Below are 72,089 nucleotides of genomic sequence, written 5' to 3'. Positions count from 1 at the left end.
CTCAGTTTCCTCATCTGTGGATGGGAATGAAAATAGTATGGACATTAAGGGCAGGAGAATTGACCAGTGTTTGGAACAGTGCTTGGCACGTGGCTTTCACCTATTTCTATAAAAGGACTTTTAGTCCTTTAGAAGCTTGTTACAACTTAAACATAGTGGAAGGGATGGTGAGTGGGGAAGGAGAAAGGGAGAAGCGGGGGGTCACTTATGAGCCCCTCCTGGGTGCCAGGCACTGTCTTGGGATTTCCAGAAACATCTGATCTACTTCTCCTGACAAACAGGAGGCGGGGCTCAGAGGATTAAGTGCCCAAAGTCACACGGCAGAAAAGAAGAGGCAGAATTCAAAGGCAGATCTATTAGATTCTAAAGCCCTGTCCAGGACCACATCTCACACCTCAGCAAGAGCTGAGGGAAACTGAAGGGAAACTGGCAAGTCAGTTTATTTTCTGAGCCTCGGTTTTCTCATCTATATAATGGAGTTGAATTGAAGAATAATGAAGTGAAGTCTCCCAGGACTTTCGGAAGAATCAAAAGAGATAATATACATGAGCTTCCTTTGCAAACCAAAAAGCACCATTCAGATGAAAGGCAGGGGGTGTGCAGTGGACAGAGCAGCTGGGACGGGGAGCTAAGATCAGCCCTCAGCACTTCACCCAAGCAGCATGTGTTTGGGAGGGTGCCTCTGGACTGGGCACCGTGCAAGGCGCTGGACACAGACTGGCCCCGTCTCTGCTAGGGTGGCAGATCCTTCTTTCTTAGAGAAAGAAGAAGTGAAGGGTTTGAGGGAAATGCATGAGCATTTTTTTTTTCTTTTTTTTTTTTTTTTTTTTTTTTTTTTTTTGCGGTACACGGGCCTCTCACTGTTGTGGCCTCTCCCGTTGCGGAGCACAGGCTCCGGACGCGCAGGCTCAGCGGCCATGGCTCACGGGCCCAGCCGCTCTGCGGCATGTGGGATCCTCCCGGACGGGGGCACGAACCCGTGTCCCCTGCATCGGCAGGCGGACTCTCAACCACTGCGCCACCAGGGAAGCCCCGCATGAGCATTTTTAATTCATTTCCAGCACCAAAACTAAAATGCTGAGTGGAGGATGTTCCGACTCAGAGAGTATCAGCTGATGGATTTTCCAGCAAGGAGTGGCCAGGCCCCTGGGGTCAGTGAGCAGCCTAATCTAAGAGCAGATGCTCTGGGGGTAGAAGAGCGTTCTCTGCGCCCCATGGGCCCGGGTAGGGTGATCAATTCTCCTGGTTTGCCCAGGACTGAGGGGTTTCCCGGGACACAGGACTTTCAGAGCTAAAACCGAGAAAGCCCTAGACAGAGCAGGACAAGTTGGTCACCTTATTCCCAGGACTCTCTCTGCACCTCCCCTCACCAAAGCCCCATTCAGAACTCTCCCCAACTTGCCCTGGAATAGCACAGATTTCAAGCCCTCAAGCTTGGATTTCTTGCCTAAAGCAAAGATTGGCAATGTTTCCAAACCAATTGCAAATACTGTCCATTTGTTGAGGGCTTTACAGTATGCAGAGCGCTTTCACATACCTCAGCATGTTCAGTCTTTAGAGCAATCTCAAGGTCAGAGAAAAGACAGCTGTATTAGGAATGCTTTATGTTGGAAGAGACAGAAAGCATGACTTGAGTGGCTTAAGCAAATAAGTTGTATTTTTTTCCCAAAACAAGAAGTCCAGAGGTAGGCAGCTGCTGGGTTTGACTTAGTAGCACAGAGAAGTGAAGGTAATTGCCTACAACTCTCCTGGTCTTCCCTCATGGTTGTAAGATGGCTGCCAGAGCTCCGGGCATCTAGTTGCATTCTAGGCAGGAAGAAGGGTGAAGAAACAACACCAGCAGAATTCTGCTTATGTTTTTTGGCCAGAACAGTGTCACATGGCCACTCCCAACTGCATGGCCATCATGTATTTAGCTTTCTAACCTCTAGAGTAGAGCAAGGTAAGGGATGAAAGGCTTAAGAATGGTTTTGAATGAGTTACCTACAGTATCTGCCACGATAGGAAGAGAAGACCATTTACTAGAGGCTAGAAGAGTCTAGAATGACTTAGGATGTCATGGAGCCCAGTGGTCTCAACACTTTGCTGCACATTCGAATCACCTCAAGATTTTTAAAAATAATGATGCACAAGCCAAACCCCAGACCACTTAAGTCAGAATCTCTGGGAATACACCCTGGCATTGTTATTTTTAAAGTTGCCCTAGTTGACTAAAATGCACAGCCCATCCTCTAGAGCTGCTCTGTCCAACATGGTAGCCATGTGGCTATTGACATTGACATTAATTAAAATTAAATAAAATTTAAAATTTAGTTTCTTAGTCATACTGTCTATATTTCAAATAGTCAGTAGCCACATGGGGCTAGTGGCTACCATATTGGAGAGCACAGATATAGCACTTTCCATCATCATAGATGATGCTGTAATTGGATGGCTCTGTTCCAGAAGAACCTGAGGGTAAGAGAGCCTGTTAGGAATCTCAAGGCCCCTTAAATCTGGTCTGGCTAAATGAGGCAAGCCAGATGGGCCTGACCTGGAGGCAGTGAAAAAGGGTGGTCAAGGGCATGAACTGTGAGGCCAGACAGCTTAGGTCTCAATCCCAGATCCCCCACCTACTGGATGGGTGACCTTGGACAAGTTACTTATCCTCTCTTTCTCCATCTGTAAAATGGGAGTGATAACAGGAAAGCATCTCCCGGGGTTGCAGTGAGAACTCTGAACTGATTCACGTACCGTGCTCAGAATGCTGCCCTGACACATGCCACCTGCTATAAGTGCCAGCCATCACTGTTATCCAGGAGGCCTGACAGGTGGCCAAATCCCCCAGAGGGGCCCTCGCTGGACACACCTGCTGTGTTGCCCCTCAACCCTACTCAGCACGGCACCAAGGCTTCCTGACTGGGGCCCCGATGCTGGCGTTTCCATGCCACCCCTAACTCTGAGTCTGATCTTCTGGTGCTCAGCTGGTTGGCCCACTGCAGTCTCTGGCGTGTAGGGTGAGTGAGGAAATGAATGAACACGTCCCTGTATTCATTAACTGAGTATAAGCAGGCCCTTTGACTTGTAACTCGGTCCTGGGTGCAGCGGCTGCCTGCCGAGGTATAGCGGAAGGAGGGGCGGGCTGTGTTGTCCCGGCAGGTCACTGGGCCTCCTGAGCATGTGGCACAGGGTCTATAGAATTAAAGGTTCAAGCCAATACAGAGTACAGCCCCTGAGAGGCATAAAATCTCTGAAACACAGGGTTTTCCCTCCTGGGGGAACACGAAACTTCCTAACCAGGGTGGCTGTGTACGCATCTTCTTCCCAGGTTTCTGATCTCCCCGAGGTGAAATGAGACTCCTATCTCAGCGCCCAGAGCTGCCCTACACTCCAGCCTTCCCTGTCCCCTCCATCTCTCCAGGCTGTGTTAACCGTGTCTAGGAATGGGATCCTGGAAGGAAGATGTCATTTACTGCACCAGAAATGATACAAGATGCCCCTCCTCTGAGCCAAATGAGGGTTCCCAGAGAGTGGGGGATGAAGCCCCCCAAACAACCCGCTTCCCAGGGAAGGAAGGACATTTTCAAACGCAGCAACCTTGAGCCTGAGCACATCTGCTCCCCGAGTGCGCATTCCACAGCCTGGCAGACACGCCGCGATGGGTCTCAGTCATTAACTGGCTGTCAGGTTCCTCAGATGATGGAGCTAAAAATAGCGCGCTATAGATAGAACCTTCTCCCACGCAGGCAGGCACAGGCTGCCAGTGGAAGTGGGGAGAAGGGACTGTGCGGATCTCTCCCCTAAAGGGAGGTTCATGCCCATCTCCAGCCCCGCGCCGCGCTCGTGGGCAATGTCCTGCTTCCTTCGGCAGCATCCCTCCCTCACGACCCGCAGATGGGCCCTAATGTTCCAAATGCGCACCGCCGGGCGGGGCGCACCACGGTGGGGTTCATTTGTATGCCGCAGCCTGGATAACAGTGATACGGCCCCGAACACTCCAAAGAGACGGCGCAGATGAAACCGGCGCTGCTCGCTCGGCAGGCGAGCTATTTATAGAATCCAAATATCAGCATTTTCCACCCATTTACACAAAGCAATTTCAGCCTTTTCAGATGAGAAAAGTGCAGCCCGGATCGTCATTCATTCCAGTGCTGGAATCACATTTGGGGCCAGGAAGCCCTGATTTTACAGGAAACCTCGAGGCAGGCTCGGATTAAAGATCAATGGCAACATAAAATGTACGCTGTCATATTTTCGCTGTGAACATGTCCTGGTAATAAAAAAATGTTGTTTTAGTAAATAAACTCGGGGAGATGCATTGCCGACTGTTCTTTATCCCCGTCGACCTCACCCTGAGCGCTTGGAGCAAAGGACTGAGAGGGAGAGAGACACACACAGAGGCATACAGTGCGAGTCCACAGCAGAGCTGCCAGCCGCCCGCCAAGCCTCTAACACGCTCTTCACCTTCAGAGCCAACGCCGCGTGCTGGGTACTTCACTGCTGAGATGCTCACTTTGCTGATTCTCTCGAAAAGTGTGAAATGCGTTTCTTAATAATGATGAGTCTGGCAGTCGAACTGGCTGGCTAGCAGTGCAGATCCTGGGGACAGATGGACTTGGGGTCACGTCCGGGTTCTGCCACAGCCTAGCTATGTGATCTGGGGAGTTACCTAATCCTGCTAAAACTGTTTCCTCACCCGTTAAATGGCACTGTGGTCCTCTCTCTCATTGGACAAAGGTCCTTGTACTTTCAGACCCATGCCCTCCAAACCCATCTGGCATTTCTGACACCACCCCCTGATGTGACAAACCAAAGGCAGAGGGGAGCTGCCATTGAGTTGTCTATTTTCCAGGTGCCATCTCCTCATTCTTTGCTTCCACGCCAACTCACCTTTCTCCTCACTGTCCAAACCAGTGGTTCTCAAACCATAGGGTACCATCAAAATCATCAGGACAGCTCGCTAAAGCCCAGAGGGCTGAGTCCCACCCCCAGTTTCTGATTCCATAGGACTAGGGTGGGGCTGAGAATTTCCATTCTTAACAAGTTCCCAGGTAATGTCAAATGATGTTGATCTGATCCAGGGACCACACTTGGAGAACCAACAGTCTAGAGAAACCAGTATGGAGGGCTAGGAACTGGGAAGTTCTGCTCCAATTCATCAGGTCTTATAGAGTCTCAATGCATTTAAGGTCTTTAGGGTTTGCTGAGCCCGGACCTTTGAAACATAAAAATAAAGATATATTTAGAAACTGTGATGAGTGCTATGTAGGAAAACTCAGCATATCTTGAGAGAGTACAGGAGCCCTGGTTCAGGATGAAGGACTTTCTGAGGACGTGACAATGGATTCTGAGAAGGAAGGTGCATAGAATTAGCTAGAAGAGGAGCCAGCAATGAGCCTTGCCGGAAGGGGTCCCAGTAGATGCCTTGGGAGAGAAGTGAGAGTGAAGGAGAGACTGCAGTAAGGATGAATTTCCAACCCAAAGAAACTAACCACCAGCTGTGGTCTCATTGAGACTCACTGACAAGAAAAGAGACTCAGACCCTTTCTTTTCACCATCTGTCCCTGCCATTTGCCCCTCCACTGGGCCCCCTCCCACCTGCCCCAGCACCATCAAGTCCTGCGGCTGGGTGCCCTACCTTTCTTGACTGTTCTCTTCATAATACCTTGTTCCACTTGTCGACGGCTACATAATAACCCTCAACATTTAATTCTCACAATTCGATTGGTTGGTTGGTTGGCCGGTTGGCTGGTTCTTCTGCTGGACTCACCTGGGCTCACCTATGCAGCCTACTCGGCTGGCAGGCAGACTGGGGCAGCTGGGCTGCCCCACACCCCTGCCTCTCCACCATCGCCCCATGGCTACGTCGTGTGTGTGTGTGAGTGTGTGTACACACTGAGGGTTGGGGATCCCCAGGGCCATGACCTCTCCTGAGGGCAGCCTTTCCTGAGCCATGACCACCCAGTCCAAAAGGTCCGAACTCCATGTTTCCTAGCATATTCATGCCTATCCGGCTATTTCTAAAGCTCCCTTCTCCACCAGCAGCCATCAGGGAACAGAAAAGCAAAGACCTGGGTATGTGAACTTTTCATTCTCCCTCTGGTGCCATTTTCCTCCATGACCCCTTGGGGTCAGAGAGGTGGGAGAGGGCTTTCCCTCTCCCTTATATCTCCTCTCAACTCCAGCTAAGCCTTCGTGATCCATGCTGGTCGCTGCTCTGTTCCCAGGGCCCAGCACAGTGCCTTGCACACAGTGGGTGCTCACCAAGTGCGCTCTGGAGGAGTGAATGCCTTTGCTCCCTTCCCTGACTCTGATCCAGGGGTGCCAGGCCCATTACCCGCCTCGCCAGCTCTCCTTGGCAAATCCTATTTATCCTTCAGACTCCAGCACACACCCACGTTTTCCAGGAAGGCCTCCCGTCCCCTCCAGCAGTCGGAGTAACTTGGGGAGGTCCTCTTTCTTCCTCGGGTCTCTCCCCTATCCCCTGACTCTCTGTTTAGAAAGGTTTTGTTCAGCTCTGTGCTAGAGCGAGTTGCCTATGCATCCTACTCCCATTCTAGGTGTTTGTTACATGTTGATGGGAATGGGAGACATTTTATTTTGCTTTTTATTTATTCCCCTTCCCGCTTATCCCCATCTCCAGTGGCCAGCACCATGCTTGGCACGTGATAGGTGCTTAATGAATATCTGTTGAACTAATAATAATTATTATTATATTACATATATGTATATATACATTATATATACTATATATAAAGTATATATGTAATATTATATTTTATTTAATATATATATAGTATTTTATGTATATATATATATAATTATGGATGTGTTATATATATTATATATACAGTAAGTCCCCTACATACGAACCTTCAAGTCGTGAACTTTCAAAGATGCAAACGTGCATCTGGTTCCAGCAAGGAACGAGAACCTGTGCCGTCAACGTCAGGCGTGAGTGAAACTGCAGCTTGCCCTCCATCTCCTATTGCTGACGATCCTTCAGCTCTACCATCTCCCACCTCCTCTCCCTCCTCCAGTCAGTAACTCTTCTTGCCTGTTCACTCGATGCCAGCCCTGTATGCCAGCTCTTGTACTGTACTACTGTACTTTTCAAGGTACTGTACTGTAAGATTAAAAATGTTTTCTTTATTTTTTGCGTTTGCTTGTTTTTTATGTATTGTGTGAAAAGTATGAAAAGTATTATATTTGTGTGAAAGTATTATTTGTGTGAAAAATGAAAAGTATTATAAACCTGTACCTATTACAGTACAGTACGATATAGCTGATTGTGTTGGTTAGTTGGGTACCTTGGCTAACTTCATTGGACTTACGAACAAATTGGACTTATGAATGTGCTCTTGGAACAGAAGGTGTTTGTGTGTAGGGAACTTACTGTATATGCACTATATATATCATAGATTCTAGTTACAATGAATGCACCTCCATTCCAAGGACAGTTACTACATTCTTTGCATGTTAACTCATTCCATCCTCCCAGCCGCCTTGAGGGTTGCCCCAGGCCATGCATTTAGTACCAGAAAGAGCTGGGACTCTAGCACTGGAGACTGTCTGGTTTTAACAGTGCATGCCAAGGAAAGCGTATTGGCTATTTGGGCTCAGTAAATCCAGGAAGGCTTCTTGAAGGTGGAGGTAGATTCCCTGGTCATCTAAAGGAGAGGAAGAAGTTTTCTTGGTGGTAATGGACAGAGAAATAAAAGGAAGAGTAGGAAGTCCATGGGCAAAACCATTTGCTTTTTTTCTGTTCCTCACTCATCAGGCCTTAAGTCAGCAAACTTGAAAGAGGAACTGCTCTATTTGGTTCCAGGGAAAGATGGTTCCACCGAACATTATCTTGATATGCTGACTGTACAAAGCATCATCACTGCTGGAAAAGGCGCCCCCGTCTCGGCATATCAGACCTTTAGTAAGAGTTCACGGTCAGTTATCAAGGTGAATTACTTTCGCGTAGGTATTCAGTGAATGGCAGAAACACCATCCACTGTAGCTAAAGGGTTCCTTCTCCATCTGCATAATTCCCCATGCTGTCAGTCGGTGTGACATATGTGCGCCAGGCCTCTCACCGCCATCTGGCAGCCTCTTTGACATCGCAGCTCCCCCTGCACCCCCGACCCTGCCCTCCATCAGCAGCGGGTCCCAAGCCAAGACTGTCAGTAAAGCAAGATCAGGATGTATGGACGCCTCAGCGATGACAGCCGTGATTTAGCTGCACCAATTGCTTTCTGACGTTTCCATAGCTCTTCCCAGCCTTACCTTCGTGGCTGGCCAGTGGAGAGCTGCAGGAGGCAACAAGCAGAAATTGAATTTTCCACAGTGCACTTATGTGGGAGGCTCATTCTTCAGTTCTATAGGCAGCTGCCTGGGAAGTTTCCAGCAGCTGCCGCTGCCCTCCACGCTCTGCCCTGGCCAGCCGCCCTGGGGGGAGCTGACCCCACCCAGGAAGGGCAACTTGGCTCTGGGGACAGGAGAGTAAGAGTGTGCTCTTCTCTGAGGCTACTGGAGGGGGTGTCTGGAGGCCCTCTCCTGAGTTTCCTGAGAAAGCCCGGGAGAATTTCCCATTTTGTTGACAATTTGACCACACAAAGACTCCCAAGGGTGTCACGGTGAGTGTTGTGGGAGAGACACCTCCGCACCCATACTTAGCCAACATCAGCGTGCACGCCGGCCAGTTCTCTAAGTCCCTCAGACAAAAGCATATTTGCCCATGGTGAGGTTACACAAGAATCAGCAAGGAGACATTCCCTTTGTCGACCTGACATCAGAACAATAGGCTGATGTGCGGAGACACAGGGGAAGTTAGGGTGCCAGACAGACTGGTTATTTGCTTTTCTGTTACCCTAAATCCTCTTCCTCTGTTTCACTCTAACACCTTTGACATGTGTAACATGACCTGAGAGATGGCTCCCGAGTTTTGGTGTGTAAAGGAATTTCCTGATGGCCTTGTCAAGACCTGTCTAATCTCCGGCGGTTCTAAGTTGCTTTGAGGTGAGCCCAGAAAAATGAATTTTGAACAAGTACCATGCGGGGCTCTCTTGTAGGTGGTTCTCAGCTGTCGTGCAAGAAATATGGTCGCTACACGCAGTCCCTTCCTCCTATATCGAATCTGTCCTTGAGGGCGACGACAGGAATGCCAATTATGGGATGTTCCTTGCTTCCCCCTTTCCACCCCTTAGACATCGTGTCTGCTGCCAGGACACATTCCTGTGGTCTCCCTCCTACAGCATGACTTGCTTCTCTCCCAAAGCGGGTGCCCCCCTCACCAGGTCATGTGCTGGGTCTCCATGTGAGCAGCGGTAGAAACAATGCTCTATTCCTCTTCATGTCCGAGGTTGCCTAGCATGGCGGTGGGCTTACTAAATATCCTCGAGCAACGACATTACCTGTGTATTAAGTACTCACCTTGCTTCAGGCCCTGGGCTAGCTGCTAATGAGAAGAAAGAAGGTAGACAACAATTTTAACCCAAATTGATAACAGGGACTAATAGTATAAAGCATCAAACCTATTAGATCTGCAAAGACTGAAAAAGGGAAAAACCCCCGGTTTGCAGAGATGAGGCGAAAACCTGACAATATAAGTAGGATTGTAAGTTGGCAGGACCATTCTGGAGGGCAATCCGACCCTATGTGACTAACATCAAAATCTCTATTCCTTTCGTCCTAAAATTCTAGTTCTAAGAACTCTTCCCAAGGAGACAATAGAACGAGGACACAAAACTGTTCATTTAGGTTAGTCCCCAAACATCTATTGAGAGCATACCGTACACAGGGCATGAGCTAGGGAGCAGGCAGAGCGTAAATCTAACAGGCAAGGGGATGTCAGTGAGAATGGGTCCACGGAGAGTCGCCTCAGTAGGGTTTATCAAAGCAAAAGGCCGGCAGCAACCCAAGTCCATCCACGGAGGGCTGAAAGTACATTGTGCTACAGCCAGATAACTGAATTCTAAGCAGCCCTTTAAAATGTTGCTGTGTGTCTATAGTCATTGGGGGAAGCTCTCGGTGACATCGAGTGAAAAAAAGCAAATTGGGAAACGGAAAAAGTCTCACTGTGTTGAGTGACACATAAATGCCTACACAAGTACATACATAGAAAAAAAGTGTCAAAAACTTCACTGCCAAACGTCAGAGCGTTCAGAGGGTTTGTTTCTGGTTGATGGAGTGTTTTGCGTTCTTTCGACCCTTCTGTATTTACATTTTCTACAAGAGCATGTACACAGAATGCAAATGTTATCTCTGTAAACAGAATGAGTGAATGAATGAATGAGGAAAAAGCAACATAACATCAGAGTTCAACAAGAAACTAACTTCTGGGGAAAGCAAAATAGCCTTCCCGGAAGGCCTGGTGCCCTCTTATACTCTCCCGGTGAGGATCTGAGCTCCTGGAGGGTAGGGACTGGGGCTGGCACAGGGCAGGTGTCCAGCAACCGTCTGTGTAGCTGTGTGGCTGCTACCCTCCTGCTGTGTCCCAAGGTGAAACGCTCTCCCCCAGGAAAGTTTCACGGGTCTCCTCTCATTTGACAACTGCTGGACTCTGTGACCTTCCTAGGCCTCTTCCAACTCAGAAGCTGAAGCGGCTGTCAGCCCACAAGTGAAATCAATCCTGGCCCGACGTCGGGCTGGGAGCTGGCCCGCTGGCCCTGGCCCTGGGCTGTTGTTTCTTATCCGCGGAGGCTCCGTTGAACTGGCCAACCGACGGGGCACAGCTGAGGCCGTTAAATCTTCCCCAGCAATGCGTGTGCTGTCAGTATTATTCACAGTAGCTTGCATCCCCTGCCCAAGACCCCTTTTCCCCAAAGATACCCTTCCAAGCCTGAATCATGGCTAATAAACCCATACCCAAATTGATCTCACAGCTGTTCTTCAGATGCCGTGGCCAGCCCCTCATCAGAGCCAAGCTGTTTGGACCTGCAATAAATCGGGGTGATTTTTCATCTGGGGCTTGTCATTGGTTTCAGAAACTGTTCTCATTCAGCAAAGGCCTTATTAACACAATTTTTTAGAGCAGTTTTAGGTTTACAACAAAATTGAGAGGAAGGTGCAGAGATTTCCCATACACCCCCTGCCCCCCACCCACGCATAGCCTCCCCCATGATCAACATCAGTTATCAGAATGGTCCACTTTGTACCAAGGATGAACCTACATTGACATTATAACCACCCAAAGTCCGAAGATTACTTAAGTGTTCACTCTTGCTGTTGTACATTCTGTGGGTTTGGACAAGTGTCTAATGACATGTATCCATCATTATAGTATCATATAGAGTATTTTCATTGCCCTAAACATCCTTGGTACTCTGCCTATTCATCTCCCCCCAGCCCACCACCACCCCTGGCAACCACTGATCATTTTGTCTCCACAGTTTCAGCAAAGGCTTTTCAGTGGAGCCAGGAACACATCTTGGCAACATCATATCATGAATTTGGAAAACTGGCTTTCTCCTACCAACGGATATACTGGCCAAAAAAGGCCCCTCAGTCTAACATAGTTTGGTTATTCCATGGCTGTATGATTTGCTCATGAGAAGGCAAAGAGGACAGTGAATGGCCCCTCCCCATAGCTTCCTTCCATCGATTGAGGCACAACTTCAAACAACATGGCGCCGATGTGAGAGGGACCTGGAAATCAAACACCGCTAATCAACTCAGTACTAGGCAGTTGGAGAGAGAGAGGAGGGGTGATTATTTGGAATGAGGTATCTGGTGGTCCACGAGGACAAGAGCTGCAGACCACTTAAGGACAGCAGTGATACAAGTCCTAGAAGCGGTAGCCACAGTGGTGAGAGAAATAACAATGATAATAACAAACATTTGTGTAGAGCTTTGCCCTTTACAAAGCATGTTTCCATACATAATCCTATTAGCTTCAGTTGAAAAGACAGTTTTTCCCTTAGATGCAAAGCACCCAATGGCCATTGATCCATTCATTCATTCATTCATTCATTCATTCACTTACCGACAAACACTTACTGAGCTCTCTCCTAGGTAATCGTATTAGCCAGGGCACTCCAAAGAAGTGGAACTTATAGGATATTCATATATAAAGGGAGATACTTATATTAAAGAATCTACACATGATTATGGAGGCTGGCTAGTACAAAATCTGCATGGTGTACCAGCAGGCTGGAGACCCAGAAGAGCTAATGCTGTATTTCAAGTCCAAAGACCACCTGCTCGCAGAATCTCCTTTTGCTCAGGGGAGGTGAGTCTTTTGTTCTATTCAGGCCTTCAGCTGATTGGATGAAGCTCAGCCACATTATGGAAGACAATCCACTCTAATCACTGTCGCCCGATTTAGTTAATCTCGTCAAAAAAACACCTCACAGAAACATCCAAAATTCTGTTTGATCAAATGTCTGGGCACTGGCCCAGGCAAGTTGACACAGAAAGTTGACTTAAAATTAAGTATCGTGGTAATGGAGGCACTGAGCTGAAGAAGCCCAGCCCTCAAGAAGATCAAACACTAGTAGGGAAGCAATAGTGTGTGCTAGAATAGTAGTACAAAATAGAAAGCAATACGTGCTATAAAAGAGACACAGATAACAGTGCTAGAAATTGAAATATAACTCCTTTGACCATGGGAAGGAGGTAAAGGAGCAAAGAGTTCACAGAAGCCTTTCTGGAGGAGGAGAATTAGAAGTGGGATCTTGAAGGATCTTGAAGAATTTGGATGGGTGTATATGGAGGAAGGATCCTGACACTAAGCAGGTGGGAGAGCATGAGCAAAGAGAGATATTAGAATCTGTTCAGGAAGCAGCCAGGTATTGAGTGTAGTTGTGGAAAGAATTAACAAGCGATATGACAATCAACCGAATAGATGAAGGCCATTGCACTCTGTTGGAAAGTGTTCTCGCTTGTCCCGTTCCACCTTCCTGTTCACTGTGGTCTGACTTATTTCTCAGCACAGTTATGGTTGGCCATGAGCATGGCGGGCTGTGGAAGGCAGGCATCTACCGTGTTTGCCCCAGCATCCAATAAACCCTACCCGTGGCTACTCTCAGGGGAACCGCTCACTCCCTTGTGGATCTCCAGCCCATACTCTTCAGTTTGAACTCTACCACTGGCTTTGACATGAACCATGGGACCCAGTCCTGAGCCAATCAGAGCCTCACACTCTCAGGGCTAGAGTGACTGGTTAGGAATGAACATGTGACACCACTGGGGCCAGTGGTGTGAACTGGATTTTCACTCTTTTATTCTCACCATGAATATGAGGTGATAGAAGTAGAACTAACATCCCATGGAGTCTGAGACTGGAGCCCACAAAGTGGTGGGCAGAGCACAGAAGGGAGAGAAGATGGGTCCTTGTACCTTCAAATACAGCCCACAGAACATGGAGGAGGCTACTGCGAGACAGAGTGTGAGCCCAGGGTCCATAAGCATCTGGTGATGATTAAAATCCCTGATAAGAATATTAACAACCACTTACTGAGCACTTACCATGAGTCAAATGCTAACATATTTTGTCTTATTTATCCTCTCAACCCTGAAAGGTAGTTACTATTATTCCCCATTTTATAGCTGAGAAAACAGCCTCAAAGAGTTTCAGAAACTTCCTCAAGGACACCCCTCTAAAGGTAGCAGTAAAATCGAGTTTCAAATTCAGGTCTCCCTGATGTTGAACCCCAAGCTCTTGGCACCTTTGTGGTTCAGAAACGCCTGGGAAGATTTTAAGAAATTCCAGAAACCTAAGCCAATCCCTAAAGATTTGCACCACTTGGTCTGGAGTGGGTCCCGGGCATTGATATCTTTTCAAATCTCCCGTGGTTCTTACTCCTAATGGGAAGCTGGGAGGAAGAACTATTGCATGAGATCACGGAGACACAGTTCCTATTTCTGTAAAGTACTTTCAGCCACTTGCACAAAAGCATGTGACCTCCCAAATTCCCAGCAACTCAGGGCAACCCTCAGCTTGACTAAACATCGCCATTTGGATTACACGATCCAGTCACCCCTGAGTGATAGAACCGCCATCTGACCTAAAGGCTGCAAATGAGGGGTGGAGGGGATGAGTGAGGCGGGAGAAGAGAATGCTCCTTTCCTTTTTTAATGTGGCCTTTCATTTTTAGAGAACACGCTTTACAGGACTATGAAGTATAAAAAGTAGCCGCAACGAGAAGAACTCAGGGATATTCGCTCCCGGCTTGTCCCAGCCATGATTCATGCTCTGTTCCACTCCTCTTATAAGCACAAATGTCCCTGTGATGTGCAGGGAACAGTAAACACAGCTGAGCCCAGCACACACACATACCACAATGAGGGCCAGGAAAGGGACTGGCTAAGGCAGGGCACAAGCCTGTGCTCCACATCTAGGGGCTGTTTGGTTTTTGAGTTGTTGGGCGGGGCGGGCAAGGGGGAGGTAGGGGCTTGTTTGCTTCTTTTCCAGGGTTGGCCAAATGTAATCATTTAGGACTTCCTTTCTGAACATTCTTCTTGCTTTAAAAAAAAATTAAAAAAAGATGCCTGGACTGCAATTTTGCCTTTATGGCCTCTCCCATGAGATCAGCTTTTATTTCAAAAGTAAAACCCCAGCACAAAGGGTAAGGAAGCTTGCAAACCTTTTGAGGATGGCTGTATAGCACGGGCTTGCATTAAAATGCTTCTGCAACTCCTATATTATGAGGAAAACGCCTTTTGCACTTGCTCTAAAAAATCTCCAGTTTCCTTCTGATTTTATGATCCTGTGATTCTCTCATTTCTAGCACAGTGCCTAGCACATAGTTGGTATTAAGCAAAAAAAAAAAAATTATTTTGAAGGAACAAAAGCAGAAAAGAATGCTAACTGACCAACTAGATTCATTCCTTCTTCAACAGCAAGACACTGCAGGGACTTTGGTATTACATGAAATGATTATCGAACTTTTGAATCTGGATGAAACATTTCATTATGGGGGTAGAATTTAAGAAAAAAATGCAAATACAAAACTATCCCAAGTTTGTTGTTAGTCTCATAATGTGCTTCTCAAACAAACAAAAAACCTTAAAACTATATTCAGAGGGAAAAAATCAGAATAATAGGAATAGTGCTGGGGAGAATGGTATCTATTTCTAAAAGACAACAGAAGGATGTTTGGGCCCAGGACTCAGCTTTTAAGACTTTCCTCTCAAACTGGTTATTAATCAGCATTATTTGGCTTTAACCAAAGATGAATCAACCTGTGTGGGCTATATAGCCAGAACACATTTCACCTTCTTGTCCAAAAAGCTATCATGGATGCCTTTGATAAATATTGCACAAGATCAAGGTCCACCAGGGATTTAGCATTTCCCAAATCCATATTAATCCATCCTTAAAAGACTTGAAGTGGTTTAGCATAGGGAACCCATAATAGTACTCAGTGATCACTCTTTTCTTCTATAAGCATGCTCAAACTAATAATTTTATAAGTGATGGTTGTCACACTAGTCTGGAGTTGCTACAATTCACCCTTTTTTCCTTAAAAAAGAACTAGAAAAACTCTCCTCATCCCTGACTCTCTCCCCTATCAGTTTTATGGCCATGTCAGCAAGTTATTTAGTGTCATGGGGTGCAATTTAATTGAGCCTTGGGAATGGCACTAATTTAAAGTAGCTCAATATACTCTCTCTGTCCTCCTGCTTGTAAGGATCCTTTCACTCCTTTCCTGAACAGTTGTTTAAAGGTGAGCCTTTCCGAAGAAGCTAGAAGTAAACTAAGTGTGGTCACGGTCTGTTCAGGGCTCCCACATATACTAACATTCTATATAATAACAGCTACATTTACTGAAGAACATACTGTGTGTTCAACATTGTTCCAAGGGCTTTACTCACAGACTCACAGTGATTCTTGGAACAACTCAATGAAGTAGCTATTAACCACCTTGTGCGGATGAGAAAACAGAAGCCCAGAAAGGGTGAGTAATTTCTCCAAGGTCACACAGCTAAGTGGCAGAGCTGGGATTCAAACCCATGTCCTGAACCACAGTGCTACACTGATCTGTCCATTCTTTGTCACTTTTTCTGAACTTAACTTTAAAGACCCTTTGTAACATTATGGAATATGGGAGATTATTTTCAGTTTTCTATTAATATTTTTTGCATCAGATGAGTAGTTGTTTTTAAAGCCCATTTAGGTCACTCTAGCACCACTGTTTGGTCCTGACTTTATGGAAACTTAGCCTTCCTCCCACCAGCCCCCTAGTTTCCCTGCCTCTTTTGAGGTCCTCCTGGCCAAAGCCCCATCCCTGCTTTGCCCATCTCAGCTCATCACAAACAAGGCTGCTGCCCTTCTCCATCCTTCACCAGGAAAGCCAGTCAGGCTTCTTTCCTGCCTCCTGATTCATTCCCCATCAGTCTTTTCAGGAGTCATAAGCCCAGACTAAGACGATGGTAGAGACGGAAATCTCTTCCCTGGAAGTGTCATCCACAAGGAAAGACTTGGTGTTATGGGTTGAATTGTATCAGTTCATATGTTGAAGTCCTAACCTCCAGTATCTCAGAATGTGACTTTATCTGGAAACAGGGTCATTTCAGATGTAACTAGTTAAGATGAAGTCACACTGGAGTAGTGTGGGCCCTAATAGATTGTGACTGGCGTGCTTATACGAAGAGACAATTTGGACACAGACACACAGGAAGAATGCTGTAAGGAGGCATGATGATGAATGCAGCGATCGGGGTGATGCGACAGAAGCCAAGGGATGCAAAACGCTGCCAGCAGACCACCCGAGGCTGGAGGAGGGGCATGGAACAGTCTTCCTCAAAGCCCTCAGAAGGAACCAACCCAGCTGACACTTTGATCTGGGACTTCCAGCTTCCAGAATTGCAAGACAATAAATTTCTGTTGTTTAAGCCACCCAGTGTGTGGTACTTCGTTACAGTAGCCCTAGGCAGTGAATACACTGGATATCAAATAATAGAGAGGAAACGTGGCCATCCCAGCTAATGAAAGCCTCCCCCACTTAGGTGTCCCTCTCTCAAGAAGCCTTCACGGATCTCCTGACGGTGGTCTACAGAAGAGAGGATGGCCAGGGGATGGGGTTGAGAGACTATTGTGCTATAAGTACCTTTCCTTGTGGTGCTTTTGGGTGGAAGGATTGTGAAGCTGGGAGGGAATAAAGTGGTTTACCAGGCTCCATCCTGCCCCCACCCCAGTCCGGGTGAGTTGTTCCTTATCCTTCCCCTGTCCTCACTTCCGGACTGAAGCAGGACCCCGCCCACGTGGTATCTGTACCATTGTACCTGTACCATCAACTGCGGGCTTGGCCCACAATGCATTTCTGTCAGGTGGATGGATGGGCACCTGTGTGCACAGAGAGCCAAACAGCTAAGAAGAAGAAGGAAGGCAAGGAAAAGAAGAAACAGAGTACCCTTAAAAGCAGGATTTTTTTAAGTGGGGAGAGAGGAGGGAGGAGGACAGAGATAGGAGAGAAGGATGAGAAGGGTGTTCTCATTTTTCTCAGGCGGCTCCACAGTTTCTTACCTGAAACTCCTGCAACCAGAGGTTTTCCATATTTGGGATTCTGGGGGGTCTTAAGAAAGGTACGATGGGGCATAGTCGTATTGGGGCAGCATCCTGTACAAAAACACACTGACATTTCTGCAGCAAAAATAGATGACTAGTCACACAAAGTGGGATAAAGGAAGATTGAGAAGAGCCCCACATAGTTCAAGTCAGATTTTTTTCAGCTTTAGGTTTTCCAAGGTTTGGGGTTGAGGGTAATGTTAACGGAGTGTGGCTCTGTGACGGAGCAAAGCCAAGCTGAGACGCAAATCTCTGCTCACCAGTCTCATTTCTAGGAAGGGAAGTATTCAGACAGAGAGCCTTTCCCCAGCCGTTGTGTTCTAAGGTCACAGCCAGGGTGAGTTTGGGGTGCGGGTTCCCAAGAACTGTTGGGGACAAACCATTTGTTCAACATATGAAAAGATGTTGCTTTGTTCTCAGTCAAAGCCAGTTGGAGAATGAGAGGCAGGGAGAGAAGTCTTCTCGTTGAAACTTAAATCCTTCCTTTAGTTCCAGACTCCTTTCCACCTTTTCCCCACTAATAAGCCACATTTTCCTTTGTTCTCCTTTTCCGGGAATAGTTCTACAGGCATCTCCCCAGCTGCCCAGAGCCCTGCTGTCCCAAGCTGCAGATGGTCTGGGCAGTGTCTGGGTGGAACCAGATCCGTGGGGCCTCCAGGGCAACACCTGGGACCTGCTGAGCAAGGAGAGTTCTCCCCTCCTGTAGGACGTGTCCTTGACCAGGCCAAGCTTACTCTTGAATAACTCAAGGCAGCTGCAGAGCTATATCCACTGTCACTTAAGGATCTCAAGCTCGTCCAAGCCTGATTTTCCCTCTGTCTCATCAACGTGTGAGGGTTAGAATAAGGCAGAGGAAGAAAAATAAGACTCAAAACCGGGCAGGTTTGACTTTCTGTCCTGTCCTTGCTGCTTGCTTTGTGACCTTAGGCATGTGACTTACTTCTTTCTGAATATCAGTAACCCCCTCTGTAGAAGGGGGAAAATGATGGTCTCTTGCAGGGTTGCAGTGAAGATTAAGCCAGATAACATATGATAATGTATTTTTATAATATATGATAATATATATAATACATATATAATGTGTAATATATGATATAATATATGATAATATATATTCATTCCTATGTTTGCTATTCCGTGAACCATCTAGTAACACTTCTTGGGGCAAGTGGCTCACTGTCTCCGAGGTGATATGAGGGGGTGGAGGTGATGCGGTGGGAGGACTTGGAAGAGTTTTGGAGCAGGATCTCAAGCTTTTCCTGCCCTGGTCCATATTCCCCAAACCTCAGGCAATTCCACAGCTTTGGGGACTCTCCAGGGACTTATCTTGGAAGGTTGTCCTGGATTTGAGGCTGATTCCTGCAAAGACAGTTTGATTTCAAAACCACCACTTCCAAGATGTCAATGATTCAAAACAGTCCACTGATGCTCCCACCAGCTCATCTATAAATGGTCTTGCTTATCTGGCCCTGCCCTGGTACAGACACTCCCCTGCGCCTGGGCACATCTAAATTGGACACAGCCCCTGTTATTTCCAAGTCAGGTGGTGCAATGGTTGGCAGTTCACAGGGCCCTCAGGAGAACGAGGGGAATTCAGCCAGCACTGATCACTGGAATTGATGCCTGGGGCAGCACAGAGGCCTCCTCAGCATCCCAGATTCCAGAACCTAGCCATGTTAGGTTAGGTCTGGAAAGACTGACTGCACACAGTCCCAATTGTCTGTGCTGTGCTCTTGGTTCCTGGTGTCTCTCTGTGGAGTCTTCATGGCCCAAGATGGCTGCTTGAGTTCCAGTCATCACATCTGTGCTCTCCTTTCTTCCCAGGTGCTTCCCCAACCAGAGTGGCCATTACTGAGTGCATGCCTTACTGATATGTGTGGTGATTTTAAATATGTCCACAGATTCTATGACACTCCTATATAGAAAGGTAGAGGTCTAAATTTGGGCCAGTATTTGTGACTCACCTGTAACCAATAATATGCAATGGAAGAGAGACAGCGTGACTCAGGTCAGAAAGGTCATGCAGCTTCCAGATGGTACTCTAAGGATGCTGGTTCTTAAGAAGTCTCACACCCCAGGACCACCATGCTGAAAACAGTATTGATATAAAGACCATTGGACGGGAATAAGAGGGCCCAATGCCAGCTGAGTGGCTTTCTCTCTTTAGCCTCTCAGCAGGCAGCAGGGCCCACTGTTAAATGGTGTCGGCTCTGGAGGCTAAGTGCTGGGATTCACATGCTGCTTCGTCCACTCACTGGCTGTGTGTCCTTACACAGGCCACTGTACAATGGGAATATTAATAGCCCCTACCTCATAGAATTGGCATGAAAATTAATTTGGCTAATACATGTGACAGGCTTAGAATCATGTTTCACTCAATATTACCTTGTTTTTTGTACTTCATAGCACTGATTATTTCCTGGAATTATTGTGTTTCATCATTTGTGGTTCTCTCTCCACTAGAACGGGAGTATACAGGGCAGGTTACCACATGTACCATCCTCACTGCTGTGTCACCATCACCTGAAAGAGTATCTGGCACACAGCAGGGTCTTGTATCAGTTTAGCTGCATGTAACAAAGGAACTCACGATAATAAGAGTTTTAAAAGGTAGAAGTTTATCTACCTCTCATGAAAAATGTCTGCAGGTGTGCAACGTAGGGAAAGTTTCATGGCACTGTCATCATCAGAGGCTCAAACTCCTTCTACTTAGCTACTCCACTAGGCTTGGTGTGTCTACTTCATGGTCAAAGACGGTTGCTTGAGCTCCAGCTATCACGTCTGAATTCTGCATTCAGAACAAGAAAGCACAGACATGTGTATTACTTCTTCCTTAAGGAAACTTTCCAGCAGTCCCACACAATAACTCAGCTTACATTTCATTGGCCTGACCTTACTAGGTGGCTACACTGAACTCCAAGGCAAGCTGGGAAATTTAATCCATTGGAAAGGTGCCGTTATTCCCAGTTAAAGTCAGGGTTCTAGAGGAGAGGTGGGAATACTGAGAAGAAACTAGCTCAGTAAATCTCAGACAGATAAACGGTCCAGAAAGGGCCTCTGCCCCTTCTGACTGTGCCATGGGGAGTACCACTGAACTGAAACGCCAGTTGACCTGTAATTTTTGCCAGCGCTGCCTATATAAGACTGACTGAGTGGGAGTGGGAAGGTGGGAGGCTGGCTCTGGAGAGATGGATGGGCCAGGCAAAAGCAGCTCCTCTTCAGTCTGCAGCACCACCCGCCTTCCCCTATGCAGGCCCCAAATCACTGCCAGTGCAGCCCCTGGGCTAGAAGGCATGACTGGCCGGCAATGAAGCTGTCTGAAGGGACGGCCAAGGACAGGGCTGACCTTCCTCATTTGTACCTCCCAGGACTTCATCTGCTTGGTTACCAATGGTCCTCACCATCCACCACTGCAGGATGCAGAAGGTCACCTTGCAGCATGGTCAGTGCAAATGTCAGGAGTCCTCTGGGTGCGGGCCGAGATTCCCACTGACGAGCAGGGAACCTCAGGCCCAAGAGGACAGACACCCTACTCGGCCTCTTGGGTCTCGAGAGCCCTGCTCTCGCCTCGACCTATCCTTCCTACCTCAAGGGTGTAGCATCATCTGAGAAGGTCTGTCTATGGAGGCTTCCAGAAGCAGGTGCCAAGTCACAAGCTTCTGCTTCTGAAGAGGGAGAGCAGAGAGCCAGATCTGGGCAAATCTAGGCCAGGTTGGCACATGCTGAGCGGACAGACTCGGCATTTTTTCCTGGATTCAGCTCCTCAGCTGCTTTCTGTGCTCACAGGCGTCTTCTTCCTGCTGCCCTCCCAGCCTCCCGTGGTGATGCCGGGGCCCCGCAGAACCATGACCCCGGTCCTGGGGCTGAATCCTCTAGGTGCCTGGAGCAAAGGGTTGCCAAAGATCTCAGTTTCTTTAATGCTCAGGAATAAAAGGTGCATATTCAGCTAATAGGCAATTCCCTCCCCACCTCACCACCACCATCAGCATCAACATCGGTCTCTTCAGAACTTGAGCTTGGAGGGGAGCGCCAGTGAGACACAGAACATGAAGTCCACCTGCCCTGGAGGAGTGCTGACCCCGGGCTAAGCACCGCGCTATGCCCTTGACACCTATTATCCTGTTTCATCTCCTCCTCCATCCTATGAGGTAGAGACCATGGTTATTATCCCTATTTTACAGATGAAGAAACTAAGGCCGGAAAGCAGAAGCTCCTTATCCTGATTTTGTCAGCAGGCCAAACATGCAGCCTGTTTTCATTTCGTTTGGGTCTTTCTTGTCACCATGAGTTATTATTTTTTAAAGGTTTATCTTTGGCTTAAAAAAAAAAAGTATTTCTGTCCTGTGGACATATCTGGATTTCCCTCTAATACACAAATTTTCATTAGGACCAGGTGTGGAAAAGGCTGAGGTTGTTTGAGAGAGAGTAGAATCCCCTATCAGTATATTTTGGGAGGACAAATGGTTCCCTAGAATGTAGCATCATCAAATTATGACACCTCCCATCCACTGAGGACTAATTGTATAAGTGATTTGCTAAACACTTTACAATTATTGCATTTCATCCTCTAGTCCCTGCAGGTGGAAATCATTATGACTTTTCCAATCTTGTCATTGAGAGCTCTGAGGCTTACCTAGGTAATCTGCCCGAAATTACATGCTTAATAAATGGCAGAACCAGCTCTAAAAGAGGGTCAGCCCACCGTGGCCCATGAGCAAAACCGAACCAGCCTCCTATTTTTGTGTGGCCCATGAGCTAAGAATAGTTTTCACACTTTTAATGATTGAAAAAAAAATCAAAAGGCGAATATTTCACAACTCTTAAAATTATATGAAATTCAAATTTCAGTGTCCATAAATAAAGTGTTAATGGAACACAGCCATGCCCATTCATTTACATATTGTCTGCCGCAGATTTTGAGTAGTTGCAACAGAGGCCGTGTGGCTCACGAAGCCTAAAATATTTACTACCTGGCTCTTTACAGGACAAGTTTGCCTATCCCTCTTCCAAAGCACAGGATCTTAATCCTTGTTCCAAAGTTTCCAAGAAAGCGCCAAGGCCAGCATCAGAGCCCTGAGTGCCAGGGTTTCTAGACCCTCCTACCCCTTGGAATGAGGCCAGACAAGCTATCTAAATCACCAAACCTCTCTGGGGCTTAAATGCAAAAATACACATCATCATTACGCCCTGCCCAGCTCCAGAGACTGACAGTAGATGAAAACAAAATAGTGTACGTGCAAGCATTTTGTAATCCGGAAAGCACTCTATAGAAATGGGCAGGATTACTAAATTATTTGATGGGAAGAAAGGAGGTTGGCATGAGGAAAATAAGCCAGTTTGGGGGAGGGGAGCTCTGCTTTGCTTTTGCATGATTCGTTAATGAAACAGAGCAAACCTGCTAGAAATGGCCTTTGGTGTAAACCCTGTGCCCCTCGCTCATCTAGCAGTTTCTTTGGCCCTGCAGAGAGGAATCATCCCTCAAGCATCCGTATTCCTATTTGGCCAGTGTCTCTGCCCCAGAGAAGTGGCTTACCTGGCCTTCCCAAGTTTGACCCACTTCCCAAGGAGTGGGCTTCCTCCCCGGGGAATCTCAAGGTGCTAGGAAGACTTCCCTATCCCCACATCCTCCCTGTTCTTTCTGTTCACTGATTTGCAAAAGATCACAGAGATTCATTTCTATCTTTATTCCGAACTCTTTAAAACACTTGTTTAAATATTTCTGGAATAGGCTGCCGTTAAACCCTACTGTTTTTTTCTGTAGTGTGAACAAGTCAGTTGATCACTGGACCAACAGATATTTACTAAGGTCCTCCAACGTGCCGAGGGAGGAAAATATAGTACGTAGATCGATGACCCCCAGGAAGGAGGCAATTTGAGGGACCAGCAGGGGAAGCTAGGAGGGTAATTAAAGCTAGTACCATCACCACAGTACTGAACCAACTCCATTTTCTGAAGTGTCTAAGCAAGTGAAAGGTGGAGAGGAAGGTACAGCGAGAGTTCCTGAGGTAGAGAACAGTTCTGTCTAATAGAGAAGATTAAAGGTGTGAGGCACGTCTCGAGTAGGAAGGGATATTTGGAGCTGCCGCCTGGTAGTTCAGGGGTGGGGTCCACTGCTGCAATGAACCCCCTCAGCCACCTACAGGAAACCTGCTGTCCTCGGGGCTCTCAACACAAAAGCCAATCTGGAACCCGACGGCAGCCCTGCTCGCCTACACCCCGACCCGCCCAAGAGTCCCTGCTGGCACCGAGGATGCCTGATGCTCAGCCGATCTTTTCAAAGTAAGAGGCAAACAAAACTGTGTGCAGAATTGGATGTTTATTTCCACCATCTGCGTGGCAATACAAGTTCAAGTAATAATGGCATCCGCTCTCCATCGTATTAGGGAACCATTTAAACACCCACAGCCATTTACTGATTATAAACACACACTAAAAAAAAAAGCGGCAAGTGGCATGTGGCCCCGCACCTGCTGCCTTTGTGTGTCAGTCAATTTCATGCCTAGGAAGCACTGGGCTCCATGGGAATGGCTATACAAGCAGTTTGGTTGGTTGTGGATTTTCTTTTTGTTTCCTGGGGAACAGCATAAACCAAGTTGGCCCCAAAATGCACTTGCTGCAAATAGATGGGAATAAATGGAAAATAGACAATGATCATAAATGCAAACAAAAATGCTGAATTTCCTAAGGTTAAAATGTCCATTTGCTTATAATTAGTAGATTAAAACTAATGAGTATTTTTACTGGCTTTCAAGAAAACTTAGCAGGGGTCACTGTGCAAAAGGCTCCTATCTCCCACCTGCCACCACCTCCACCCCAGAAGGTTTGAGTCACCAGGTGATGACAAATAGGGCATAAATTGAACATGGTGAGAGCAGGCATGGGAAATGGAAGGCACAAAGAGAAACTGATGCATTTCACAAGGGAAAAAAAAGAAAGTTTACCCAAAAGCTGTGACAATGTTTACTAGATCAACTTTTTATCTTGCAAAGGGTTTCTTCACCTCCTTCAGACCTGCCCCTGCCCTGTCATAGGCCAGTAGGTGGCTCCTGCCTCAGTTCTGACCTTAATTAGGTGTGTGACTTTGGGTAGTCAGCCATTCTCAGAACTGTGTTCTTACTGGGGAAAGCTTAAAAGGGGGAATTTCATTTCCAGGTTAACTTCTTCAAGGAGAGGTTTTGCTTTTGTTTTTTGTTCTGTTCTCTTTTTGTTTTTGTTTTTGGACAGCTTTCTAGCTAAAAGTACTTTCTGCCTTTATGGTGTAAAGGACCAATTTACTGCCTATGAACACATTTTTTGGAGGGGGGAATGTGGAAAAAACACTCTCAGCTTTTTATCTGGTCAAAAGCCCCAAGTACTTCCTAAAAGTTCCTGTCTCTCTAAAGTGGTCCATGAGATACATCAGACATTCTTCTCATTGAGCGTCACACTCAGCTCCTCTGATCCATCCCAGAGGGGGGCCCTGTCTGCCTCCCTTCTCCTCTGAAAACTGGTTTTGAGATGGCACTCAACCTTCCACTGCTCATTAAACCTGCCTGGCTGGAGCCCAACACAATGACTCAACTAGCCTTCTACACATTTATTTAGAATAAGGGTTCCCTCTATATATCTAGAATGATTACCCCCACTGCCTTATAGGCTTAATCTAATTTGGGGTTCTAACTCGCAGCCTTATGTAAAGGAAGTTAGCATTGAAATTGAATTGTTATACACGACTATGGACTGAAGTCCATTTCTTATGATAACCAGTGAAACCTGGAGCAGGTCAAATGGCAATTTCTCCAGCATCCTGGAAGATCTTTAGGAGCCCACTTGGAGTACATCCTTCATAAATCCAGTATTATTAATCCATGGGAAAGTCATTAGAAAAACACCATCTCAAGCCTCCTTCTCTCTGCACTTGTCTAATTTTCTCTGGTTCCTCAAGCCATCTGTTTCTCACCTCTTCTCCCTTTTCCACTAAAATCTACCCTTAGGGGATCTTATTTGGATCATGACTCAAATGTAAAAAAAAAAAAAAACGGTAATTAGAGAAATGAACAATGATAGCATATTTGATGATATCAAGATATTATGTTAATTTGGGGGGGTGATAATAGTATTGTGACTTTTTAAAAAATGAGTCCTTTACTTAGGAGATCCATGTTGAAATGTGAGCTACACCTTGAAATGCCTGAGATTTGCTTTCAAATAAGAGGGTGGTAGAGGGGACACGAAATTGGACTTGACAAGTGCCAAAGATGAGTGATGAATACTGGGCCTCATTATATGGTTTGCTCTACTTTTGTATATGTTTGAAATTTCTATAATAAGTTTTCTTTAATAACCCACTCTTAGGGAAACATCTGATAAACGCATACAAACTAAGATGTCACTAACTGATAAGGATAAATAGCAGTTATCTATTTCCTGATGTATCTACACTTTAACAGGAGAAAGAAAGACTTAAGACAAAGAAATGAATCCAACAGTGGCAAGTAAGACGGGAGCAAAGGGGAGAGAAGGGAGGGAAGGGGCCACAAGGAAAACAGCCGCTCGAACCAAGAACTCTGAATACAGTTCCAGTCTCAATTTTCTTTTTTTCCATCTGACCTAACAGGATTTAATCAAGATCAGGCCAATAAACACAGCTACAGTTTTTTAAATTGAAGTATAGTTGATTTACAATGTTGTGTTACTTTCAGATATACAACAAAGTGATTCAGTTTTATATAATATATTCTTTTTCAGATTCTTCTTCAGTTTACAAAGATGTAAACTTGGGAGCCACGATCAGTCATTCTACTATAAAGTCATTTAAGAATAGGGCTAAATATAATAAACTGCTATGCTTGCAGGTCTGCTGACTATACCAAAAACTTTGGTCAGATAATACAATTGATGTGGAAGTCACAATGAATGAACTTTCTCGGTACATTTTTGCTGGGTTGTGATCTGAAATTTCAGGTACATAAAATAGTTAATGCACTTTAAATATGTTTCTTAAAAAGAATACTCAGGGGGCTTACCTGGTGGTGCAGTGGTTGAGAGTCTGCCCGCCGATGCAGGGGATATGGGTTCGTGCCCCGGTCCGGGAAGATCCCACATGCCGTGGAGCGGCTGGGCCCGTGAGCCATGGCCGCTGAGCCTGTGCGTCCGGAGCCTGTGCTCCGCAACGGGAGAGGCCACAACAGTGAGAGGCCTGCGTACCGCGAAAACAAACAAACAAAAAACAACTCAGGTGTAAACACAAAACAAAAAGAAACTCATAAAAATGAAAGTAGAAAAATTCTGGAAAAAGAAAAAAAAGATCGTCATCTAAAATCAAGTACATACTTTTTAATTTCCACTGGAGATGAGCAAAATTCATTGATGACTCCCTCTCAAAAAACATTCTACTAATAAACTAATGAAGAAATTTTAATTTTTGAAATTTAATTTAAATCTAGTACAAATTGGTACATTATAGCTTTATGCAGACCACCATAGCAGTTATTAATGGCAAGTGCTATGTTTTAGGCACTGAGTTAATCACTTTACTTGTTATCTCATTTAACTCTCAATCCTATAGGATTGTACCCATTTCACATATGACGAGACTGAGGTTCAGAGAGGTTAAATATGTGAACTCACATGGTCAGTAAGTACCAGTGCAGAGATCTAATTCCAAATCAAATGAGAACTACATGTAAAATTCAGATAGTACGATTTAAAAATGAAATTTGCTGAAGAAGGAAGTGACACTATTTTATTTTTAATTAAGGTGTTTCCTTTAGAAAAGATTCAATACTTCCAAGCCTCCAACTTTCTATAGTCAATAGATCCTTTGGGAAATGGTTGCTGGTTTTTTTTCTTTTTTAAATAATCTAGCCTCCACCCCCGTGACTCATGATTCTCATTATAAAGTATGCCTTTTCTTGCTGATTTCTGGGCAAGTCGATACTGTTGACTGAATCAAAAAATGGGCAAGTAATTTAATGTTAGTTATCTGTACTTTCAAATTGTATCTGGAGCAGTGATTAGGTAAAATAATATAATGCACTATCAATGATCTATTAAAAATTTATTTCATGTAATAAATTATACAGTTTAGTTGTATTTATACATAGTCTACACCAAAAGTATTTTTGGAAACATCTTTTTCTTTTAGTGTAACATACAGGTTAGCAGGCTGACACCAGCTTCAATTCTAACAGCTAAAATCCCCCACAATTAAACATTTATATGTATAAATATGAAGAACATAGCCTTTCCTCACATTTCTCTGAAAGTTCAAGTTGATACCACTTGATAAAAACAAGACCATATAAACATTTCCAGATTTTGCTTAAGGTCTTAGATTGAACTGTAGAACATTAGGTGGAAAATTATAACGATATATTCATTAGCCTTGAACTCATCATCTTACATGTGTATGTTACCATAATGGCCAACAAAGAGCATGCAAGTAAAAAGGAAGGCACAAAAGGAAGCAGTGGGTAAGTCTTAGACCTGTACACTGAGTAGCCACAAGAGACAAATAATCAACACAATTTGACAGACAAGGAAAAAGACTGTTCACTGGATTTCTTGATGTTATACGTTAACAGCATATTCAATTGTTTTTATCAGATTATTCAGAAGGTATCAAACTTCTGAAATGATCAAACTTCTGTGTACACAAATTCAGTTACAAAATAAGGTCAGCCTCCTGAATGCAAAACATAACAAAACCATTTAAGGGCTTGGCAGAAATTAGTACATCTTAGACAGTGGGAAAGAAAACCCAACTTTCATATGCACCAAATGTGGATGTATTCAAAAAAATTTCTCTGAGTGTATTATCAATGAGACTCATCAGGGTTTGTCATTGTCGTCAATTGTTGGCTATTTTCCTCTATGAAAGAACACAAGAATTTAACTCATGATGAGCTACTAATTCAATATTAAAGTAACATTGCTGGTTAAAAAAAATTATCTTTGTTTTAATTTTAATTTTCCTAAAACGTTATCACAGCCATATAGTCTAAAAATAAAAGCACATCCCATAGCTCAGACCTCAATTACAGTTCTTATTATAGTGGTTAGAGAAACAGAACCACAATAGAGGTATGTGCTATGGCAAAATATTAGAAAAAACTTAAAAGTTATCATTCTGCATATCAAGTGCCTATTGGCTGAACATAACTGTATTCAACAGTTCATATTCGGACACCTTGTCAACTAATGCAAAAAGCTAAATAAAAAGATTTATAGTTGAACACAGAGTTCCTAAGGCTAGTATCACACAGAGGGAGAATTTGTCAGCAGAGAACTTAGGAGCCAAATTGAGAATTGGATTTAAAATACCTTTCCCTGCTGTGTGTATAATTAGTAATACGTTCGGTGACCTAAAGAATATTTCATGTTATTCAATTTTCTTTTCGGGGCAGACTACCACAGCCCAATGACTTTAAAAACCAAACTCCAAAATTCTACCTGATAGTCTTAATAAGGGCAGTCGGATCATAAAGACAGAAAAGGACATCTTAGTCACTGACTGGAAAAGATATCATCCGTTGCCCCTCTGCCCCAGTACGAGAATAACTGAGGCCAATTATGAGGATTACCAATCATTACTAGCAGGCTAAAATAAATAACTGTATGCTTTTTTATACTTACATGTGGAGATGAGAGACAGCAAGTCAAAGGACACTGGGGTGGTGGCAAAGGAAAGCCTCAATATGCAGAACCTACAACATCCCTTCAAAAATTCTTGTGACTTCTCCGACCTCAAGGTCAAATTGAAACCAGCAGGAATAGAGCTGGAATTCCAAAACCTCTGAAAAGAAAGGACTAATAATAAAAACTGCAGCTGATTTTTATGCACCAGGAATGAAATGTTATAACATATCTATCACTCACATGTGGGTTCATGTAATTTATCTTCAATTAGAATTATTATCTATTCAGCAGCTGAAGCCCAAGAACTGCTGATACACTGCAGATGAGAAAACATTTGCTGGTCTCTCGGCTCTGGCCTTTTTTAAACTAAATGATGATCCCACAATATAGATCACTCGTTCTAGAAAACAATCTTGGCTTACGTGGACGGTATGCTGCACTGCCAGCATCTACATCTGCAACATCACTTCATTCCTTTTCACAGATTCCAGAGGGTCTATAGCAACTCTTCAGCTTATTAGTTCTACAATTCAGTCTCAAATTCACATTAAAAAAGTATACAATTTTTTAATCCAGGATTTACCCCTTTGAAAGAAGTTATTATAGCTATTTAAAGAACCCAGACACTTCAAATATCTGAACCCCAAAGATACAATAATTTTGAAGTAATCTTTACAATATTTGTAATTAAGTACTTTATCTCAACACAGTTGACTTCCAAGGTTGTCAAGCCAGTGTCCAAAATATTCTAACTTACCCGTGGGAGTGGCAGCTGTCTGAGCTCACATTTAACATAGTTTACAATGCCAAAACAATAGAGAAAAACACCATCCAGAAAGCTACGTGGCATTCTCTACTGCAGTGTTTTCAAAAGTTCGTTCAATGGGATGTCGGTAAGTATTTAATTAAAAAAAGGGTTCCATCTTTAGATAAGGATACATTCAAACTGGAATAGAAGGAATTCTTAGAAACTTTAATATGCCAATAGGCAGGTTTGCAAAGTCCCCAACTTATTTGTCCGTGGAACCTTTTATACCCATGAGCGTCTCTTAGGAATAAATGCTGCACAGAGCAAGTCTTGAGAAATACAGCTTTGACATTTTGGTGCATTCAGAGGCTTCACTAACTCCTTAGGCTATGAGACATCAGTCTATTTCTTAAAACTAAAAACAAATGTAATAGTTATAGCCAGTACATCTGGAATTTCAGACTCAGAAAGTAAGCATATGGGCAATGAAAAGGGAATACACCTGTTCTTCATACTCCATCATTTTCACCTCTCCAGCAAAAATATGTTCAGAATCCCCATGTTAACCACTCTTAATGACAGCTGTGCAAAACACCTGAACAAACCAACCAAATATACAGACTCCTTGAAGCAAAACAATGGAATAAAGTTTTCACTTTCCCAAATGGAAAAATGCACACATGCCATATTAACAATTTGTAATTACATATTTAGAAATGGTAACCTCGGTTTTCACTTAAGAATCTATATGCTGTGGAAGCAACCTAAGTGTCCACTGACAGATGAATGGATAAAGATGTGGCACATATATACAATGGAATATTACTCAACCATAAAAAGAAACAAAATTGAACTATCTGTAGTGAGGTGGATGGACCTAGAGTCTGTCATACAGAGTGAAGTAAGTCCGAAAGAGAAAAACAAATACTGTATGCTAACACATATATATGGAATCTAAAAAAAAAATGGTTCTGAAGAACCTAGGGTCAGGATAGGAATAAAGATGCAGATGTAGAGAATGGACTTGAGGACATGGGGAGGGGGAAGGGTAAGCTGGGACAAAGTGAGAAAGTAGCACTGACATATATATACTACCAAATGTAAAACAGCTAGTGGGAAACAGCCACATAGCACAGGGAGATCAGCTGGGTGCTTTGTGACCACCTAGAGGGGTGGGGTAGGGAGGGTGGGAGGGAGACACAAGAGGGAGGGGATACGGGGGTATATGTATATGTATAGCTGATTCACTTTGTGATACAGCAGAAACTAACACAACACTGTAAAGCAATTATACTCCAATAAAGATGTTAACAAAAAAAAATCTATATGCTGCTTAGTTGGTAACATTTATAGAGCTACCTTCTTTGAAGTACTACTGAATAATTCAAGTTGCTATGGAAAACTTCTCTTTACTGAGGAGTTCTTTTACTTTAAAGAAGTTTTTAACAACCTCAGCACTACTGACATTTTGGGCTGGATAAATCTGTTTTGAGAAGTTGTCTTGTCCATTGTAGGATGTTGAACAGCACCCCTGGCCTCCCCTCACTAGATGTCAATAGCATCCTACTAGGTTTGACAATCAAAAAAGATCCCCAGGGGCTTCCCTGGTGGCGCAGTGGTTGAGAGTCCACCTGCCGATGCAGGGGACACGGGTTCATACCCCGGTCCGGGAGGATTCCACATGCCGCAGAGCGGCTGGGCCCGTGAGCCATGGCCGCTGAGCCTGCGCATCCGGAGCCTGTGCTCCACAACGGGAGAGGCCACAACAGTGAGAGGCCCGCGTACCGCAAAAAAAAAAAAAAAAGATCCCCAGAGAATTCCCTGGTGGTCCAATGGTTAGGACTCCACGCTTTCACTGCTGAGGGCGAAGGTTCCTTCCCTGGTCGAGGAACTAAGATCCCACAAGCCGTGTGGCATGGCCGAAAAAAAAAAACCAAACAAAAAAACCCCAAAAATATCTCCAGCTGTTACTTAGATATAAGAAGCCAATCATCCCCAGTTGAGACCCATTTCTGTCGAGCAAAAATTAAAGCTTACACCTTGACCTTGACTCTGCTTTCCTGGGAAATGTCCATTTTACAGGCATTCTGTGACTTACACACATCAACAAACATCTACTAATTAGTAGCATTAGCGATCTTTCCAAATTCCGTGTGGTCAGAAACATAAGTAATTTGTGAATGATAGAGAATGGTCAGAAGAAAGCAGTCCACACATTTCAAAGAGAATTAGAGTAATGTGTAATTTTACTATCATTATATTAGTAAGAATTATCTGAATCATAATGTTTATTTGGCAAATATTTAACAATTAGAAAAACGCTAATTGTACATTATAACCTGTTAAGGATAATGATTGAGGCAGTCTAAGAACAACAAATGTAACAATCATCAATGGCTAGCTCAGACCATGTTCTATTCCTTGACCAAATATTCTCCATGAAATTCTCAATTCAAAAATCTCAAGTCTTGTCTTTAAACTGCTAGCTTATACTGTAGCCTCATCACTTTTTTAAAATTATCACAAAGAAACCCTTCACATGTCATCAGGAAGAATCCTGGCATGTGCCAAGAAGTACATTATCTGGTTTTAAAGCCATTTCTTCTATAACCACATCTTCAGTTTTATCATAATTGTCAACTCCAGATACATCACTCTCTTTATTTTGTTCTTTTCTTACTGTCTTTAAACACTTGTCAAGTCTATTTATGAACAAGTCCACATCCTGTGTCTTCATACCGATGGCTGATGCGGCATTGAGGTAAGCACAAGGGTAATTATTTGTATGTGACATAAAGCCTCTGAAAGTGTAGCCACTCACAGTCTGCACAGACCCAAGAGGCACAACCCTGAAAGGGAAAAGATTTACCAATTTAGTATGTCTGGTGACGTTAACAGAGTATCACCCATAAACAAAAGAAAGCTGTGTTACTAAGCCTTACACCTACTTAGTAAGAAGTTTAATAACAGCCATAAATCGTAGCCTATGAAAACAGACTGCGGCCTTAAAATAAAATTATACAGTGCACTTCACATAGGAAGTACTACCTGATGCTTATCATTTACTTATCTTCTATTAAAGAGCTACAAGCTCTAGGAATCAAAAACACCTTTACATCTTCAAAAAGGTAAAAAGAAAGTTGTTTTTGTATCAAATACCAGAATCTGATTTCACATATACACACTTTAATGGAATATTTAAGTTTGTAAATCAAACCACTTTGATTAACTGCCGTGTATCGCCTCAAGTAATCAATAGACTAGAATTACATCTATCTGATCACATTATGCAATGGAGGGTTTTAAAGCCAGGATCCAGCAGAAATTACATAACTGCTTACAGTGGGTTGATGGTCAGCAATCATTAAATTCAGCAACGGTACATGCATTTTTAAAGCTTGATTTCACTGTCATACTTGATATAAGCAGATTTCTAACAGTACTCTTTTTTTTCTAAGAACTCAATTAAGATCAACCTAAACATAAAGACAAATAGTGGCAACACTAAAAACCAAGGCCAAGAAAACCATTTTAGAAGTGTCAAAACTATGCTGCGTATAGATATAGCTCATCAAGGTAAAAGGTGAATTAATCTAAGATGTTTTTCCTTTTAAAAAGTTGTTCTTTGATGTGAAATCTCTAACCTCTGGTAGTCAGAGAGAAATTCTTTAGCAGAAGCACGTAAAGCAGAGTACTTAGAGCAAGGTACTTTTCAAGTCATTTTTCTCTGACCTCATCAAACATAAAATGAAAAATGAAATTCATCTTAAGCTATGTACATATAAAAGCAAAAAGGAGATTTTTCAAAGGCAGTACTTAGACAAGAATTGCATAGCGTTTTCAGTTTGGGAAATGGACTTTTCCTTAAAAACATTTTCACTTAAACTTAGTAATGAAGACAACTTATTTCTAACACCATAATGTGACACCACTGAAGATAATCTAACAAAGGAAAATAAAGACAAAAATTTGTACAGAGGGGTAATGAACTTTGTTTTTATATGTCTATTAAAGCAAACAAGATTCGTATCTTTCCTGTGACTATTTCACGTTCCACAGGTGACTGACTGTGTGACAGCCTTGCAGATCCTCTACCTCATCATTCTTTTCCTCCACGATGAATTCTCAGGTGCAGTTCAGCACATACTTGGGGGACTTATTGTTAAAGAAAGGTGCTTTATTAGAGTTAATTTTGAAAAGTGAAATAAATCTAATCCTCTTTTAAACATACTTACCTGGCTCCAGAAACCTGTCTGGTAAAAAGCATGGAGCCAAGCCGAGTGACAGCTTTGTCACAGTGTTTATCTAGTGTTTTAAGCGTCATAGCTGAAAAAGAAAAAAGTATTCCAGTGAGCCTTGGTTCACCAGCACAAAACCACTTAAGAAACAAACAATCACAGAGACATCACTTTTTTTATTGTGCTAATAAACATGTAACATAAAATTTACCATCTTACCCAATTTTTAGGTATACAGTTCAGTGGTATTAAATACATTCAATCTCGTTACACAACGATCATCACCATCCATCCCCATAACTTTATCTTATAAAACTGACACTCTATACCTATTAAACAATAACTCCCCATTTTCCCCTCCCCCTGGCAACCAGCATTACACTTTCTGTCTATGATTTTGAGTACTCTAAGTACCTCATATCGGTGGAATCATACAGCATTTGTCTTTTTGTGACTGTCTTATTTCATGGAGATATCACTTTTTATTCATTGTCACATGGCACCATTTCACTTTAATGCATTTAATAAATTATAGTAAGGATTTGTTTCCATATCAGATAAAAATATGTTAACATAAACATGCTCAGAATCAGAAGAGAATTTCCATATCACACTTCCAAAAAGTGAATTTTCCAATTAAATAAATGGAACAATGACACGGATAATATTACTTACTATACTAGATACTTTACAAATATAATCTCAACCATTTTTAACAACTTTGTATGTGAGGGATCATTATCTCTACTTATAGACAGGGAAAAGGAAGTTAGAGGCTAGTACATGGCAGAACTGGGATTCAAATCATACCGTATCACCTTCTATAATATCTACATAGATTATAAACCAACAAAGGACTGATTGGGGTGATTTTATTATCTATCAGTGGTCAAATGGTTTTCCAAGGAAGCCCATTCCTGAAAAAGGCTTCAATTACAAATTATTATTTCCTTACTTTCCTCAGATATACATGAAATATGAACTATATTATACTATATATATTCACAAATTAAAAGGGGTAATCATGAAGTTTAAAAGTTAGTTAAATGCATAAAAGTCAACATTCTTTTTATCCTGTTTAGTAGTTCTTGTACTACATGACAAAATGAAATGATCATAAATACAGATTTCTCTAACACAGGCATATTCAAGAAAATAAATAATAACAGCATTAAAAATTAAAAGAATATCTTTAATGTTATGGTGTTTTGTTAACTGGTAGAAATTTTAAAATATTTATATAGAGTCCTTATCAGTGACCAAGTTATTTTGGTGAGAAGCAAGAGTTAAAAGTATTATTTTCCATATATTCAGTATAACACTTAACATAGATTTGAATTCTTTCAGCGTATAAGTTTTATATTAGAAATACATTACAGCATATCGTCACCTTATCTTTGATAAAGGAGGCAGGAATGTACAGTGGAGAAAGGACAGCCTCTTCAATAAGTGGTGCTGGGAAAACTGGACAGGTACGTGTAAAAGTATGAGATTAGATCACTCCCTAACCCCATACACAAAAATAAGCTCAAAATGGATTAAAGACCTAAATGTAAGGCCAGAAACTATCAAACTCTCAAGAGGAAAACATAGGCAGAACACTCTATGACATAAATCACAGCAAGATCCTTTCTGACCCACCTCCTAGAGAAATGGAAATAAAAACAAAAGTAAACAAATGGGACCTAATGAAACTTCAAAGCTTTTGCACAGCAAAGGAAACCATAAACAAGACCAAAAGACAACCCTCAGAATGGGAGAAAATATTTGCAAATGAAGCAACCGACAAAGGATTAATCTCCAAAATGTATAAGCAGCTCATGCAGCTCAATAACAAAAAAACAAACAACCCAATCCCAAAATGGGCAGAAGACCTTGGAGCTCCAATGGCACCATCGGTTAGCGTGCGGTACTTATACAGAAATGGGCAGAAGATCTAAATAGACATTTCCCCAAAGAAGATATACAGACTGCCAACAAACCCATGAAAGAATGCTCAACATCAGTCATCATTAGAGAAATGCAAATCAAAACTACAATATCATCTCACACCAGTCAGAATGGCCATCATCAAAAAATCTAGAAGCAATAAATGCTGGAGAGGGTGTGGAGAAAAAGGAACACTCTCGCACTGCTGGTGGGAATGTGAATTGGTACAGCCACTATGGAGAACAGTATGGAGGTTCCTTAAAAAACTACAAATAGAACTACAATATGACCCAGCAATCCCACTACTGGGCATATACCCTGAGAAAACCATAATTCAAAAAGAGTCATGTACCAAAATGTTCATTGCAGCTCTATTTACAATAGCCTGGAGATGGAAACAACCTAAGTGTCCATCATCGGATGAATGGATAAAGAAGATGTGGCACATATATACAATGGAATATTATTCATCCATAAAAAGAAACGAAATTGAGCTATTTGTAATGAGGTGGATAGACCTAGAGTCTGTCATACAGAGTGAAGTAAGTCAGAAAGAGAAAGACAAATACCGTATGCTAACACATATATATGGAATTTAAGGGAAAAAAAACGTCATGAAGAACCTAGGGGTAAGACAGGAATAAAGACACAGACCTACTAGAGAACGGACTTGAGGATATGGGGAGGGGGAAGGGTAAGCTGTGACAAAGCAAGAGAGAGGCATGGACATATATACACTACCAAATGTAAGGTAGATAGCTAGTGGGAAGCAGCCGCATATCACAGGGAGATCAGCTCCGTGCTTTTGGACCACCTAGATGGGTGGGATAGGGAGGGTGGGAGGGAGGGAGACGCAAGAGGGAAGAGATATAGGAACATATGTATATGTATAACTGATTCACTTTGCTATAAAGCAGAAACTAACACACCACTGTAAAGCAATTATACTCCAATAAAGATGTTAAAAAAAAAGAAATACATTACAGCATTTATAAAGGCTGACTAAACTTTTAAAATTTACAAATTAGCACTGTAATGAAATTAGAAACATCACTGTAACCAGAAAGAATTCATACTCTTTCTAGAAACACCAGCTTCCCACTGGGGATGGTTCAGAAGTACAATTTTTTTTTAAAGAAAAAAAATTACCTAAAGATATGGGATTGTGAGGTGTATGCAACACTCTTTCATTGTAGGCTTCTGACAGCTTCTTTAGTTGGTTGGACAAATATGAAAACATTTCCTGCAACAACAAAATGTTACATTTAAAGAAAATCAAATAAATACTCACTGCAACTTGCTAGATTTAATAAAACAACCCTGATTGGTGTACAGTCTATGCTGTGAATTAACTCCTTCATATGCCCTAGGAGCAATTCTTTTCCTTTGCCACAATATAGAAAGATTTAAAGCTGCCAGAATTATCAGAAACCACAGGATTTAAAGGTAAAGAACCAGCACATTTCCTGCTCTGGGGCTATCACATATCTATCACAAATCCTCCAGGGCTACCAAATCACAGAACCTCCAGGGCTACCACTCTAGTCCAAGCAGCCATTAACCTCTCCCCTGGACCACAGCAATAGATTCTAAATGACTTCTCTGCCTACTTTCCCACCCCTCCAGACAGAGGCCACAGTGGTCTCTCAAAAACATGAATCAGATCATGTCCCTCCCAATGACTTCCTCCTGTAAGTGTTAAAAAAAATCAAACTCTTCATCCACGTGATACACCCCAGCCAACACACCTAACTCAGTGACAGTCATTCCCTCCACTCACTATATGCTAGCCACATTAGCCTCCTTTCCAATCCCTGAACATGTCAGAACCTTTGTGCCTGTTTCCCCTGGACTTGGAAAGCTCTTCTCCCAGATGATTCCAAGAGTGGTCCCTTTTGTCACAATGTAAGGAGACCTTTCTTTATTACTTCCCTGTTAAAGTAGCTCTCCGACTCTGCCCACCCCCAACTCCCAATCTCCCTCCAACACCATTACCTATTTTGGTTCCTTCACTATACTTACCATAGTCTGAAATTTCTCTTTAATTTGCTTAAATAAATATTGCCTATGACTACCTATTAGAATGGAAAAACTCCTTGAAAGCGGGGACTTTCTATCTTCTTCACCACTGCTTTCCTAACAGCAAGAAAAACGTGCCAGACTTTTAGTATGTGCCAGACTTAGGAAGAGGCAGTTTAAAAATGTACTTCCTTTAAATATTATAAACTTAAAATTAACAATTCCCTTAACTCAATTAAAAGAACACAGCATCTAAAAACTAAAAATTGTATTCTTGATCCTACTCTGAAAAACAGTGTATACCCAGTAGTAAAAAATAAAAATACATATATTTTACAAGTACAAAATCCCATGTGCACGTGTATGTGAGAATTTAATAAACCTACAAATAAATATTAAGTTGGCAACTGTTTGACCTAAAATTGTATTTTCTTCTCCTAGTAAGCTCTTTAAAAGTGTTGAAACGAAAATCTGCCCAAGTGAGTCTGCAGCTGAACAAAACCCATTTGCACTGACCTCCTCCAGCCACAGTCAAAACATAAAAACTCTAATGATGCACTTAAGAGCCAAGGGCCAACCCAAGTGGGGACAGGAGGAAATGATACTTCAACTTCAAAGGCCACGTAAGCGGCTTCAGTTTTCTCTAAGGTGAGGGTTGGATAGTCTGATCCCACAGTGAGACCCAGAGTAGCTTTTTCATTTCTAAAGTATCTAGTAGATGACTAACTCCAGCTTTTGTTAGGTAAAGATTTTAAAAAGAGGGAAATTCTTACCAGGTTTATGAATTATTAATGAGTCTCCTTAAGACCACAAACATTTTTATCCTTGTCAACACAGTATATTTTATATTCTGAACTAAAAAACTTTAATAGTCATTCTTAAATTTTTAGGATATTTTATAAGATCAATTCTCAGCATGCCAGAATGATGAAATCTTAGATCACTAAAATGTACTGATTCTTTTTATATTCAAAAAGTTAACACCCACATCTGTCATACTGAACGAAGCTATAAGTAAACATACTGTTATATGTAATAAGTCTTTCTCTTTTGTCATTAAAAAAAGTGTATAGAAATCCTTAAGGATGCATATGTTATCACCACTTGCAGAAACAGAAAAAAGAGTAGGCATCTTTTCTTAGACATATAAAGATTTCCTGGCCCCCTCCTTCTTAAACTAATATTGATGTTCACTTCAGAAGGTGAAACAATAAGAAAATCAAATGAAATTTAAAAATCAAGAGTTTTTCCTGCAACTGAAACAATTCATAATCTTTTAGTACCACACCAGAGTTAATGAAGAGTAGAATTCCTAGGTTTCATTTATATTTTCATCTACTATGAAGTAACTAGGTCATAATTTAAATGCTCAGTGTTGGGAATTCCTTGGCAGTCCAGTGGTTAGGACTTGGCACCTTCACTGCCGAAGGCCCGGGTTCAATCTGGTCGGAGATCTAAGATCCCACAAGCCACATGGCGAGGCCAAAAATAAAATAAAATAAAATAAATGCTCAGCGTTGTTTAAAAAAGAAAAAAGGAGTCACACATTTTAACTTAGATATTAACTGTTGATTCTTCTTCATTATATTATACACCAAAGTCTTAATCTGCATCTAATTCTTACTCTTGGGCTTCCCTTGTGGCGCAGTGGTTGGGGGTGTGCCTGCCGGTGCAGGGGACGCGGGTTCGTGTCCCGGTCCGGGAGGATCCCACGTGCCGCGGAGCAGCTGGGCCCGTGGGCCATGGCTGCTGGGCCTGCGCGTCCGGAGCCTGTGCTCCGCGACGGAGGAGGCCACGGCAGTGAGAGGCCCGCGTACCGCCAAAAATTAAAAAAAAAAGTAATTCTTACTCTCAAATTCATTAACCTCTCATAAGCAGAAACAAATCTGATAACCAGGAAATGCCTTTTACAGACTCCTACATTTTCCCCCCTAACAACAAAAAAACTTATTTCAATTGTGAGGGCCAATTTAGAATATTATTCTACCTAGTCATGGCTGCCACAATAATCACCAATGCAGTTACACTTGTAGTGTGAAAGGAACCTGATGAGTGGTTAATTTGTCCTTAATTTGTACTTAGCTATTTCTTAAAAAGAAAAAAAAAAAGAAATGTTTCCTCAGTAACACCCCTAGAGGGTGCTTTTAAATTTACTAATGCATACGTGGCTATTAAAAAACAAATTTTCCCAATGTTAAATTTCAATATTTAACAAATTAGTTCTAACCAGTTCTATCAATGACTTGCTAATGCCACTACAACTGTAGCTAACATTAGGATAAAAATCTTCAGACTAAACGTAATACTAACTCAATCACATATCACTAGTAAATGGGAGTAAACAAAAAAGAATATATTAGTGAGTCAAGTTCACATCCATCCGCAAATATTTTTAGTATCTCTACTCCATATAAAGTGTTATGATAGGTAATCCAATAAGCAAAGCAGTTTACAATATCTTAAAGCTCAATGTACTGAATCCTACAGTATTTCTCATATTAAGGTCCTAAATGCTCTCCCATTGATATTACTACATTTTAAAAATATCATTTAAGAGACTGTACCACTATTTCCTACACTAATACTTAGCTAAGCAGTTTTTATCTGACATATCAAAGGTACTCCAGAACCTGCACTATTTTTTGCTACAGTTAGATCTATAACTGACATCTATTATAAAATACTTCCGTAAAGGGAGAAATTTATAAGCACCCCAAGCAAATGTATACAGAAAGATCTTACTTAAAAGAAATGAAATATTATCGATTTTCTATGTCTCTTGTGCTGTATTTAACTTAATTTTAAAAGACTCTTCACTAGAGATAAACTGAACTGTATACCTGAATGCTAACGTCAGCTACATTTCTAGAAAAAAAATATAAAACCTTTACACCATAATTCAAGATGTTAATGGAAGAGAAGCTGAATTATATTAAGCGTTATCTTTCGTATAGTCTTTTGCAAATTGATTTGCAGTTGTGAAGCCCAGCATCTAGCTTATCCCTTCCCATAACCCAAAGATGTGCATCATTCACTAAATTCTAAAGAAAAAGGTCTTATGCTTATACTGCTTCATATTACAGGATAAGATAAAAGAGAACTTCACATATTATTACAATATGCCTCATAAGGTGGGTAATACAAAAAAAAGGAAACATAACAAGTAGTCTGGTATTTCATTGATAACATGGAAGGTTGGATGGACAACGGACTGTTGGTATGTATCCACACACACAGATGTCCTTAAGTGAAGACAACGGTACTAAATGAGGGATGCTGCTATCTATAACCGTGGCCAGGCCACAGTGTCCAGGCATACTCCTTGCATCACAGGCTAAAGCACTGCTTTCAAACTCTTCTGTTGAAGCCCCATATCCAAGCCTGAAATCTGACACTTCTGTTGAGATTCAACTACTCTACTTTCAGGGCTGCAAATCTTCTAAGTTCCCAAACTTAGCTTTATTATAGGATATTGTTTGAAACTGTATGTCTTATGTTCTCCAAGTTTCAGCTAACAAATTCCAGCCACAGGAGCAGCCAGTCCTCTGTCATTCCTCTTCTGAGCTTGTCCAGTTCAGCAGATAGTTGCAACAATGAATGATTATCTGCCTGCCCTGTTCAGCAAAGCACTCTTCTAAAAGTAAAGCTAAGCAGAATTATAATGATCTTCTCCAGAACCAAATGTGAAGAATGAACGTCTAAGACTGATCTTTCCTTCTGCATAGAGCAACTCAAAGAAATAATTTCTTCAATTTTCACCCCTTTTCTTAAAAGCCTCTTCAGTTAAACTTCCTGGTCACTTCTCCCCTCAATGAAGCAGATGTGTTGATCAGGAAGGGGCTAAGAGCAAAGAGGTTCAATTCACACCCAGAGTTCCACTCTCTTTGATCCTTTCACCCTTCAAAAAAAAAAAGGCTTGAGAAGGAATGGCTTCAAGCTGAGTTCTTGTCTTCCTCTACTGTGAAAAAGATAAAGCCTTTTTGGAAGATGTAGAGCTAGATGAAATAAACTAAAAATATCATTGTGGTGAATAAGGGCAAGGAATAAAAAAAAAATCCTAAGTTGTCTTTTAACACTCCTTTTTTAGTAGGCAATAACACCAATAATATAAAGAGGAGCTCTCAGTGATGGTATATAAATAGCTCTGGCTGGAGCAAAATAGCTTTGCCTCAGCTTCTCCAGCGCTAAACCAATAAACTATCACGATTAAATTTTCACAGTTCAAAAGCAAGTCCATTTAAACAAAAGAGGCCTTTACTTCTGCAACAAATCCAATAAAAAAACAATATTTATGCTACATATATGCAATTATGGTTTATGGAGGACATCCACATTTTTCAACAAAAATACTTTCTGTTGAATGAAGTTGTTAAAAAGCAAACTTTATGCTCTTACAATGATAGCGTTCTCAAAGTTCTCAAATGAGCATTTTTATACTCTGACAATTACTACTATAGATAGTCTCTGTTCTAAATAAATTCTATACAAAGAATTTTAAATAAAACCAATGAATACATTAGAGCCTTTGGGGTTTTACACACCTCCACTAGATAAGAACAGAGGTCAGGAGATTATCATTTTTATGGCTCAAATGCTTAGCACACAGCAGGTAAACACTTCCACAACAGTGGATGGGTGACTGGAAGCAGTGGGAAGAGTGGGAAGACAGAAAGTGCAGAGGCTTTAGCATCACCTAGACTTGGGTTCTGGCACTTATATGTGCTCCTTGGGTAAGTATACTTGTTCTAGCCTCAATTTCATCTGTAAAATGGGGATAATACCTACCTCAGAAACCGGCTCTGAGTAGTACATGAAATGAATAATGAATTCATTATAATGAAAATAATGAATTCATTATAATGAATATAATGAACCTAGCAGAATTCCTGGCATACAGCAGACATTCATAAAAATATTAGTTTCCTACCCACCTACTTTTCCCTTAGCCTAAAATAGTTTTCAGGTTGAAATAACTAACATTAGCTAGCAGGACTCCTACAGACACATGCTAATAACCTGCAGCTATAATCCTATTCTTGTCCTGTCCCTGTTCATTTCACTCTACACTATCTAGATAAAGAAAAAGAACAAAGTTCTGGATGTTACAAAGCGAGTTACCGCTTGACATCTAAAATGGAGTCTAATTCATAACACTAAAAACATAAAATTTCCCCACAAAATATTTACCTGATGATTAATAAAGGACAAAGTCACAATGAAAAGCAGAGCTGGGCAGCCTACTCGATCCATTCACCAGCTGAGCTACATACTGCTGCAGGTCAGTCTCAAAGAAGGTGGATTTTCATTCTTGCTAAGCAAAATGTACACCTGCATGGGCCTTTGGTATCACCTAAAAGTAGCTGAAAATTTTAAAGTCAAACCCTAAATGTCAATGGTCAGAAGAAGCATGGCATAAAAGAAATTCTTAGATTCCAAAAAGATGACAGAACACCCCTAATATCAACAATTCCAAAATCCTTAGGGGTAAGAAAAAGTACTTTTGGAAGAGGAGTATCCACTAGGGAGGAAGCCCTACTCCCAGAAGTACAGTGCCTGTTACATACAACAGGTAATCACCATTTTAACTTACTCCTTTTCACAAGTTTTCAACTATATCCATATGGAGAAATGTCTCTATAAGAACATCTAAGTCACAATGGAAGTCAGTATCAAAATGTTATTTACTTTCTGCCTAATTTTATAGAAAGATACTTATTCTGTGTAAAGCAAGAAAAGACTGTACAACAGTGGACCTGTGTGTTCCCAAATGCCCTGCGTTAGTTCATTCTATAAACATCTGATGAGCGTCTACTACATAACAAGCAAAGGATGCTAAGAATAAAGGGATCAATCGGCAAACTCCAAAGTAGGCAGTAATCTACTAGACTACCCAAAATCAAGGATTAAGTTTCACTTCAGACACCTGATGGTAATTTTTTAGGGATGTGCATTCAAACAGTCAGTTTAATTTGCTAATTAAATAAGTTTACTATCAAATTACTCAAGACTTATATTAGTTTATATAGGAAATATTTAATATTATTAGCTATTATTATTTACAGTTTCAATTCAAGAAGAACAAAAACAGGAAAAACTAAATAGTATGTTTATTTGATATTATAATAACAGCATATAAAAATTTAAAAAATTTGCATCTATATAATATAGTTTTAAAATGTCTAACTTAAAACTCTGTGTAATGGTTTTATTGTTTGAGCTACATATTCTATTTATTTAGTTTAAAAATGAAATTTTAGCCAAACCTGCAGACTGATCAATATAAGGTAAAAAGTAGCTACGGTATAAGAAAAGATTATAACTATGACAACTAAAAATACCAGAAATAAATAGAAAACTAACAAGTTATATGTTCAAGCTTTGATATTTGCAGTATTTGTGCAGTTCACCTCAAACTCCATGAAATATTATCTATGTATAAGTATTAAAATGCTATGATATATTCCTCTCCAAGTTTCTGTTACAGATACAAGCGACCTGTGTGCCCCAAAATAATGGGTTTTAAACTTGGGTGTGCAGGGAAGTTTGGTTGAAAGGCAGTGTCTAAGCCCCACTCCAGACCTACTGAACCTGAACTTACCCTAAAGGAAAGTGATCTAAATCACAAAATCTCCAACAATTGCACAATACTTTGCTTTCCAGACTCAGTCTAAAATACCCTTTAAGAATTCTACACTTACGCTAGTCATCAATTCTAGCCTACAATTAAACCATGGGGGCCACTTAATCAGTGCACGAGTTGCATTTTCATAGAATAGATGTCACTTCTTCTAGTGACACTTGACCCTGTGAGAGCTGGGCTAGGTGCCCCAGCTAAGGTTAGGTGATATATGCTCTCATATACTCTGCTTGTTCTTTCATAACTCTCATCAGACTTGTAATTATTTATTTAATATGTAGATTTCCCCGACTACAATTTCCTTAAGGGTAACAACTATGTCAGTCTTGTTTGTAAATTTAACCTTAGGGCCTATGCATAAACATTTCTTTGCTTGAATGAATGAACGAGCAGGGGCCAATGCTGCTCAGGTAATGTGGGACCAGACCACAAAGGATCACGATGGATCATAATGGGAGGCTAAGGAGTTTGGACTTTGTCTTACAGGCAACCAAAACCCAAAGCGGAATAACTTGAAGAAAGGTGCATTTTTAGAATATAATCTTTTTTTTTTTTTGGGTCACGCTGAGCGGCTTGTGGGATCTTAGTTCCCTGACCTGGGATTGAACGTGCGCCCTCAGCAGTGAAAGTGCACAGTCTTAACCACTGGACCAAAAGGGACTTCCCCATTTTAAGAATATAACCTGGCACTGCTCTACAACATGACAAATTAGAGTAGACCAAGACTGGGGATCAGGAGAAGAGTTAGTAAGTTATTGTAACCATCCAGGTGTGATATGGTAAGGGCTTTAGTTAGGGAGTTGTGGCAGGGACAATTGAAAAGAAGAAATGAATGTTTGAAACATTATGAAGGGTATAAGAGGAATCAAAAGTATCAGCATTAGACAAACTATTATATACAGAATGGATAAACAACAAGGTCCTACTGTATAGCACAAGGAACTACATTCAATATCCTGTAATAAACCATAATGGAAAAAATATGAAAAAGAATATATGTATAACTGAATCACTTTGCTGAACATCAGAAACTAATATAACATTGTAAGTTAACTATACTTCAATGGAAAAAAAAAAAGAAGTATCAGCATTAGAAATCTAGTTTAAAACGAAAAAGGTAATTTATTGGTCATATAACAGCCAGTTCTACAAGCAGGTAAGGCTGGATCCAGAGACTCAAATGACTCTCGGTTCTGTTTTCCCTCTTATGTTCTCTACTCTAAAGAAGGCTTTCTTGGCATGGCCAGAAATATGGCGGCTGAGAGTCATAAGATTACATCCTTACAGTTTACTATCTGCAAAGCAACAGACACAACATCTCTAAATGAACTATCATATCTGCTGGAAGGACTCTATCTCCACATGTCCACCTGAGAACGAGGCTAGCCAGATCACATGCCCACCCCTAAGAAAGAGGAGAAGGGACCCAGTGATTGACAGTCTCACCAGGACCACCTGGAGTCAGAGAGGGAGTTCCCCAGCAACAGTGGTTCTGCACAAGCAAATAGTGTATATCTAAAATGCAACTGAGCTTTTTTGGCCAAAGCTGCTAAATGTATTATTGCTTTTGCATCCTCTGGATATTAGTAGACCTAGGTCTTCAGATTTATAGCTATTTAAAGTAGCTACATTGCTACCAAACTACATTATTTACCTATATATATAAAAAAAAGTACAGTTTAGAGGTTTTAAGAGAGAGGATCAGAAGCCCAACTGCCTAGATTTAAACCCATGTCCCACAATTTACCTCATACACATTACTTCTCTGTCACTACGTTTCCTGTGAAAATGAGGATAACACTTCACAGGGCTGCTGTGAGGATTAAATGAATACATGACAAAGTGCTTCAAGGAGAGCCTGCCACATGGTAAGTGCTCAATATTAGGGGCTATAACTTCATATATATACATAAGTGTATCTACACATATATGGTATCTGCTAGATAACACAAGCCCTGCATTGAAAGACTATGTTAAGAATGATTTTTACATGAAACTTTTCTACCCAGTAGTCAAACCTTAGTGCTTACTCTACCTGATCTATCAGTGGCACTGGGCAATCACACTTCCCTCCTTGATACACTTCCTTCACTTGGCTTCTAGGACTCCACGTTCTTGCTTTCCCTCCTTCTCAGTCTCCTTTTCTGGTCTCTTTCCTTCTCCCAGACCTCTTAACGTTGGAGTGCCCCAGAGCTCAGTCCTCACACTTCTTTTCTGTTTAGACTCATTCTCTTAAAATCTCAGCTAATCTCTTAGCCAATTAACTTCCCCAATTTTTTATGTTCAGCTCAGCTCTCTCTCTTAACACCAGACTCGTATCGTGCTCCATACCTACATCTCTACCTAGACATCAGAGGACATCCTGATTTCAACTTTGTCTGAAACTGAACTCTTGGCCTTCCCCTCCAACCCACGGCCTTCCCCATCTCAGTTAATGGCTCTTCCATTCTTCCAAATGCTCAGGTCAAAAATCTCAGAATTATTCTTGATGTCTCTCTTTCACTCACAATACATTCATCTGGAATTCCTGTTGGCTCAATCTTCAAAAGAGAGCTAGAATCCAACCACTTCCATCACCTCTACTGGCACCATCTAGATCCAAGTCAACATCACTTCTTGATTTCTGCAAAAGCTCAACTTCTACCCTTGTCCCCCTAATTTATTCTCAACACGGTAACCAGAGTGATCCTTCAACCAGAGGATCCTTCAAGGATCCTTTATGTCTTTCCTGATATAAATCAGATCACGTTACTCCTCTATTCAAAACCCTCCAATGGTTCTCTATCTATCTCACTCAGAATGTGAGGCAAAGACCTTATATGGCCTAGAAAGCCCTACATGACCGGCCCACCCCCATTACCATCCTGACTTCAACTCTCACAACTCTCCTTGATCACGCTGCTCCAACCATACTGGCCTCTTCGCTGCTTCTCAAACACACTGACTCGACCCTGATTCCTGGTACTGGCTTTTTACCTGAAACACTCTTCTCCATCATGCATGTATACTCCCTCAAACTTCTTCAAGTCAACTCAAATATGTTCTCAACGAGGCCTGCACTAACCACATTTAAAAAATCAGTCCTCACCACTTCCCCCCACACATCATCCCCAACCCCCCCTTGTTTTACTTTATTCTTTTCTTCCACAGCACTTTCAGCTTTATAATTTATGTATTAAACAAACATTTATATTTTATGTGATTTGTTTATTGCTGGTGTCCTCCATATGAAATGCATGCTCCGTAAGAGCAGGTATCTTTGTCTATTTTATTGATTGCTCTATCAACATTATGTGCCTGACACATAACAGATGCTCAACAGATATTTAGTAAATTAAGTATTTACTCAATGAAACTTATCCTACACTCAACTTTACCTACTTTGAGTTTCAAAGAAACACACTAGTCCATACTGTAGACCATGCTACTTTAAATGGGCTTGTCATTGTTCAGATGGGGGGTGGGAGGGGTCAAAACAGCTTAATAGGGGTGGAAATGGATAGGAGGTACCATGAAACTGAAGAGACCATCATCTTAAAATTTTCAAACTTAAAAAAGTTTGATTTATAAATTACCCATATGATTTGTGCTGGATTACTAAATCACAGGCCAATTCCCATGATTATAACGCTCAAGGCCCAGAAAGTAGCTGTTTTATTTCAGGAAATATTCTACAATCTTTTAGAACTAGAAGTGGCCTGAGATAGCAACTGTTTCTTTCACAAGTAATGAAATAAAATCTGTGAGTTCAAGAACCTTTTCCATAGGGAAACAACTAGTGATAGGAGAGCTAAGACTCACTGACATCGGATACAACTCAACTCTCATACAGAGAGATGATGGCTTTCCGCATCTATAAACAGTCTTCATCTGTCATACGGAGAAGGGCCCTTGAAAGATTCTGCTGAGGTTTTCTCCTGGCCAGGACAAGATGATTACTTCTTGGAGTTTATCAAACTGGAGTGTTAGTCTAATCATTTAAAATTTCTTTTCAGGCATAATTTACATATAGTACAATTTCAGGTGTCCACTTTTACGAATTTTGACAAACATATACAGTCATGAAACTACTCCCACTATCAAGATACAAAACATTTCACTGCCATTAATAGTCCCCTCCCCCAACCCAAGCCTCTAGCATCCAGTGATCTTTTCTCTGTCCTGATGTTTTTTTGCCTTTTCCAGGATGGCATATAAATAAACCATATAATATGTAGCCTTTCAAGCCAGGCTTATTTCATTTAGTGTAATGCATCTGAGAGTTGTTACAGTATTGCATATATCAGTAGTTTGTTCCTTTTTATTGCTGAGTATGTACATACCACAGTTTGTTCATACCCCAGATGATGGACACTTGAGTTGTTTCCAGGTTTTGGCAATTAAGAATAAAATCACCATGAACATTCACATAAAGGTTTTTGTACAGATACAAATTTTCATTTCTCTTGAGTAAACAGCTAAGAGTGTGACAGCTAGTTTATGTGGTAAGTAAATGTTTATAAGGAACTGCCAAAGTGTTTTCCAAAGTTGCTGTACCATTTTGCATTCCTATCAGCAACATCTGAGAGTTCTACTTGCTTGACATCCTTGCCAGTGTTGTCTGTTTTCATTGTTTGTTTGTTTGTTTAATATTAGCCCTTTTCCTAGGTGTGTAGTGGTATCTCACTGTGGTTTTAATCTGCATTCCCCTAATGACTGAGGTTGAGCATTTTTTCCTATATCACGTAAATCTTAAGAGATGTCCTAACAATGGAAAGTAAATAATTACCTTCCTATGCGTTGAATTAGTGGGGAGAAAGGGACTAGGGTAAAACAGGGCACAGAAAATGTTAAACTTCTGTTACATATTCATAAGGCTGTTGAGAGGATTCATCAGATGACGTACATGAAAATACTTTAAATATGTAAATTACTATTATAAATCTAAGGGACTGTAATTGCTACAAAGTGTTAGAAAGTTATACAGATACAAAAACTGCACCAGGGGCCTCTAGCTCTCCCAGATGGGAGATGAATAAAACATCTTAGTCTGATCTGCCCTACCAACATTGTCTATCTACAATTTTGGAGTTGCCCCTGAATTAAGCTAGTTTTTAGTGCTGGAGACAAAGTCCAATTTTTTTTTTTTTTTTTTTGCGGTACGCAGGCCTCTCACTTTTGTGGCCTCTCCCGTTGCGGAGCACAGGCTCCAGACACGCAGGCTCAGTGGCCATGGCTCACGGGCCTAGGTGCTCTGTGGCACGTGAGTTCTTCCCAGACTGGGGCACAAACCCATGTCCCCTGCATCGGCAGGCGGACTCTCAACCACTGCGCCACCAGGGAAGCCCACAAAGTCCAATTTTTAAGCACAAATGTCACTTTTCTTTTCATAATCAACATAATCAATGAGTTCAGCATTCTAATAATGCCAAGGGATGGACTTAGTATTTTAGAATGAGAAGCTGGCCAACATCTGACCTGGTTCTTCCTCCTGCAACTGACATGTCACACCTAAACAAATCTTCAGGCTTCCAAAACTAAAAAGAAAAAATTTGTCCATTTGTCTTTTAAGAGCCTCTACCTGTAAGTGATACATGAATTAAATTTTACCGAAATAATAAGAATCCCTGATGCAGGAGTTTCTTAAGACAAAAACAAACACAAAAGCAAAAATCACTTTTCCAAGATTCCTCAGGATATCTGAATAGACAGGATAACAATGATTAATTAAAAACCATCCAGATCAAAGTAAATCCCCTAGGACTTTGCTAGGTATCTACATCCCAATGTGATAAACCAATAGACAAAAACACCAATACTTTGGAGTACTGTTTTAGTCAACAGTATTGTTTACACCTAACGGGAAAGCTTACCTTTCTTTCTTTTAATAGCTTCTTGTAGCCATTCGATCCAAGTGATAATAAAGTAATAAGGACATCTAAAGAAGGTGAAGCTGAAGCTCTTCCTGAAATAAGGATGATAAGTTACATTCAGAAGGGAAAAAAGCTTTGTAAATTAAGATTTATTACAGCAGCCTATGTACAAATGGATTTTTGTTTGTTAGTTACTTTTTCTGAAGAGCAGCTGATTTATTTACCTGGATACATCTTGCTTATTTCCTGAATGAAGGAATCATTAAAGCCAGCAATTATAGCGCCACCTACTGGAACCATAAAATTTTTGTCCAAGCTCTGAACGAAAGCGTCTATTCTACCAACCCGAGCCCCCTAGAACGGAATAAGATGTAGTATTACATATTTAGAAGAAGAGACAGCAACTGCTATTAATAAATACCATTAAAACAATGCAAAGAAACAAAAACCAGATGAAAGATTTTTATTTTCTTTGTACCGATGCCAGTAAAATATTTTTAAGCGTTAAACTGAGTTTTTAAATGCTGCTCCTTATAGGTGGAAGACCACTTTATAGTTACAAGCTGCTTTCACACATAAATCATTTAATTTCACACCAAGCCTGTGAGGAAGGCAGAGTTTCAGTATCAGTTCAGGTGGGAACTACACTGAAACAGAACTTTTCACCTTAAAATTGAGTAAGAGAGAGTGAATTTCTCCCATGCCTTTCATCTGTGCTCTTCTATTTGACAATAAATAACAACAGTGGGTCCTACAACTATTAAGTAATTTTAAACACCCTCTGTGAGTTCACGAGTGGCCACCATAATCTAATGGACTGTAGCCACCCACGCTGCCAATCAATAAGTTATACATTAAGTGCCTCTCTTTGATGCTTGGATAATCTACTAACCTGCGTGACCACTTTAAGCAACAAGCTCTGCTCCTACCACCACTTGGATAATAAAGGAGAAAAGAAAAATTTTATTTTTAACTTCAACTAATGGAATTGTTTTGGCATACTCTTGGTATAAGAGTTTCTACGTAAGAGTTTCTACATAACTTATGTTTCCTAATGTTATAATCTTAGATGATCTCATTCCACTGCAAATGAACTTCAAGTGAAAATCTAGTATTCTGGTGAAAGACGGAATACTTGCTAGAAATGTAAAACTAAGCTCTAGTCCCATGCGACATAGTCTATAACCTTCTGCCTAATGTGATTCAATTTCCTCCTCTTAAAAACTAAGATACTATCTAAACTTCAACTATGATAGTTTTTTTCTTTATCTGTAGCCACAGATTTTCAATCTGTATTCACAATCTACATTCCTATTAATATTGTAACCCTATTTGACCTTCATCCTCCCACTTTATATCCACATCCATAGCTGAGGGAGAATAGAAGGAGCAGATAGAAGAGAACAGAAGTAGCCTAATCTAAGAGGCCAGATCCAGGCCATAGGTAGAAGCAGCAAAAGCAGAAAAGGGAAGGGGCACAGACAACTTCGGAGGCTATCGCATGATTGTTTAAATCTTAACCTTCCCCTGTCATTCTCCTTTCTAACTTCCTCATAAACTATGATCAGAGAAAATCTCACCTTATCACAGGAAAACAGAGAGAAGCATATGAGACTAATTGAATAAATAACTGAAAACCATGCAAAGTAGCACATAAAAATAAAGTGGAACAGTCAGAGTTGCCTTTTTATTAACACTTAAGTAGTGCCCGAGGTTTCCTGAGAGAAATCTGAACCTAAATTAGGAGGAGTACTAAGAGAGCAATCAGTGCACCAGACTTTGCTAGAACCCCTTCATCACTAAAACACAGAAGCATTCAAAGGGTAGCAAATTCTGTGGCAAGAAAACAAACAGGCTGGACCCAACCTCAGGAACGGTGTATAGACCTCATTCTCCACACTAAAGTCTGGGGCCATTAATGAGGAGGAGAGAAAAACACCAGAAGGCTGGAAGGGCTTAAACAGAATAGGAAACACAGGAGAAGTAAACGGTTGCCATTTATCAGTTCATCCATTCACTCATTTATTCAGGGAACAAATATTTGGGCACCTATCATCTGCCGAACATTGTTCCAGGTTCTGGGCATAGCAGCAGTGAATAAAACAGATCATTGTTCATATAATAATTACAGCCAAAATTTACTAAGAACTTACTATGCATCAGGCACTGTTCTAAGCACTTTACATTCTTAACTCAGTTAACCAATGCAATAGCTATCTGGGCAGATGCCACAATAATAGCTATTTCACAGTTGAGAAAATTAAGGCACAGTGAAATTAAAGTGACGTGCCCAAGGTCAGAAATGTAGTTAATAGCACAGCTGAGATTCAAATCCAGGCAGTTAAAGCACCTTACTGAAAGTCACCCAGGCAAAAACCTAGGTAGTCAGGATGAAGAGTCCATGTTTAAAAAATAAAATATTGGGCTTCCCTGGTGGCACAGTGGGTGAGAGTCTGTCTGCCAATGCAGGGGACACGGGCTCATGCCCCGGTCTGGAAAGATCCCACATGCCGCGGAGCAGCTGGGCCCATGAGCCATGGCCGCTGAGTCTGCGCGTCCGGAGCCTGTGCTCCGCAACGGGAGAGGCCACAACAGTGAGAGGCCCGCGTACCGCAAAAAAAATAAATAAATAAAAGTAAAATATTATTCCTATGGCATTTCCATCCTTCCAGCAACTCAGGCCAAAAGTCTTGGAGTCCCTGAATCCTCATTTCCTCGTTCCTTGCATCTGGTTCATCAGCATATCGTGTAAGATCGACTCTCAAAATACATCTGAATCCAACCATTTAACACCTTAACAGCAACCACCCTGGCCCATGCCACCAACGCATCTCATGTGGGCTACTGCAACAGCGTTCCCCGTTTGCCTTCCTACAGGCCATTCCCCACAGCGCAGCCGTCACACGTCACTCTCCTGCTCAAAACCCTCCAATGGCTGATGACCATACCAAGAATAAAATCTCAAATCTTTAACACACCTCAATTAACACACCTCAAATTTCTTTACGACCACTGCTGCTCTCATTTGCCCTGGTCCGGCCACGCTGGCCTCTTGCTATTCTTCATGCATTCCAAGCACATCCCGGCCTCAGTGTCTTGGCATTTGATGTTACCTTCTGTCTGGAATCTCTCCAGAGAGCTGCCCAGCTCACGCCTTCATAACACTCGGGGCTCTGCTCAAATGTTACTTCTCAGAGAGGACTTCCTGGATCACACCATCTGATACTCCTCCCCCACAAATACTAGAGCATTTATCAAGACCTGTCATCCTTATTGTTTACTGTCTGCTTCTGTTCCATGAGGATAAAGATTTTGTTGTATTTACTACTGCATCCCCAGTGCCTACCCTGCTGCCTGGCACATCCGTGGGAACCCTGCAAATATTTGTTGAATGAACTGACAATTAGGTCTATGAATAACTAGTATAACACGTACTTCTCTCAAATTCTCAATAAACAAAAGTTGCTGCTTCCCACACTTGGGGAGCCTTACAATTTTTAATTCTATGTATTTTTGTGACTCTACTACAACCCTCTCTATTAACGTGTCCTCACATCCATATTCCATGAGTCTCCTAAATTAGTCAGTTTAGTATATGTCAGAAGTATAGGTTCTGCAAAGCTAATTTCCTGGGGACTACATATGCATATCAGAATGCTCTATATGCTCAGCATTGAGTCATTCTGGGACATTGCCCTAAAAAAAAAAAATTCTGAAACATTTTAGTTATACCTCTTTCTTCATTGTTTGCTTGATTATTACAATACTATCTTCTCAAGAAAGCTTCCCAGTTTTAGTACTTTGATTTTTAGACGAAGATAAAGGGATTTGGAATCACACTGAACTATATGGGCCATTTTGCAGCTTGGGACCTTAGGCAAGTCACTTAATACTTCCGAGTTTGTTTCCTCACTTGTAGAACGGAAACAATGAGAAGTACACCTTAAACTGTTAGGATTAAGTTAATAAACTTTACAAGTCTAGCAGGGGGCTTCCCTGGTGGTGCAGTGGTTGAGAGTCCGCCTGCCGATGCAGGGGATACGGGTTCGTGCCCCGGTCCAGGAAGATCCCACATGCCGCGGAGTGGCTGGGCACGTGAGCCACGGCTGCTGAGCCTGTGCCCCACAATGGGAGAGGCCACAACAGTGAGGGGCCCGCGTACCGCAAAAAAAAAAAAAAAAAAATCTAGCAGGATGCCTGACACATGGTGCGTATGGGTACTCAGTAAATGGTATGTATAACTGATAAAAACTACTGAGATAAATTAAAGCTAATTTTAATTTTTTAGAATGTCATGAAACAACTAGCACTGAATAAGACCCAAGTATTTATTTGGCTGAAAGCAATAGGGACACCATCTCTTTTTGTGAGGGCCAATTTTTATGTACTGCTTTTTTTTTTTTTAAAGAAATGTCCATTCTAGAAGGTAATACAGTATCTGCAACAATACAACAGCTACCTTATAAAAATTCATTTACCATCTTATAGTGTTATTTTCTGGTTAAAATTTTAGTAAAACCACCTCACGAATTAAGAGAGGTGATGACAAAGTAGGGTATTCGTGATGCACAACTCCATGGGCAGCTTTCATATTGTATCCTGGAGCTTGTTTTCATTTAAGAATCTTAATCTCTTCAATTACACCACCGAATTTTCTAGTATTCAAAAATATGTCATGAGCACCAAAACAATGAGCACTGCTGAGTTAAGTACATAACATATGGGTAAATGTTAAGGAGCCATTAAACTGATCAATGAAGACTTTATAAGCATGTGGAGAGTATAGAAATATAATCTAAGTTTATATTTAAGTTTAAAAATTAAATATGCTTTTGACTACATTTTAGAAAGTTAATACTAAATGTACACAATGGCTATAACCATGTAAAAAGCAATATGTATATGTATTAAAGAAAGAGAAAAAAGGGATACACAAATTATTAAAGGGTAATTGTTAGGGTAACAGGGTTATGAGTGATCTTCTATCCCTTCCTCACTTTTCTAAACTTTTAGGAATGCTAGAATATCTGACTTTTAAAAGAATTAAGGCTGCTAAAAATTAAAGAGGAGGAGAAAGGAAAAAGGGGAGGAGGAATAAAAATGAATCACTGAAATAGTATGTTTTTTCAAGATTTCCAGCATAGCTAACTGTACAACCTTCCTCTGCTACCATTCAAATTAGATATAATCTAGTCTGAAACTGTGATAAGCCTTAAAAAGTTAAGGAATAATGCAAAAGGATACCAAGGAAACAGTAAATGGTCTTCCTCAAAGGTTTTAAGAAACCCTCGAATACCACGCAGACGACCACTCCACCTCTGGACTTCTTTTGTTATGTAAACTAATCTATTTCCTTATTGATTAAGCTAATTTGGGTTGGGTTTTTGTTACTTGCAGTCAGTTACATACTAACTGGTACAAACTTTGAGTAAAGAAATTAAGCAAATCAGCTAATACTACTGTATAAACCATATTTATATCAGAGATAATACTAGTACTCAAAATAACAAAAAAAATGTATGAGATAGGATCTACAGGGCTAAGCAGCATTCACCACCACATGGCAGAAGGCCACAGATAATCTGTGAATAACTCTTAACCACATAACACAACTCACATGTGTGTCAAAACTGAATATTTGACTAACGTCATTATGCACGCAAATCATAAAATTCATATCATACCCAGATAATATCTATCCATATCCTGATATAGTGTGAATAATTAATCACTGTTAAGTAAATGTAATACATCATTTATTCATTCAATTGTCTGAGTAACCAATTATTGAGTGTCAGTTATGTACCAGGTACTGTCCTAAGTATTGAGGACACAACAGTGAACAAAACAAAGTCCTCTCCCTAACAGAACCTTAATTCTAATCACTACCAATAAGCAGACAGTAAACAAACATCATATCAAATGGTGACAAGTGCTATGGAGAAAAAGAGCAAGAGGCCATCAATTTCAAGAAGCACCATTACTTTACATACCACTAGGTAAGAATAAACATTGCCAATTAACATTATAAGACACCTCAATTTCAGAGATATAACATGGAAAAATGTGTACTTTAAAATCAATGAATATGGCAAAACAGAAAAAGAGGGATAGAAAATGCTGGCAAGGAAGAAAGTGCTATTTTAGATAAGCTGTCTGAGAAAGTCTCATCAATCTAAAGAAAGTCAGGTAACAAGCCACGCAACTCTCTTGAAAAGCAACCTAACAAGAGGTATGAGCAGGAGTGGGGTGCACACGGGTAGCATAAGAGAGGAAGAGAAAGGAGGCAAATGTGCCAGGAGGGTGGGTAAGAGGGAGAGCAGCAGGAAATGAAATCAGGGAAGCTGCAGATGCCTGAGGACACAGAGCCATGGCTGTGTGGGATGGGACCCTTACTCTGAGTGGGACTCTTACTCTGAGTGGGATGGGAAGCTCAGACATGTTTTAAAAATAAGAATCTAAAACAGATGACTGGGATCTAGGTGATGCTTATAAAAATAAAATAAAATAAAATCACAGTTTTTAAAAACCTGCCAACTCCATAGTTATACGCTAGAATGTTTATAAATGAAGTCATTTTCACTAATCAATATAGTTTTAAAAACACTATAACCCACTATATTAGAAAAATGAAAAAAACATTGGCAATGCAACATTCTCAGAAAGTTAAAAAAATAAGCTACTAAAGTATTTCCATGTTGGTGCTGACCAAAACTATAGTCCAATGACACTAGCAAAGAATAATGACTTTTACTGAGTGACTACTGGATGCAAATTTCTAATGCTCCATGAATTAGAAGATGCTAGATTAACCGTTTTTCTGTATTAGGTTGTAAGAAACACAAAGTAATAATCCCAAATATGTTAAAATCCATTTTTCCCTGACATATCTTTGGAAACTCTCTTACCTGCTGAATGAGGTGCATACACTTTGAAGACTGCACTCCATAAGCATTGTTAACTATATGTGGAATGTCATAATTAGCACAAATCACAGCCAGTTCTTCTAATCTATAAACATATTCAATAGAAAGACATATTCATACTCTGTCTTAATAAATTATGAAAAAACGTTTTTAATTTAATAGTTATCCTTAAAGTATACTAGGGGAAAAAAAAGACAAACTGAAATTTCTACAGCAGTATTTTAGCATATAGTTTGGCACCTTGGAAATGCATAGCAGGCATTTAAGGATAAACTTGAAAAAGCTTTTAAATTAATGTCACCAATAAATAAGAAAATGTGTATTTAGAAAAATCTTACATAGATGGTAGCTTTTAAATCACCTGAAAATTTCCTATATAAAAAGCAAGAAGCAGATTATTTATAAAGACCTCTTACAAGGTTGATGTGCTCATTTTTAAATGCTTTCAGTTGCTTATCATCCTAAGCTAATATCCGCAAAATAATCAGCATATCTTGAAATGTTAAGAAATCTCACATTAAGCATCTCATAAAGTAAAAAATACATTTTCAAATAGACTTTAATGTATTAAAAAATACAGAACATTAAAATATTTCAGTACCAAAATAACATTTTCCAACAACTTGGATACTGAAGAATCTTTTAAATAGCTGCTGGTTTTAAATTCACTTGTACTCCTTCATTTGACACTCCCCATATTAAAACAATCTGAGAGTCTAACTTTATGCAAAGTAAGGTAATAAATTTCAATTAGAGTGTAATAAATGATGTTCCTTTGTAAAACCAAATAATACTTGTGACTGAAGTCATCTCTAACAGAAATGTCTTCACACTATGAAGCTAAAACTAAATCCTATGGTTTGATAAAATTAATTTTTAAAAAACGTTCTGTCTACAGTATAAAAAATTTGGAAGTAAAGCATTTTGAGAGAATAAAAATTATTTCTCAGATAAATGTACTACAAATATATATTATATGGTTTAATTATCAACTTACACAGAATACATTTTCCTTTTATAGTAGCTGTGCATTAATATGTTTTTAAACTACAAACAGAACTAACATTATTCTATTCAACTGTCAGAAGTTTTCAATTTACTTCCCTAAAAGTTTTATGAATTAAAAACTTATTTTATCACTCATTTTCATAAACCTCACAAATCAAGCAGAAAACTAATCAGGTTTTGTTTTTAACAAAATGGACCTTCTGGGATACACACAAGTATTTTCTTCATAAAAGGCACTTTCACATGTTTGTGTTCTAATGAAAGTATTCCTTGATAACAAGCTTCCTTGAGAGTAAGGCACTATAATAACATAAAGTACTATTTTTTTAAAATCACTTGAATAGTTTTAAATATTCTGAATTGATCAAATTTGCTAATATTTTCAATGTGTATGAGAAAGGCAAAGAGAAGCAGAAAAAATATTTTCCATGTGAATCAGATTGTATTCTAACTTAGAAGCCAATTTAAGGTGTTTCAAAGTTTGAAGAAATGATACTCTTCTTTTTTTTAACATTTTCTTTGATTTTGCCCCACAATACTCTCTGTCCAGTTAACTAATAAAGACAATATATATGTTCAAATTAAGACTATAAAGGAATTAAACTTAAAGAAATCAAAATGTATTTTTAAATTTAATAAAATCAGAAATTCAAACATATTACTAATAACTGAGCATCACCATTTTCCTAAAGTTCACTCTAATCAGAAACATTCATTATGTAACACCACCAAAAAATAGTATATGAGAATTCTACTGACTGAAAAAAAACCTTTTTGATTTTTTCCAGAGGAGAAAATGCATGTAAAATGTACTTAGCACTATACCAGGCATACTGTAAACATTCCAAAACAGTTATTCAAAATGATACAGATGGCCAATGGGCACATGAAGAGATGCTCAACATCGCTAAGTATTAGAGAGATGCAAATCAAAACTACAATGAGGTATCACCTCACACCAGTCAGAATGGCCTTCATTAAAAAGTCTACAATTAATAAATGCTGGAGGTGTGGAGAAAAGGGAACCCTCCTACGCTGTTGGTGGGAATGTAAACTGGTACAGCTACTATGGAAAAGACTATGGAGGTTCCTTAAAAAAACTAAAAATAGAGTAGCCATAGGATCCAACAATTCCAATCCTGGGCATATACACAGACAAAATTCTAATTCAAAAAGATACATGCACCCCTATATTCATAACAGCACTAGGTACAATAGCCGAGATATGGAAGCAACCTAAATGTGCATCTACAGATGAATGGATAAAGATGTGGTCTGTATATATAACAGAATACTACTCAGACATAAAAAAAATGAAATAATGACATTTACAGCAACATGGACAGACCTAGAGATTACCATACGAAGAGAAGTCAGACAGAGAAAAACAAATACCATTTGATATCACTTATATGTGGAATGTAAAATATGATACAAATGAACTTACAAAACAGAAACAGACTCACAGACACAGAAAACAAATTTAGGGTTACCAAAAGGGAAAGAGGCTGGGGGAGGGATAAATTAGGAGTCTGGGATTAGGAGATACAAACCACTGTATATGAAATAAACAAACCACAAGGTCATACTGTATAGCACAGGGAACTATATTCAATACCCTATAATAAACCATAATGAAAAAGATACGAAAAAGAATATATATATATATATGTATGTGTGCATATATGTTATATAGATATATACATATATATGTATAACTGAATCACTTTGCTGTACACCAGAAACTAACACAACACCGCAAATCAACTATACATCAATTAAAAATACGTCAATTAAAAAAAAAGTTAGTCAAAATGAAACAAAAACAAAGATATCCTCAAGGATAAATAATTTAACTAATACAAATATTCATATGGTGTTTTTAGAAATGTAATTTATTTCAACCACATTAAAATTTTTCTAGATAGCAAAAACATCAATGAAGAAAGACTAAAGATGCTTATTTAATATTTAAATACAAATTTAAAATTTGATTGATAAGTAATGAATAAACAACTAAAGCATATGCAACATGATCTGAAAATAGAATCCAGACTCATGAATGAAGCAAGGTAAATTTTCAAGAGCAGGGTTTTAAAATTGTCTCTTGAAGTCTGCCTATAGTAAAAGCTAACATGCATTAATTACTGCCAAATTATATGACTCCATGAATTAAAATCAAAGTATAACTTGATGCTATGAAAATAGTCCAAAGCAATAGTTTTTTCACAAATTATTAGCACTTCTGTTCAAAATGTTAAAATGAAACCAACAGTTGCTGTCAAAACTAGAAATATTTATTACTATACCTAAGCCTACTACATTTTCAGAATAAAAATTTGCAGCCATCCTTCAGAAAAGCAAACGTTTGCCTTTTAAAAAAAATTTTCTTAAATATCTGCATTTTTCTCAAAATGCAAAGACAATTATATACCTAACTGTATATCTGGGTTAGTCTTGCAATTAAAAAAAAATTAGAGGACAATAATTCTAAAATTTTCTCTTTAAAATCTGTTAATACTGATAGTTCCTATATATGAAAACTAATTGTAAGATCAAAGTGGAGATGGCAATAAAAACAAGTATGTAAATCCAAAATTTAGCTTAGAGATTTCCATTAAACAATAAGGAAGAAGATGCAAGACGTCCAGAAACATAAAGAAGAGCAAGAAAACAGAGATGCTATGCATCTACTCAGGTGATAAAAGGATCTCCACTTGGTACTAGTTGTTTTTCCTTCTTCTATATCTAATTTTTATTTTCCCAAGCCATTATGTTGTTTCTTCAACAGTCCATTCACGTAGTATTTACTGCCAAATGTTATTTAGGCATCTTTGAGAATTAGTATAAGTGCATTTTATGTAAAAGACTAATGAACACTGAAGGACAATATTCACAAATCATTTACCTATCAGGCACCCTTGGAGCAAAACAGGATGTAGTAGAATGAACACAAAGAACGTAATCAGGCCCAAGTTCGTGGACTTTAGCCTCCACTGCTTTCAGGTCTGTGCGTAGCTCGTCACCTTCTAAAACGTTCTCTATCACCACAGGCTCAAAACCTAACCAAGTCAACCAGAAACCAAAATGTTAGTATAAACTGAAATAAGGGGAGATTGTGGACTCTAGGAAGCAGTGCTATTCTACACAAAAACTCTTAAACATTTATTCTAGTCAATGAACCCTTCTCTAATAATAAAGACCTGGCTTAATACCAGCATGAGTCAAAGGCAGGTCAAGGGCTTCCCTGGTGGCGCAGTGGTTGAGAGTCCGCCTGCCGATGCAGGGGACACAGGTTCGTGACCCGGTCCGGGAAGATCCCACATGCCGCGGAGCGGTGTCTAGACCATAATTAGGACTACAAATCTACTTAACATTTTGATATGACATGAAAGACTAATTTTGGGAAGGAAGCAAATGTTAAATAGAGGTCTACAAAAGTAATAAAGACTCACTGATGACAAAAAGGGTCACTTAGCCCAGTTCAATTTCAGTCCATAGAAAAGTAAATCTACTCATTCTCTGGCAACATTTAAGTTTTATTTTAAATTTCTCTTTATTTCAGAGATGAACAAAAATAATAGCTCAAGTATTGAAACAAATCACAATCATCAACTTAATGTTTTACCTCTAAAGAAAAATACAAGACATTTTAGTAGACCTATCTCATAGCTTACAAAAGCCTTCTATAATTTAAATATAAAAATTGTCTTGCACGCGAGTTATGTACTCACATCTTCAGTCTTCTCAAATACCAGATCTAGCAGCAGGCTAGATTTGTGGATTTAAGAGCTATGAGGGATTCTGAAACCATTTAGCTCAACTCACTCACTTCAAAGATAAGGGAGTCAAAATTTAGGAAGATTAAGTGCCTTCCCCAAGGTCACACAGCAATTTAAAGCAAAGTTACAGGCAAGTAGTCTTCTGTTTTAGAATCCACGTCAAGTTGTCCGCATTCTATCTACAGAAATATAAACCTTCAGCCACTATAAAATCATCAATTCATATACGGTGGTCCACAGAACTCTAGGTTTCATATCTATACAGCTATTAAAACAAAGAAAATTTTACTTAAATAAGTAACTTCCTAAGGACAGTTAATTCTCTATTATTTCTCAAATTCTCTACACTCAACCCTATTTTTGTTTTCAAACAACTATGATGCAAGTTTTTGGGTTTTTTTAAGAATACAACCATCTTGCTTCCTAAGAACATAACACAGTCCAAGTCATAACATCATTTGGAAAAAGTTTACAGTTTTTCAATATGCCAATCCTTCTCTAAGTTTGGTTATCAGTTCTTTGGTTAATAGTTTGCAAATTAACAGACTTGACAGCTTTATGCCACTTAAAATAAACCTTTTAAAAGTCTACCCATTTCTGCTATATGTCCTTATTATGAATCCCTTTACACGAGTTTCTTTAGGATTATTTATGCAGTTTAATTACAGCCCAATACTGTTCATTTCATACAACAGACTGAGGCCATTCAAAAAATAACGTTAAATTCTCAAATTCAACTTGACCTAAGCAAGCCAAATACTAAAATACCAACTTAAAGTTTTTGTCTCATCTATACTCAATGATGCCTGTATCCTCGTACTTTGATTCATGGTAATTATTTACGTGTACTCCACTCATGTATACAGAACAAACATTCCTGAAGCACCTCTTATGCTCCAGGGATTATTGTTGGGCATTTCGTATGTCATCCCACTTAATTCTGAAAACAGTCTTCTGAGGCAGGTAATCATATCCCCATTTTAAAGAATAGGGACATATGACATAACACTTCCATTTCTTAGAGTGTACTGAAAAGAATTCAAAGCAGGGACTCAAACAGGTATTTGTACCTCCATGTTCATAGCAGCATTATGCACCACAGCCAAAAGGTGGAAGCAACCCAACCCAAGTGTGTACCAGTGAATGAATGAATGAACAAACAAAATGTGGGATATATATACAATGGGAGTCCTAAAAAAGGAAAGAAATTCTGGCACATGCTATAACATGGATGAACCTTAAAGACATTATGCTAAGTCAAATAAACCAGTCACAAAAGGACAAATATTCTATAATTCCACCTATATGAAGGACAAATTTATAGAGACAGAAAGTAGAATAGTGATTGCTAAGGACTGAGGGTGGTGGGGAGGGTAGAGTTATTGTTTAATAGGTAGAGTTTCAGTTTCAGAGGATGAAAAAGTTCTGTAGCGAGATGGCAGTGATGGTCCACAACAAGAGGAATGTAGTTAATGTCAAGGAACTATACACTTAAAAATGTTTTGTTAAAAGGGTAAATTTTGTTATGTATATTTTACCACAACAAAAAGAAGGAATAGGAACAGGTTTAGTTTCTTTTTCATTTATCTAGCTCTATATAAAAAGTTTGAATTTTCTGTGACATTGAAAAACATATATGTTACTTCTCTTCTTTTACCTGCAGTGATCATGGATTTAAAGCAGGACTTCTGGTCTATTCGTGGCCATATAATGTACTTTGCTTTTGGTCTTTTGTGTCGTAATGTTAAGAAACACAGGGTTAGACTCATACCAGTTGCCATCGGAACTACAAAGCAGTTGGTCACTGTATGGACACCTACAAATACGAAGAAAAACAGAAATTAGTTATTCCACTAAAAAAACAGCATCCTTCTTAAAGAAATGATATACTTCTATCAAATAAAAAGAGTTAACAGACTTAGTGCTTATTCTTCTGTACTCACACTCAGGAAGTTCACTGCTAAATTCATCCTCCAGGCTTATGGCTCTGATTTTCTATCTTATTCTAAAAGTTTTATATATATATATATATATATATATATATATATTTGTCTTTTCAAAAGCCATTTTATACTCTTTTTGGAGAGAAGCATTAATAAAAGAAATTAGGCAAAGGTTTGTGTGACTGGTCAGCCAAAAGTATTATGATTAACACAGTACATACCAGCCAACTTTATGATGTCCAGGACCAAAGAATTGGTAATTTTGTTCAAAAGGCTAGAACCTGCAGCTTTGGGTTGCACAGCAGAAATATCACCCGATCGTCCAATTCCATGAATGAACCTAAGCAAAAAATGGCCAAAAACTGGACAAAAATATTCAGTGTTCTAAGTAATCCACTGTATAAGTATACAAATACAATAACCAAATAAACACTATACCTGACTATTAATAATGTGAAAATATCTAATTAAATCAAAACAAATTCATCAAGTATGCTGTGGTAGCTAGTCTTCATGATGGCCACCATCAATTCCTTTTCTCCCTATGCCCATATGCCACTGCCACACCAAGAGATGGGGTCTAATTCCTCTCTACCTGAACCTGGGCTGGCCTTAGTGACTTGCTTGGTCTGGAAGAATCTAGCAGAAGTGATGGTCTGGAACTTCTGAGCTAGGTCATAAGAAGCCTTCTAGCTTCCATCTGGCCTCTTGAAAGGTTTGCTCAAGAGGAGGTGGGGGGCAGGGGGTCCTCTCTTCAAAGCCAGCTGCTATGCTGGGGAAAGCCCAAGCCAAGCCACTTGGAGAGGTCATCTGAGCTCCCAGCCATCTGAGTGACTCAACTTGGATAAACTGCCCAGTTGAACCTTCAGATGACTAAACTCTCAGCCAACACCTGACTGTACTACATGAGAGACCTGAAGCAATAATCACCTGCTGAGTCCAGGTAACCTGTCAGAGGTAACAATAAATGACTGTTTTAAGCCACTATGTTTTGAGGTGGTTTGTTATACAGCAATAGAAAACCAGGATATATGCAACATTAAATTCTCTTCTTTCTTCCCATTTCCCTAATCAGAGCAGTGAGCTAACTTCTAACAGGGATGAGCTGATGTTTCAAATACTGCCTTAAGTTTAGAAGAAGTACATGCTCCTTGAAAATTAGTGTGCAAATCCACTCATTTTAAATTTAATCATGTTATACACTATTTAAAGATACCTCTGAATACACTTCAAAATCAAAAATCTGTTTGTCATTTATAGTTGCCTAGATCAGAAATTCTGCACACTGGAATTATCACAGAACACGTGTCACACTCTATTACCACTGCAACCTCACATACTAAGCATTTTTTTACATATATTATCAACCATGTTATCACCTTATTTTTAACCATTAGTTTTTCATTCAGGTCATACATTCATTATCATTAGTTTTGACTGCAATAGTTTCGGCTGAAATAAAATTCTACTATTCCTAGGAAAATTTCATCATGATTTAAAATCATGGAAGACGGGAGTTTTAAAGAGTTTACCTGTATTTCACAGAAAGGTTGGAGAACAGAGAAATGATCATATTTGGAACCACTAACAACTAAATGGTTATCAGAATTGATGAAAAGCTTTCTGAATAATGCAAAAGAAAAAAGTGACTTAATAATCTAAAATTATAATATACCTTTCCTACATCTACTGCAACAAGCAAGATATTTATAAAATGGGATTCAGTTTAGATGCAGATGAATGACGTTAAAGTTCTATAAATATACCATTCTCTAAAAAAACTTGCCATGTTAGAAAAGAAACATGGAAAACTATAAACAACCTTAGCATATTTTAAACTCTTAACAACCAAACAGGTTTATTAGGTTAAACACTCTTAACAGAATGTATAGACAGTACAAACATTCTTAACAGAACGTACAGCCAGTATCCTTAATCACCCAGAAGCTGACCCAGAATATAACCACCTCATATTAGAACTTTTACCCTATTGTCCTGAAAAGCACCTACTCAGGTACATTGTTTCCATCTCCCTGTGGCATCTAGTTCACATGCCCATTTAAACAAGAAGTAGGTTACAAACGGACATTTTATAATTTAATATGATTAATACTGCCACTATTGTTTTTAACCAAAAAAAAAAAGAAAAAAGGGAAAAGGAAATACTTTGTACTTAAAAAAATCATACCTGTAATGTCGCCGAGCAACTAATGCAGATGCCACTCTCCCTTCCCTTTCTCCCACACCACAATTGCCCAGGAAATTGTTGCTATCCATGATTGCAAGTTCATGTAAAAAGAGTTCAAGTGTACTTTCATCCCAACCATCCTCTGGACACTTGCCCTTAAGAAAAAAGAAAACAAAAAAAGGCTTATGACTATATTTAAAAAACCATCATTCCCCAGAACCCTACTTCAATGAACTTTAAAACTTTTCCATGCACATTTTGCCATGCTCCTTGTTTTCTAAAATTCAAACATAAATTCAGCACTCTGAAGAAACTCTGAATAGGCAAAATGTTTGTGTTACACTATATTACAATTATCCACACGATGCTGTGAGAAGTGATGATAAATACAATGAGATTACTCAGGTTTAAAGTTGCAGTTAAAAGTAACTGAAAACGAATAAACCTTGTCTTCAACTAGGATTTTTCACACCAGGGTGTTAGAACTAGGGTTGTCAAACTTTAGTGACATTAAAATTCAGGATGCTGGCAAGAACGAGACCTGTGAAGTTCCTCAGCAACACCTGCTTCGAGTTAGTATATCGTAGTTTATAAATATCATGTGTTCCCCAGGAGTAGTGAAAGATGGAAGACACGAACTTTGCCCTATCCGCAAACGAAAAAGTAAATCATGCCGGCCTTCCCCTCGCTTCCCCAACCCGAAGTTAGGAAAAAAAAAAAAAAAAAAGGGCTCGACGTTCCGAACTCCCCACATCCCCTAATAACACTCTCTGGGTTTTTGCCAGCATTGGCGAGGCTGAGAAGGAGCTGAGCGGCGCAAGCCGGCATATGGCATGCCCAGCTGCGAAAGACTCTGGGGACAGGGCTCAACCAGCAAACACGAGCAGGTGAGGCAGGTCCTGGAACTAACAGGGGCGCTGGGCGGAGCCGGAGCCTGGGGTGCGCGGCAGCTGGGGAGGGACCCGAAAGCTCGGTACCTTCTCCAGAAGCAGCCGTATGAGGTGCTCGTGCGACCGGCGGGCCTCACAGCCCTGCCGCACGTAAGCCGGCGACACCAGCCGCTCGCCCGCCGCGAAGCTCTCGCGGTTCATGTCCGCAGCGGCGACTGCTGCCGGAGAACAACTAACACATGCCGGACACACTCCGAAACCAGGAGGCGACTCGTCGCCTGGACGGTACGGGAAGGCCTTGGGACAAACATCTACGTCTCGCTCTCGCACATGCGCAAACCGCTCCAAATAGCGTGCCAGGAGCGGAAGGATTTGAGCATGCGCAGAGGTGTCGGGGCGTTTGGCGGGCTTCAGGCAGTACAGAAAACGAGCCCCGCCTCCCTGCATCTGATTGGTCCAGTTAAACACTAGTGTGCCTGAGACCGTCTTGAAGGAAGGACTTTTCTTCTGTGAGGAGGAGCTGAGGAGTCAGGGCAAAGTGCGTGGCGTCTCTGAAGAAAACATTTCCGAAGTTACTCTGTGTTCCACTCTTGTTGAATGATGAGCTCTGGGAGTCTGTGCTTCAGCCTTACTCAGGTCGTGTTTCTCAGATTCCTGAACCGTTTATCCTTACCCTCATACATCTCAACATTTACAGTTGCCTGGCAACCCCATTTTTTTTTTAATTTATTTTATTTATTTATTTATTTTTGGCTGTGTTGGGTCTTCGTTGCTGCGCCCGGGCCCCCTCTAGTTGCAGCGAGCGAGGGCCACCCTTCGTTGCGGTGCGCGGGCTTCTCATTGCGGTGGCCTCTCCTGTGGCGGAGCATGGGGTCCAGGCGCACGGGCTTCAGTAGTTGTGGCACGCGGGCTCAGTAGTTGTGGCTTGCGGGCTCTAGAGTGCAGGCTCCGTAGTCGTGATGCACGGGCCTAGTTGCTCCAAGGCATGTGGGATCCTCCCGGACCAGGGCTTGAACCCGTGTCCTCTGCACTGGCAGGCGGATTCCCAACCACTACGCCACCAATGAAGCCCCCCCTCTTTTTTTTTTGACCACACCACCTGGCATGGGGGAATCTTAGTTCCTCAACCAGGGATTGAACCAGTGCCCCTAGCAGGGGAAGCGTGGGGTACTAACCACTGGACTGCCAGGCAATTCCCTGGTGACCCCATTTGAAATAGTGGTGCCCCACTCCTTTTCTTCTTTGCATTACAGAATTTTTGGTCATAGCACTTATCATTCACCTCCTGATATAACACACACACACACACACACACACACACACACACACACACACACACCTATGAATGTAAACTCTCTGAAAGGCAGGGCCTTGGTGTTTGCTGCTATACTCCACAAACACCTAGAAAAGTGCCCAGAATATAGAAGGGGCTTAAAAAAAATTTTTAATAATGAATTAATGAATTAGTTTCACTATTCAACAACCCAGCCCTAGGTGCCTGAGATACAGAAATGAAAAGGCAGATTCCCTGCCTTTGATTTCCTCCTAATCTTCCCTTTAGGTGAGCCTACAGTAATTCCTGAAATCACTCTTATCTAGTGGTATGCTGGGGCCCACTTGCACTGGTTCATACTTGCTTGCAAGAGCTGATTGTTAAAAAAATGTTCAGTAATTTTGTGATTTTACAATTCAGCCAATTGTATTAAAAGCAAAAGTAGTAAATAGTCATCACTTCCTAATTATTTTACTACATTTTACTATTATCTCTGCTCTTGAGATTATTTACATCTGTTGTACCTGAATAGTGGAAATAAGATATATTGGCATCCTACTGCCCATCTCTTTCCAACTCCCTTTTTTAGTGTTATCATGTTGGTAGCTTGAAACTGGCTGTGGTAGGAGTATTTACACCGTGGAAATCAGAAAACTCTACAAATTCGGCTCTTACCTTCCCCCCATACACCACTCCCCTAGGACTCAGTTGTTTAACATGTACCAACTCACCACTATTCCTACTGCATGTTCCCAGGGCATCCTGCCATTTATCCAAGCCATAGTGCTTGTCAAATTCCATTTCAATTGTTAATGTTTTGCCTTCCTCAACTAGACTGTGAGCTCCTGGTTGACAAGGACTATATTTGACATCTGTGTTCAAAGCACAGCTCGGAACACTGTGTAATAGACGTTCAACAGCTTCCCCTTGCCAACAGCCTCCAATCAGAGCACACCTGAACCCTTCCTCTTTTTCACCATAAAGCTTTTCCCTCTCCCCTGCCTGCCTCTGAGTCTGCCAAATGCAAGTGGTAGTAACTAAGTCTCCTGCACTACCAAGTTCTGAATAAATAGTCTCTGTTTGTTACTTGGATGGTCTACATTACTTTCCACAGTTTTCCTGAAGACTCCACTGAGACACGGACTGCACTGTCCATCACCATGGACCCCAGCCTTCAGCCAGATGAGGTTCTCACAGAGACCGTAGTGCCTTGCGCCTTCTTGCTGTCAAGTCTGTGCCAACATGGTAAGTCAGTGCTGAATCTGAGCTCCACTATTTTTGTGTTGAGTTCCTCAGTTATTTATTCTAAGTGTGGTACCCAGGTTTTGTTATTGCTTCCGATTTTGTTTGACATCCTTGGTGGAATCAGACCATTCTTTTTCATGCTTTTTGGTTCTCTTTTGTACTTCTGTTTTGTATTGAGCTGTCTGAAAGTGTGGTCATAAGAAAAAGAATCATGGGGTAGAACACAGGCATAGGCCCTGTAAGCTTGTTGTCTGAGCCAGCCTCACAGACTGATGAGTTTGCTGTTCTTACCAGACCGGCATACATTTGGACAAACTTCGTTGTGAGTCACCAGTAAAACTGGATGAGGTTCTCCTTTCCTCTTGATTTTTTGTCCTGAGAGCTTGCCTTTGATCAAGAGGGAGTTCACTCTAATTTTCCACCTGCCAAGGGGCACAGATTGTTGGGTCTGTGTTCAGAGGGGTCTTGAAACATGAAGAGAACAAACATCACTTTTAACCAACCATTGCCAGCTCTCCTGAGGTCATCAAAGCTTAAAACCTCTCCTCCTCTGGGAAAAATGGCTGCTTCTTATGTGTATTTTTATTACAATCCTAATACTGGTGCCTAGTTCTCTAAATGGCGTAATGTCAGCAGTGGGTATTTGGGCCTTCAGTGGCCACTCTGGGGAACATTTGACTTGAATACATATTTTATTTGATAGGCACCTTAGAAAAGAAAGGGAATTAAGATTTCTCAGGCCCAATGGGCAGCTGTGTTTGATTAGTATGCAGAAGCCTCCAAAGGAAATTCTGGTTCGAAAAGTATTTCACTAAAAGATTCTGTAGCCAAAGCCAATGAGCAATTTAACAAACTATTTTTTTTAAGATTTTATCTTTTTAAAAAAATTATTTATGTATTTATTTTTGGCTGCATTGGGTCTTTGTTGCTGTGCGTGGGCTTTCTCTAGTTGCAGTGAGCGGGGGCTACTCTTCGTTGCGGTGCGCAGGCTTCTCATTGCGGTGGCTTCTCTTGTTGCAGAGCATGGGCCCTAGGCGCGCGGGCTTCAGTAGTTGTGGTACATGGGCTCAGTAGTTGTAGCTCGCGGGCTCTAGAGCGCAGGCTCAGTAGTTGTGGCACACAGGCTTAGTTGCTCCGCGGCATGTGGGATCCTCCTGGACCAGGGCTCGAACCCGTGTCCCCTGCATTGGCAGGCGATTCCTAACCACTGTGCCACCAGGGAAGTCCCAATTTAACAAACTTAAGCAACAATAAACTAGACTCCTTTCCTAGTAAATCCTCCTTATCCTGTTGCCTCCCTACATCCAGATGTCCCCCTTCTTCCTTGTCCTTGTGATCTCATCAACTCTTCCCTTCTCTTCCTCTTGTCCGCACCCCTTCCCTACTCCCAGAAACTCTCCTAAGAGTACAAAATGCCAGTTGCCTCTGAAGATCCACCCCTCCTATGAGCCAGATATATGGGCCACTGCATAATTTAAACTTTGGACCCAAGATGAATTAAGAGCTATAATTAAGCATCTCTGCTGCCATATAAGACCAGCAACTATTCATAGGAGCATTTTAAATTAGTTTGGGTGCATATGATTCAGGGTTACCTAACCTATATCAACTTGTACACATGTTGGTCAGAACCTCAGAACCTCAGCTAGATCTTGGATGGCAAAGCTGATTGGATTGACCCAGAAAGGCATCTACAGAATCTCTCTTTCTACAATACACCTGTCCAAAAAAAAGGATCTAAAATATATATATATATATTTGAAAAGCAGGACAAAGTCTCCTAAAAGTACTGTAGTATCCCCAAACATTTCCAATAAAAATTTATTGTATGAACCATACAAACAGAAAAATGATGAAAATATAGGAGATTTCCATGATTTTCTAGTAGAAAATACCTTCTGACAACACTCAAGAGTTAAGGAAGGTGCCAGTTGTAAAAGGAGTCCTTACATCTCATTTTGTCAATGGGGTTAAACTGGAAACTAGAAGCCTAATTCAAAAGTAGAAATTAGAACGAGAAGTAGCTCCTTTGCCTGAACTAAAACACCTGTCAGAACATTTTGAACAGCTCTAGATAAGCTCCAAAATAAACTAGAATCATGCAGACTCAGCAGCTAGGTGGCCCACTTCCCAAACAACTATTTTTGGCAAGGTAGATATTGTAAACAAAAAGGACACTGGAAAAAAAGAATGTCCCATCCTATAAAAGAAAAACCAAGATGAAGAAAATCCCTCAATTCTGATCTATGGGGGTGCTCTGAAAAAGGAAAACACTTTCAATATCCTGACTTACCCTTAAACACTCAACTTGAATAA

At 40.7% G+C, this 72,089-nt stretch overlaps 1 protein-coding gene across 1 annotated transcript; it reads right to left on the bottom strand.

Annotated features, from left to right (window-relative positions):
- Positions 1 to 31,640: 31,640 nt before the first annotated feature.
- SEPSECS (Sep (O-phosphoserine) tRNA:Sec (selenocysteine) tRNA synthase) lies at positions 31,641 to 67,502 on the bottom strand. The gene is made up of 11 exons (XM_082653837.1): positions 67,343 to 67,502; positions 66,366 to 66,520; positions 64,399 to 64,517; positions 63,892 to 64,050; positions 61,361 to 61,514; positions 57,427 to 57,529; positions 50,743 to 50,872; positions 50,519 to 50,610; positions 37,160 to 37,253; positions 34,079 to 34,169; positions 31,641 to 32,692 (listed from the first exon to the last, which is right to left on the bottom strand). Exons 1-11 carry the CDS (start codon positions 67,454 to 67,456, stop codon positions 32,389 to 32,391), a joined length of 1,515 nt encoding a protein of 504 aa, XP_082509963.1. The 5' UTR covers positions 67,457 to 67,502; the 3' UTR covers positions 31,641 to 32,388.
- Between the last annotated feature and the right edge of the window lie 4,587 nt (positions 67,503 to 72,089).

Source organism: Grampus griseus (assembly GCF_964374135.1).
Source record: "Grampus griseus genome assembly, chromosome: 4".
NCBI lineage: Eukaryota > Metazoa > Chordata > Mammalia > Artiodactyla > Delphinidae > Grampus > Grampus griseus.
Note: the sequence above shows the minus strand (reverse complement) of the source record. Positions and strands in the feature narration are given on the sequence as shown.

Bases quoted from the DNA above. Each gene is read 5' to 3' on its own strand.
- SEPSECS (XM_082653837.1), bottom strand. From the start codon at position 67,456: ATGAACCGCGAGAGCTTCGCGGCGGGCGAGCGGCTGGTGTCGCCGGCT. The intron at 57,530-61,360 runs GTAAATGATTTG...ATATGTTTATAG, and splicing joins GCTCCAAGGGTGCCTGATAG to ATTAGAAGAACTGGCTGTGA. The intron at 37,254-50,518 runs GTAAGCTTTCCC...TTGTTGTTGCAG, and splicing joins AGCTATTAAAAGAAAGAAAG to GAAATGTTTTCATATTTGTC.